Genomic DNA, 72,089 nt, shown 5'->3' with positions numbered 1-72,089 from the left:
GATGGTAACTCAGCCTCTCTGTGATTTTTTTGTATCAGTTGATGTCGGAACTGCTCCCTGAGGCTACAGAGATGGAACTCCTCATAGACAGAGTTCACTGCACTCCTAAACCCTCTTTCCTACCGGATAATATATCATGTTATATTATTGAACGGATTCACTTCTTTCACACTAAACATAAAATGATGACAGCTCCCAGAAACGACCCAGTGCTGTCTGAGAAGTTTACAGGAGTCTCTCTATATGCTGACCTCTCTATACAAACCAGAAAGTAATTCCTAACCATAAAAAAAGCACTGAGAAACAACCCAAATCTTTTACTAGTGGGGCCACCCCACCAAGCTGCTGATCTCCAGACAAAACAAAACTCACACTGTCCACTCCCTCGAGAAAGGAAAGAAACTCATGAAAGATTGGAACATTTTGGCACCGGACGCCCCACCCCAGGCAAATTGACTCCTTCAAAAATCCAGATGGACTGGTCCTGAAATATTGCATCTCTCATTGGGGCACTCCCTACTTTTTACACCACTATTGTGCCTGTCCTGGCCTCCTCACAAGTTCAGCCAATTGGGCTACAATATATAGTTACATAGGGCCGGATTTAAAGAAACTGCAGCTTCAAACATCTATGACGTGTTTCAGTTTCGCCGCGTTCAAATCAATTAACTGGCGCTGTGGCGAATTGGCGAGTAAAACAGCAATAATGAATTCCGCCGTCAGCGGGATTCACTTACGATCGCGGCTTCGCCAATTCGCAAACTTATGTCTTCGTGCTTATAGCAGTTTCACATAGCGATGTGGGCTAGTGGATTAGTGCACACATCACATGTCTGTAATTCATCTCCCTCTGCTGTAGGTTCGAGGCTTACCATCTCCACCTACTTTTTTTATTTTCTTTTTTTGTTTATATTGCTAAAATGTAACGGATTACATCATATATATTGCTAAATAATGTTACACTCAGAAGCGCTTGCAAGCTTACACCATTTTAAGTGTTTTTTTGATCTTGTCTGTGTGTCGAATTGATCTTATGAAGGAAAGTACCAAAGGCAAGTGACCAAACCCCTACCCTACTTCAGGGCAAGATGAAACCTCACAATTTTACCATGGTCTTCTTCCCACATTCCATACAATGTTTAGTTCTTTAGCTATATGTGCTTTTTAGCCTTAACACACTCCTTTTTTTCCACCATACAGCTTTATTCTGCACAATAGCTAAGTGCTTTGCAACTTCACTGCAGTTAACAACGTCATGGGTTCAAATCACATCACTACACTTGGGATCTCTTTTCACTCTCATTTTTTTTAACAGTTTTTTTAAACTATCTTGAATTTGGGGGGGGGGGGTCCTACCCAAATTTCAAGCACATCAATGGAAACAACACAATTTTGATTTTATGAGTGTGGTCCTAGTTTTATCGAGATGCAATTCTTTACATATTTACCATGGTTCTTACAATTTCTTGACCAATAAACATAGGTGTCTGATATTGGACTCTCTCCATATTTCAACAACACAGACCCTCATAGTCCAACACTACATTTGCCTCACACCTCAACACAACACTGTCACATCCCTACTCTACATTACAACCCCTCACATCACCAGTACAAGCAGCATGCAAAGTGCAAAACTCCGGCCTTGGCAGCTTAATGGGCCATACACTAACAATTTGTCTAGACTTTTTCCTGTAGACTTAACCAAACCATATAATATAAGCTCAAACCTCAACACTTTCAATTTGGATGCAATCAGGCAGGCCCTTGCACTACATAGAAATTGTCAATCTGAAGGATAAAGTCTTCTCTAAATCTTACAGTGTGGATGGCCCTTTTGTCTGTAGGCACCCACACAAAACAAAAAAACACATGTTCAATTCTAATGTATTTATTTATTTGAGAATGACAGCAGAAGGAGGGATGCAGCAAAAGAATATTGTCACTCTCCAGTCCGTGTGCCTTTACAGCGCCAGACCACGATCTTTGCTCCATGGCTACGGGATTCTGATGTCTTCCACAACTTCCGGCAGAGTTCAGAATCCATTCTGCACCTCTACCAGCTCATAGGGGACAGGCATGGCAAGGTTGCTGGTCAGCTTCCAAGCCACTTTCGAAGTTCCAGGGTGTTCATGTTGGTCATTGGCCATGTGCCTTACCAAATATCCACTGACCACAAAAGAAAATGAGTGGAGTCCATCAAGGTGGGTTTCTACCACCTACACCCGCAAGCAGTACCACTCCTGGAAAAATAAAACAAAGGATAAGACATTTCATAATGAAAATCACATCTTAATGCCTGTTTGCTTCATTCTGAACTTCATTTAATTTCGACATCACGAGTGAAATAACACATTTTATGCCAACTTACACAAACCAGAAATCATTAATGTAAACATTTGAATACACACCTGTGACGCCAGACAGCCCATCACCACAGGCTTCCCATGGTACGTGCCATGATTCCAAGATGTTGATGTTCTGGAAAATTACAACACCATAAGATACCAAGCAGCCGTTCATGTTATCAATAACTACACAGGTGGCATAGACACAAATAAACACCTGCCAGCTCTTCTCAGCCCTTTACACTATTCACAATACCAACATGTTTATGGTTAGAGGTGCATGTTTTTGCTCAAGTAACACAATTTTACCAATGTTGACTACACTTTATCTACAATGGCAAGTGTCATTGGCAGATGATAATCACCCTCTGTCTCCCTGTGAGTGGCACCTCTGCTAACTAGCTAATTAATACACATGCCCTATCTTGACCGGTTACAGTACTTACATGTAAAGTGGCTAGCAACCAGGGTATTCCGGGTGGCCATACCGGCAGCGGTGCTCCGCCGCCTGGGGGCCGCCGGCTGACGGACCTCTGGCTCCCTCTCCTCCGTCAGCTCCCAAGAATCATCCCGGGCAACGCACATGTTGTGCAACACGCAGCACGCCAGGATGATCTTGGAAGCCTTTGTAGGAGAGTACAGGAGTTCACCCCCAGGCCGGGCCAAGCAGAGAAACCGGGACTTGAGAAGACCTATGGTCAACTCAATGATACTCCGGCTTCTCCGCAAGGCCCTGTTGTAATTCCTCTCTGCTGGGCCCTGGGGGTACCTGATTGGAGCCATCAGCCACGTCAGCTGCGGGTAACCAGCATCCCCTGAAAAATAAGAAAAATATACATTAGTTCTTCCTATCATGTGACTTTAGATGACTCCTCAAAATGGGAGACAATTAGGCATTTTACTAAACAACCTGCTCGTCTGTTTGCAAAAAATCATATGAAACATCTCAACTCTGTCTAACTGCCTAAATCACTAATACAAATGGGAAAAAGGACACACAAAGTGGTGGGTTTCTCTTGCAAGTTCCAACTTGGCCCCTATTTTGTTCCTATTACATTAGCCTAGGTCTTACTTCTGGAATATATCTGCAACTAGAGTGAGGAAACCAATATTGACTCACTTATGCAAAGTACTTTGGGGATATGGCAATACCATTGGAATCATTTGTAGGTTTTCTTTGGGTGGCTAGAGGACACCATTTACACATTGGTTAACCACCTTCATTGGACTCAAAGACAACTTTGCAAATCTTTCTTTTGTGAGCTGCTAAGCTGCTGATCTGGTTGTGTGTGAACAGCCTGACAACTCCTAACACATCCATTTTAGGTAGGCTTTGCTTAAATCAGGGTGTACACCGATGTAGCTTATTCCTATGTCTATGTAATCTTACAGTTTATGTTGTTAAGACAAAATACTTTACCAATAAGCCACCCTTCGGGCATTTGTCCACTTTCAAACACCTCGTACAGAGTACTTGTTCTTAACATACTGGAATCATGGCACGACCCTGGGTGACCAGTGTTGACACTCATGATGCGCTGTTTGGCGTCACACACTAATTGGACGTTCACGGAGTGGTACTGCTTGCGGTTCCGGTATTCACTTTCGTGGCTCCTTGGGGGCCTAATGGCTATGTGGGTGCCATCGATTGCCCCTAGGATTTGCGGCATGTGTGCCCGCCGGTAGAAACCCAACTTGACTTCATTCCACTCATTTTCATTCTGTGGCCAGTGGATAAAATTGGGCACTATATCCACTATGGCATTAATGACCAACATGAACACCCTTGAAACTGTGGGCTGGCTAATGCCCATGATACTTCCCGAAGTGGCTTGGAAGCTGCCACGCCCTAAAATATACAAAGTGGCCAGCAATCTGGCCATGCCGGGCACCGCATGGCCGCGCTGTGTGTCCGGGTCAATTTTCTCTGCTATGAGCTGGTAGAGGTGTAGAATAGTTCCTCGCTCGAGCCGGAACTTCCTCCTGACATCAGAATCCCGCAGCTTGTCCAAATAGATCCTTGGAGCAAAAATGCGTGGCTGGCGAGGTAAGGGCACACGGACTGGAGGTGCTGCTGCTGGAGGTGCTGCTGCTGCTGCTGCTGCAGCTTCCCCACCTTCTGCTGCCTCCTGTGCCAGGGCCTCCTCAAACAAGGCACCGATAAATGCCAGCATTGCACCATCTAATGCGTCTGGGATATCGTCCTCCATTTTGAACGCGCAAATTCGCGAATGCGCAGATATATATAGAAACGGCCGCTAATTATCACACCTGTGAGCCAGCTATAAAAGGAGCACATGGCCAATATGGCTGCTGGATGTTATAGATCGATGTTTCTTATGTGCTAGCAAGACCCTGTGACCCACAACCTACATTATCTGGAGGTAAGACAATTGTATCTCTCTCTCCCAAAAAAAAGGAAGGAGAGAATTTGTACTTATCTTGGGTGTGCTTAAGTTGTCTATGGTGAATCCCCTCCAACCCACAATAGCTTGGGAACCCCTCAAGTGTCTTTTAATCATTGGCAGTTGGCCCCATGTGCATGTGGTTTGGACATGTGTTTTCTCATGTTTGTTAAAGGTGTGCAGTCTAGATTTGGCATCTAAACCTGCCCCCTTACCTTCCCAGCTTCCAAAGACACCATTTTTGCTTTCCTGATAACTGTAATTTATTATGTGCACGTATGTAGGTCATGCGATTTCTCATGTATGTTTAATGTTTGCAGCCTCCTTTTGCCTATAAAGGATTACACCACCCCCCCTCCACCAAGTCTGTTTGTGCCATTAGGTAAGTGTTTGGAGGGCCTTGTGTGATTTGTACCCATATGCGTTTTCTTATGTGTTTTTTTTTTCCATTTCTTTGCAGCCTCTTCTGCTCTTTGCCACCACCACCACCACCACCACCACCACCACTGTGTTTGTGCCATTAGGTAAGTGTTTGGAGGGCCTCGTGTGATTTGTACCCATATGCGTTTTCTTATGTGTTTTTTTTTTCCTTTTCTTTGCAGCCTCTTCTGCTCTTTGCTGCCACCACCACCACCACCACTGTGTTTGTGCCATTAGGTAAGTGTTTGGAGGGCCTTGTGTGATTTGTACCCATATGCGTTTTCTTATGTGTTTTTTTTTCCCATTTCTTTGCAACCTCTTCTGCTTTTTTTGCCACCACCACCACCACCGTGTTTGTGCCATTAGGTAAGTGTTTGGAGGGCCTCGTGTGATTTGTACCCATATGCGATTTCTTATGTGTTGTTTTTTTCCATTTCTTTGCAGCCTCTTCTGCTCTTTGCCACCACCACCACCACCACCACTGTGTTTGTGCCATTAGGTAAGTGTTTGGAGGGCCTTGTGTGATTTGTACCCATATGCGTTTTCTTATGTGTTTTTTTGTTCCATTTCTTTGCAACCTCTTCTGCTTTTTTTGCCACCACCACCACCACCGTGTTTGTGCCATTAGGTAAGTGTTTGGAGGGCCTCGTGTGATTTGTACCCATATGCGTTTTCTTATGTGTTTTTTTTTTCCATTTCTTTGCAGCCTCTTCTGCTCTTTGCCACCACCACCACCACCACCACCACCACTGTGTTTGTGCCATTAGGTAAGTGTTTGGAGGGCCTCGTGTGATTTGTACCCATATGCGTTTTCTTATGTGTTTTTTTTTTCCATTTCTTTGCAGCCTCTTCTGCTCTTTGCCACCACCACCACCACTGTGTTTGTGCCATTAGGTAAGTGTTTGGAGGGCCTTGTGTGATTTGTACCCATATGCGTTTTCTTATGTGTTTTTTTTTTCCATTTCTTTGCAACCTCTTCTGCTTTTTTTGCCACCACCACCACCACCGTGTTTGTGCCATTAGGTAAGTGTTTGGAGGGCCTCGTGTGATTTGTACCCATATGCGATTTCTTATGTGTTTTTTTTTTCCATTTCTTTGCAGCCTCTTCTGCTCTTTGCCACCACCACCACCACCACCACCACCACTGTGTTTGTGCCATTAGGTAAGTGTTTGGAGGGCCTTGTGTGATTTGTACCCATATGCGTTTTCTTATGTGTTTTTTTGTTCCATTTCTTTGCAACCTCTTCTGCTTTTACCATCTCCACCTACTTTTTTTATTTTCTTTTTTTGTTTATATTGCTAAAATGTAACGGATTACATCATATATATTGCTAAATAATGTTACACTCAGAAGCGCTTGCAAGCTTACACCATTTTAAGTGTTTTTTTGATCTTGTCTGTGTGTCGAATTGATCTTATGAAGGAAAGTACCAAAGGCAAGTGACCAAACCCCTACCCTACTTCAGGGCAAGATGAAACCTCACAATTTTACCATGGTCTTCTTCCCACATTCCATACAATGTTTAGTTCTTTAGCTATATGTGCTTTTTAGCCTTAACACACTCCTTTTTTTCCACCATACAGCTTTATTCTGCACAATAGCTAAGTGCTTTGCAACTTCACTGCAGTTAACAACGTCATGGGTTCAAATCACATCACTACACTTGGGATCTCTTTTCACTCTCATTTTTTTTAACAGTTTTTTTAAACTATCTTGAATTTGGGGGGGGGGGGTCCTACCCAAATTTCAAGCACATCAATGGAAACAACACAATTTTGATTTTATGAGTGTGGTCCTAGTTTTATCGAGATGCAATTCTTTACATATTTACCATGGTTCTTACAATTTCTTGACCAATAAACATAGGTGTCTGATATTGGACTCTCTCCATATTTCAACAACACAGACCCTCATAGTCCAACACTACATTTGCCTCACACCTCAACACAACACTGTCACATCCCTACTCTACATTACAACCCCTCACATCACCAGTACAAGCAGCATGCAAAGTGCAAAACTCCGGCCTTGGCAGCTTAATGGGCCATACACTAACAATTTGTCTAGACTTTTTCCTGTAGACTTAACCAAACCATATAATATAAGCTCAAACCTCAACACTTTCAATTTGGATGCAATCAGGCAGGCCCTTGCACTACATAGAAATTGTCAATCTGAAGGATAAAGTCTTCTCTAAATCTTACAGTGTGGATGGCCCTTTTGTCTGTACTGCTTGCGGTTCCGGTATTCACTTTCGTGGCTCCTTGGGGGCCTAATGGCTATGTGGGTGCCATCGATTGCCCCTAGGATTTGCGGCATGTGTGCCCGCCGGTAGAAACCCAACTTGACTTCATTCCACTCATTTTCATTCTGTGGCCAGTGGATAAAATTGGGCACTATATCCACTATGGCATTAATGACCAACATGAACACCCTTGAAACTGTGGGCTGGCTAATGCCCATGATACTTCCCGAAGTGGCTTGGAAGCTGCCACGCCCTAAAATATACAAAGTGGCCAGCAATCTGGCCATGCCGGGCACCGCATGGCCGCGCTGTGTGTCCGGGTCAATTTTCTCTGCTATGAGCTGGTAGAGGTGTAGAATAGTTCCTCGCTCGAGCCGGAACTTCCTCCTGACATCAGAATCCCGCAGCTTGTCCAAATAGATCCTTGGAGCAAAAATGCGTGGCTGGCGAGGTAAGGGCACACGGACTGGAGGTGCTGCTGCTGGAGGTGCTGCTGCTGCTGCTGCTGCAGCTTCCCCACCTTCTGCTGCCTCCTGTGCCAGGGCCTCCTCAAACAAGGCACCGATAAATGCCAGCATTGCACCATCTAATGCGTCTGGGATATCGTCCTCCATTTTGAACGCGCAAATTCGCGAATGCGCAGATATATATAGAAACGGCCGCTAATTATCACACCTGTGAGCCAGCTATAAAAGGAGCACATGGCCAATATGGCTGCTGGATGTTATAGATCGATGTTTCTTATGTGCTAGCAAGACCCTGTGACCCACAACCTACATTATCTGGAGGTAAGACAATTGTATCTCTCTCTCCCAAAAAAAAGGAAGGAGAGAATTTGTACTTATCTTGGGTGTGCTTAAGTTGTCTATGGTGAATCCCCTCCAACCCACAATAGCTTGGGAACCCCTCAAGTGTCTTTTAATCATTGGCAGTTGGCCCCATGTGCATGTGGTTTGGACATGTGTTTTCTCATGTTTGTTAAAGGTGTGCAGTCTAGATTTGGCATCTAAACCTGCCCCCTTACCTTCCCAGCTTCCAAAGACACCATTTTTGCTTTCCTGATAACTGTAATTTATTATGTGCACGTATGTAGGTCATGCGATTTCTCATGTATGTTTAATGTTTGCAGCCTCCTTTTGCCTATAAAGGATTACACCACCCCCCCTCCACCAAGTCTGTTTGTGCCATTAGGTAAGTGTTTGGAGGGCCTTGTGTGATTTGTACCCATATGCGTTTTCTTATGTGTTTTTTTTTTCCATTTCTTTGCAGCCTCTTCTGCTCTTTGCCACCACCACCACCACCACCACCACCACCACTGTGTTTGTGCCATTAGGTAAGTGTTTGGAGGGCCTCGTGTGATTTGTACCCATATGCGTTTTCTTATGTGTTTTTTTTTTCCTTTTCTTTGCAGCCTCTTCTGCTCTTTGCTGCCACCACCACCACCACCACTGTGTTTGTGCCATTAGGTAAGTGTTTGGAGGGCCTTGTGTGATTTGTACCCATATGCGTTTTCTTATGTGTTTTTTTTTCCCATTTCTTTGCAACCTCTTCTGCTTTTTTTGCCACCACCACCACCACCGTGTTTGTGCCATTAGGTAAGTGTTTGGAGGGCCTCGTGTGATTTGTACCCATATGCGATTTCTTATGTGTTGTTTTTTTCCATTTCTTTGCAGCCTCTTCTGCTCTTTGCCACCACCACCACCACCACCACTGTGTTTGTGCCATTAGGTAAGTGTTTGGAGGGCCTTGTGTGATTTGTACCCATATGCGTTTTCTTATGTGTTTTTTTGTTCCATTTCTTTGCAACCTCTTCTGCTTTTTTTGCCACCACCACCACCACCGTGTTTGTGCCATTAGGTAAGTGTTTGGAGGGCCTCGTGTGATTTGTACCCATATGCGTTTTCTTATGTGTTTTTTTTTTCCATTTCTTTGCAGCCTCTTCTGCTCTTTGCCACCACCACCACCACCACCACCACCACTGTGTTTGTGCCATTAGGTAAGTGTTTGGAGGGCCTCGTGTGATTTGTACCCATATGCGTTTTCTTATGTGTTTTTTTTTTCCATTTCTTTGCAGCCTCTTCTGCTCTTTGCCACCACCACCACCACTGTGTTTGTGCCATTAGGTAAGTGTTTGGAGGGCCTTGTGTGATTTGTACCCATATGCGTTTTCTTATGTGTTTTTTTTTTCCATTTCTTTGCAACCTCTTCTGCTTTTTTTGCCACCACCACCACCACCGTGTTTGTGCCATTAGGTAAGTGTTTGGAGGGCCTCGTGTGATTTGTACCCATATGCGATTTCTTATGTGTTTTTTTTTTCCATTTCTTTGCAGCCTCTTCTGCTCTTTGCCACCACCACCACCACCACCACCACCACTGTGTTTGTGCCATTAGGTAAGTGTTTGGAGGGCCTTGTGTGATTTGTACCCATATGCGTTTTCTTATGTGTTTTTTTGTTCCATTTCTTTGCAACCTCTTCTGCTTTTTTTGCCACCACCACCACCACCACCACCGTGTTTGTGCCATTAGGTAAGTGTTTGGAGGGCCTCGTGTGATTTGTACCCATATGCGTTTTCTTATGTGTTTTTTTTTCCATTTCTTTGCAGCCTCTTCTGCTCTTTGCCACCACCACCACCACCACCACTGTGTTTGTGCCATTAGGTAAGTGTTTGGAGGGCCTCGTGTGATTTGTACCCATATGCGTTTTCTTATGTGTTTTTTTTTTCCATTTCTTTGCAGCCTCTTCTGCTCTTTGCCACCACCACCACCACCACCACCACCACTGTGTTTGTGCCATTAGGTAAGTGTTTGGAGGGCCTCGTGTGATTTGTACCCATATGCGTTTTCTTATGTGTTTTTTTTTTCCTTTTCTTTGCAGCCTCTTCTGCTCTTTGCCACCACCACCACCACCACCACTGTGTTTGTGCCATTAGGTAAGTGTTTGGAGGGCCTTGTGTGATTTGTACCCATATGCGTTTTCTTATGTGTTTTTTTTTTCCATTTCTTTGCAACCTCTTCTGCTTTTTTTGCCACCACCACCACCACCGTGTTTGTGCCATTAGGTAAGTGTTTGGAGGGCCTCGTGTGATTTGTACCCATATGCGTTTTCTTATGTGTTTTTTTTTTCCTTTTCTTTGCAGCCTCTTCTGCTCTTTGCCCACTACTACCACCACCACCACCACCAAGTCTGTTTGTGCCATTAGGTAAGTGTGTTCTGTAACTGTTTACTAATTATACTGTATATGAAGAGCAATCTGCAAATCCTGTTTTTTCTGTTTTCTCTTTTGTCATTTCAGATTTAGGAGTTTGGGGCTCTTTGCTGCTGCTGGACAGCCAGATTCTCTGCCCACCTCGTGCTCCCATGGCCCCACCCACTGGAAGGATGAGAAGGGGCAGGGTGGCCAGGGGGGGCAGGGGGGGCAGGGGGGGCAGGGTGGGCAGATCGTCTGGCTCTGGTGTGAGGGAGGCTCCAGCTGTATCCATGAGGGAGTCCACCATCCCCATCCCGGAGGAGGAAGCCGGGGGAGGTGGTAACACACCAAGTGGACAAGCTGGCTCTTCTGACAGTAGTCCTGGAGCGGGTCCGTCCACCAGAGTCAGCTTGTCCACATTATCCCGGCTTCCCCGTTTCAACCACAATCAGGGCTGTGCCCTGGTCCACGCCTATATGGCCAGATATCAGGCGATACATGGGACCAGGGCCGCGTCTTACTCAGTAACAGAGAAGAACAGATTGTGGGATGAAATCCGGGATGCTGTAAATGCACTGGGTGAAGCACCTCGCCACCATGACAGTGTGCGGAAGAAGGTCAACGACATCTGTGGGTCCGTTCGGAAGAAGCTAATTGCATGGGCTGCGGAGGGTCTTTATGACCGACAAGGTCGGCTGGATGAACGTGCACGAAGTTCTCTCTGGGATTATCAATTACCTTTCTTGAACATCATAGGACCTGATACCATCTTTACCAGAGAGGACTTAGATTCGGATGCTTTGCACCGAGGTAGGATATTATCTTGGATGTCAATTGTGTGAGTTGTTTGGAAAAGATTAACTACTATCCTATGTGTGACATTAATAGAATGTGATACTTGCCCTTCCAATTGTCCTTTTTTTGTTTTCCCCAACCTGCAATTTGTTCATCTGTAGCACGGATCTCAGCCCCTCCACAGCCCATGCAGCTTGGCGAACCAGACGGACTCACAGGTGTTGACATCAGTGCTGACCCTCCTCCTGGTAGGTCCAATATCATACTGTGCCAAACAATGTAGATGTTTTTTTTTTTCCAAGATAGCTCATATTGCTATGTCCTTTACAGAAGATCCGCAGCAGGGAACACACCCAGTGCAGCTAGGCCTGGAGGAAGGTGTTGGTATGTCTAGTCAAATAATGTTTTTTGGAATCTTATTAACCCCATTAACACACATGTTTTTTCTTATGAAAGAGTGTTGCCTTTTAGATGTTTACCCTGCAAAACACAGTTGACAGCATTAATGGGTGCCGTCATTAGTAGGCAGACCAAGCCTTCTTAACCTTTGGGAGGGTTTAGCAAGTGTCCTATGAGCCCAGGAAAGCACTTTTGAATGTTTGGCCTCAATGCTTCATTCATGAAGCTAGGAGGGCAATCTGGCCATAATCATTACTGACTAAGGTTATGTACTAAACATGTTTTGTTTTTTTTGTTTTTAAAAGAACATCAGGCCCCTCTTGACGTTGCAGCTGGAGTTGGATCAGGAGCTGGCGACGATTCTGCATCCAGTGCTGTGGTATGTGATATAAGGGAACAAGGTGCACATGTAACATTTCAATGGTAGCATTGATTTTGGACTAGATGTGGATTACATTGTGTGTGTTAAATTAGTGCTATGACATTCTGACGATGCACCAGCACAACAAGAGTTCTATCTTGAACATCAGGGAATTATGTTATAATTTGGTGTGCCACTAATGTTCCAAAAACATCCAGGATCTTTAAAGTCCGGCCCGTCTTTGATTTTCCAGGTCCAAATTCATGGGTATCGTTTGGTTGGGTTGTCCTCTAGCCGATTGATGGCAAGATTTTAGACAACATACGTAGATGTATAAAGTCATTGGTGTAGTAACAGATTTACCAAAAGCATAAACAACCTACCACACCAGGGTTAATTGGGAACACCTTCATGTTGAATCTTTTTTGCCTTTGTCATATTAGTCCTACCAATATAATATGTACCCATTATCAGAAGTGTTGCTAGCTTGGATAATCTTACAATGAACAAGTACTCATTAGAAGCACATCAAACTTTTCAACGTTCTGCTTGGGGTGTTAAGTTGTCAAACTAATCTGAAATATTTAGTCATGATGTTTGATAATGATTTGGTCTATTTCTTCTGCTTTCAGGTAGCCTTAGATGCAGAGGGATTGTCACCTACCCAACTTCGTCCATCTATGCTGGATGTAGCCGAGAGGCTGCTTGATGAGTATCAGGTCCAAAATGAGTTAAGGAGGCGTACTCAGCAATCTACTGAGGCAGTACGTCTGCTCGGGCTCATACAGGAATCTGTAACAACAATGGTACAGGTTCACCAGGATATGTTACAGGTTCAACAGGATATGCGTAACAGCTTGGTAAGTTTAGCAGACCAGCATCAACGGGATCGGCAAAGTGTTGACACTCAGGTGCTGGCCACACGCCAATGCCTGTTTGGATCTGAAGATGCCCCATTGGCAGAGCCCTCCCAAACATCTCACTCACCTGCCACTGCAGGTTGTGGTAGTGGGAGGGTAATGCCAGTGTTGGCCACTTGTCAGGCAGCTGGGGATGGGACAATTCCTCCTGTAGCCACTCCTAGCACTTCACACTCCGTTCGGACTCCCACACCCCTCAATGAGAAATCCTCCTGCACAACCTCAATGCGCACTGGTTCCACAGTACCCCTTCCACCTGACTACATTCCCTCCACACCTTTATCACTTCACTCCTCCCAAGGCCGTTCTTCTTTTTTGTCACCAATGCGACATGTCGTTTGCCCCCGCACCGTGGACCACAACAACCAATCAACCACCACTCCCCACACATCTTCACAACCCTTGCACCACCAGCAGCATCAAATAGCCTTGGAGCAGCAACGATCCCATCTCATGTTAATGGCACACGTTGCCCAAATTCTTAGGCTGACCCCAGAGCAGATGACACTATTGGCAGAACATCTTCTGTCTGGGACATTTCCAAGGTTCAACACCCTGCATCATCAGCAGCCTCAGACACAAGATATGATCCTAATGGGCCACTTGAGCACAACTCTACAGCTAACCCCAGACCAGATGGAACTATTGGCCCACCATTTGATGGCAGGAAACTTAACAGTGCTCACCACACTGCTTCAGGCACCACCACCAACTTGATTTTTTGTTTTTTTGTTTAATTTGGTTTAGTTTTGTTAATGATTGTTACATTGGCCAATTTGTTGGGCCATTTTTTTTTTTAATTTGAGGGTGGCACAATATGATTTATTATAGTGCTTCTTTTGGGGATGAAATAAAATTTTATGCAAAATGATTAGTTTGTGTTTGCTCTTTGGTTTTTTAGGAGTGTTGGTGGCCAAGTAATGGCCCTGGTTAATGTAGGCATTTATACACACGTGCTTCTCGATCTCCAAACATATGATTTCATGTAAATTTAGATAACTCAATGTTCACATAACGACCCAAGAAAAGGTCTCCCTTCAAATGTAGCTTCAAAACAAGTCTCAAGGCTAACATAAACCAAAGCCAACATACTAACAATTACAGACCACACCACTCGACTAAACAAATACAACACAAAAGACATTCGATGTGTACACCAAAAAGAAAACTTGGGTAATAAAATAAATGTTTTAATAACACATGTGGGTGTCTACCAACTGTAGCGTACAAAAAATATATTACAATATATAATAGAATGAACTAAATTGCCAATGTAACATTTGTGTTGCAAAGAGCAACATACTTTAATTTTATTTAGATAAACATATTTTATGTGTTTTATAATTTTTTTTGAGGTTTTCACTAAAACAAGTCTTTTTTGTAAACATTTTTGGTTTAGTTTGTTACCAAAAACAACAAGTCTTTTTTGTAAACATTTTTGGTTTAGTTTGTTACCAAAAACAACAAGGCTTTTTTGTAAACATTTTTGGTTTAGTTTGTTACCAAAAACAACAAGGCTTTTTTGTAAACATTTTTGGTTTAGTTTGTTACCAAAAACAACAAGGCTTTTTTGTAAACATTTTTGGTTTAGTTTGTTACCAAAAACAACAAGTCTTTTTTGTAAACATTTTTGGTTTAGTTTGTTACCAAAAACAACAAGGCTTTTTTGTAAACATTTTTGGTTTAGTTTGTTACCAAAAACAACAAGGCTTTTTTGTAAACATTTTTGGTTTAGTTTGTTACCAAAAACAACAAGGCTTTTTTGTAAACATTTTTGGTTTAGTTTGTTACCAAAAACAACAAGGCTTTTTTGTAAACATTTTTGGTTTAGTTTGTTACCAAAAACAACAAGTCTTTTGTGTAAACATTTTTGGTTTAGTTTGTTACCAAAAACAACAAGGCTTTTTTGTAAACATTTTTGGTTTAGTTTGTTACCAAAAACAACAAGGCTTTTTTGTAAACATTTTTGGTTTAGTTTGTTACCAAAAACAACAAGTCTTTTTTGTAAACATTTTTGGTTTAGTTTGTTACCAAAAACAACAAGGCTTTTTTGTAAACATTTTTGGTTTAGTTTGTTACCAAAAACAACAAGTCTTTTTTGTAAACATTTTTGGTTTAGTTTGTTACCAAAAACAACAAGGCTTTTTTGTAAACATTTTTGGTTTAGTTTGTTACCAAAAACAACAAGGCTTTTTTGTAAACATTTTTGGTTTAGTTTGTTACCAAAAACAACAAGGCTTTTTTGTAAACATTTTTGGTTTAGTTTGTTACCAAAAACAACAAGGCTTTTTTGTAAACATTTTTGGTTTAGTTTGTTACCAAAAACAACAAGTCTTTTTTGTAAACATTTTTGGTTTAGTTTGTTACCAAAAACAACAAGGCTTTTTTGTAAACATTTTTGGTTTAGTTTGTTACCAAAAACAACAAGGCTTTTTTGTAAACATTTTTGGTTTAGTTTGTTACCAAAAACAACAAGGCTTTTTTGTAAACATTTTTGGTTTAGTTTGTTACCAAAAACAACAAGTCTTTTTTGTAAACATTTTTGGTTTAGTTTGTTACCAAAAACAACAAGTCTTTTTTGTAAACATTTTTGGTTTAGTTTGTTACCAAAAACAACAAGGCTTTTTTGTAAACATTTTTGGTTTTGTCGGTTGCCATAAAAACAACAAGGCTTTTAAACATTTGTGGTTTTGTCGGTTGCCATAAAAACAACAAGGCTTTTTTGTAAACATTTGTGGTTTTGTCGGTTGCCATAAAAACAAGGCTTTTTTGTAAACATTTGTGGTTTTGTCGGTTGCCATAAAAACAACAAGGCTTTTTTGTAAACATTTGTGGTTTTGTCGGTTGCCATAAAAACAACAAGGCTTTTTTGTAAACATTTGTGGTTTTGTCGGTTGCCATAAAAACAACAAGGCTTTTTTGTAAACATTTGTGGTTTTGTCGGTTGCCATAAAAACAACAAGGCTTTTTTGTAAACATTTGTGGTTTTGTCGGTTGCCATAAAAACAACAAGGCTTTTTTGTAAACATTTGTGGTTTTGTCGGTTGCCATAAAAACAACAAGGCTTTTTTGTAAACATTTGTGGTTTTGTCGGTTGCCATAAAAACAACAAGGCTTTTTTGTAAACATTTTTTTTTTTTGGTTGCCAAAAACAAGGCTTTTTTTGTTTTATTTTTTTTTGGTGCCCAAAAAAAGGGTTTTTTTTAAATTTTTATATTTTTTTTGGTTGCCAAAAACAAGGCTTTTTTGTTTTTTTATTTTTTTTTGGGTCCCAAAAAAAGGGTTTTTTTTAAATTTTTATATTTTTTTTGGTTGCCAAAAACAAGGCTTTTTTTGTTTTTTTATTTTTTTTTTGGGTCCCAAAAAAAGGGTTTTTTTTAAATTTTTATATTTTTTTTGGTTGCCAAAAACGAGGGTTTTTTTTTTTTTTTTTTTTTTTGGTCCCAAAAAAAAGGGTTTTTAATTTTTTAATTTTTTTGTTTCCCAAAAACGAGGGTTTTTTTATTTTTTTTTTTTTTTTGGTCCCAAAAAAAAGGGTTTTTAATTTTTTAATTTTTTTTGTTTCCCAAAAACGAGGGTTTTTTTATTTTTTTTTTTTTTTTGGTCCCAAAAAAAAGGGTTTTTAATTTTTTAATTTTTTTGTTTCCCAAAAACGAGGGTTTTTTTATTTTTTTTTTTTTTTGGTCCCAAAAAAAAGGGTTTTTAATTTTTTAATTTTTTTGTTTCCCAAAAACGAGGGTTTTTTTATTTTTTTATTTTTTTTGGTCCCAAAAAAAAGGGTTTTGAATTTTTTAATTTTTTTGTTATATTTTTTTTTAGAATGTCGAAATGTGACAGTTAAAAAACATTGTAAAATTAACCAAACAAATTAAAAAATAAAAACTATAATCTTTTTAAGGGTGACACATTCCTGACAAATGGCTCCTGAGGGGCTGGATCGGCCCCATAAGTATCTTCCAAAACTAATATTCGGTCTATGCACCATGTTACGTATTCCAAAAGGACCTCATAGGTGAGGTGCGTGTGTCCTGGGTAGAAAAAGACATGACAATTAGTTTTATGCAAAATGATCCAAACAACGATTGTAATTAATGTGCCTCAACAAATATGCTTAGGAGTCTATTGGTTGGCTTTTATCAACACTCTGAAGCAAATATGCTAAATTGCTGGTGTAAACCTTAAACTCAAACTTTCACAGCAAATTGTTCAAAAGGTTACATAAGATGGCTTGGAATGTTAGTAGCAGTTCCACCAAAGCTAAGTAAAAGGCTTTTCTTCATGTCAACACAAGCAATCATTTAGAAGAATGTAAGGTGTTTTGGGTTCAATTGGTCAACACGATACATGTGCACACATTTATCTCTATCACCATTGGAGTTTGTGTAGCGTTCTCTCTCCCTCTTACTGTCTATAGATTGAACCTGACACATAGTAGAGACTTACCCTTTGGAATTCGGAGGGCCAGTTGTGGACGGAGCAGATGTGTCTGCTCCCCTGATCTCCTTTCCGCCATCCCAGCTGTGTTAAGAGAGAAGAAAAAGTTTATCAACAAATGGACTCACGCTAACTGTAGGTTAGGCAGTCATGAAAACGCTCTAACACCCACTCATTACCCCTCCACATTTCCCTGAAAGTTTTATTTAGACTTTGATATGGTGGTGATGCAGATTTGTACAGTGCAAGCGTCATTCTACTGGGTGAAGCTTGTAGCGTTAAGGATACGTACTCCCTGCTTTTGTGCTGATTGTGTTTTTCGGATGTTTTTGGTGCCTCAGCCCTGCCTGTTCTAAGTGTTGGAAACATATTTTGGGAGGGCTGTGGAAAACTAATCAGGTTAGACTTACACTCTCTAGGTTTTTGGGGACAAGATAAATAACAATCCTCCTTTTTACATGGCCCCTGTACACACCTCTAGGCACCTCCCTCCTGTTGGTTGACCCCACAGCAGGCAGCTTGCTATGGAGGCACATGAGATGAAGCCAAGCACCCTGTGCCTGTTCAGGCACTAGGCTGTGAGCCAGCCTTGCCCCCCTCCCTTCCGATGGTCTCAATGATTAGGAGTGACAGCATCAGGAGGCAATATTGGCATGCTGTCACCTCAGTTAAGGAGGAGGGGGAGTCTGTTCCAGACAAGTATTAGTGCAAAAATGTGGACAGTAAAAAATGGTCCCAGTAAGTCTGAGGGGGAATATGCACACCTATCACTTGGAATACTAATGCATAGAATGCATTCACATAAAGAACCTGCTGCCTTTAGAGGAACTTGAAGCCTGAGCGGGGACATACACAGTTAGCATTTCTCCACTTACTAAGTAGACACATTACTGGAAAAGCACACAACTTACCATCATCAGTTTTTTTTTGGGCCCCCGAAGTTGATGGCGTGGCTGGCTCGGGAGAAACTGCACAAAAAGAACACAAATTGTGAACTGGAATGTGGTACATTACCGAGGAAGAGTATTTATGAAAGATTGACAAACACACATTTTCAGTGTTGACTAAATCAGGACATGATTAAATTACAATGTCCACAAAAAATTTACAAGTACAAAGCACACCATTTCCAATGTAGAGAAACTAACACCAATTTAGAATAGGGTGGCTTGAGATAACTTACAAAAGATAACATGTCCTGTAAAGCTCCCCAAAACCACCTTGCAAACATGAAGGTTAAGCAAGAGTGTTTCATGACCAACCTTCCTGTCACATATAGCAAAACTACACTTGCTTAGACTCCAACTTAGATTATCCTAGATACACATCATCCTAGCACACACAATTCATGTGAGAATCTAATTTTAGGTACTTACAGACTAGTTCAGGGGAGCCTGGAGTGGGGGAGGATGGGGGAGACCCTACATGGGGGGATGGTGTCCCTTCATGGGGGGATGGCGTCGTATCTCCTAGAAACACAAAGACACAAATACAATCCTTGAACCAAAGCTATTTGATAAAGGCACACAGAAAGTAGTTGGGAAACATTGAAGGTAGTAGTTACTTTGGACTGGGTAAGCAGCAGCCCCTCTTCCCCAGTCCTCCACAACTAACATCCTCAATGTCAGCTGCTACATAACCCCAATGGCAAAATATAGATATTACAGCCCTTAGATTTCCCAGGACACATTGAACACACAAACACATGTAGAATACTTACTTCCCATTTGAGGAGAGCCCAGGTCCTCATCCGGTTCAGACGAATTGGCCTCTTCTTGGGCAACAATGTGTTCCTGGCCCGGATCCAGGCGACTTGGCCCTGCCTGAGGCTCCTCTCTTGCTGAAGTTACATCAACCACAAAAGAAAACAAAACAAACAATCATTCCTCCAAGTTCGACCTAATACACAACACACCAGCACATCCACATTACTTACAGGGGGCCTGAGAAGGCTGAGCCTCCACATCCTGATCACTGGTTTCTAAAATAAAAGAAAAACATTATATATTATTTATGGACACAAATAGGCAGTAACCTCTCATCATGCTAGCACCATACTCAATGCCCCTACAATTCAGAACATAGAAGTGCACTTACACCAATGAGATGCATTGACCATGTTTTAAAACAGGAGGGCACCATGCAAATTAAGCGGGCGCCTAAGGCCTCGCACCTACAGGGGCCTTGCGGCCAGTGGCGGAGCACCAACATTTCGAAGGGCGCAGTCAGGGAAATCTCCCAAGTAAAAGATTGCTTTCAATCCTCGGATCAAAAAGTTGCAGCAGTGTGCTGCAGTCCCTTCACTGCGTCTGCCAGGTGTCTGTTGTCCGCTGACACTTACTCCTCCTTCTCTGCCTGGGGATTGGCCGTCTGATCATGTTATCCTAAGATGTGGAGGAATCGGTAGGTGTGTACCTGCACCAGTAGGAAGTGACTGGCCGGTCAACTCACTCTGCTATCATCATTTGTTGCTCTGGGAGGAGAGCTCCGCCCTGGACCCGGAACATACAGGTAACCAGGCCCAGACTTGATATTTTGCAGGCTGGTCATAGATTTGTTGTGTCCACTATGCAAAGGGGTTGAGTTGCCCAAGGGAAGTTGGAAGAGTCTGAAAATGGTTGGTGGAGGAGGAGGAGAAGAAGGCCCTGGGTGGCTGGGGGACAAGGAGAGGGCCCCTGGGTGTTTTCTAGAGGAGGAAAGATCCACAATGACGCCAGAGTCAATTGCCAAGGAAGAGAGTGGAGCTGAGCAAGTCCTGCCTATCTGACCTGAAAGACAAACATGGTGTAGATGGAGCCCTTTGCCCTACACAATGACAGCACCAGAGGTGGAAGGTGAGTGGTAGCGGGTCTTTGACATTATAGAGCATATGGACTCTGTCCATTATTGGTAGTTTTGTTTGGAGTTGTCCTTTAGATGTTTAACTGTGTTGTTTTTGACCCGAGCTGTGAGGGACTGAGGTATGACAGCCCACTATGCTGAGACTTATAGTGCCCTAGAATGTTGAGGACTGAGGAATCCTTAGTCCCTAACAGAGGGCACTACAAGTCTTAGCATAGCAGGCAGTATTTCCTCATTCCCCTACAGAGAGGATTACAAGTCCAAGCAGGTAGCCTTCTGCAGTGGGACTTGTTGTGCCCTTGACTGTGGTGGACTGAGGAAGGGAAGTGTAAGAGGGTCTCTGTAAGCTCAGATGTATGGGGGAGCTTTGGGGAACACAGAGTTCCCTTTTACACCAGAGTCCCCAGCTTCCCCCCTCAAATAATGGTTCCCAAACTCTCCTTATATCAGAGTCTTCACACTTCCCTCTTACAGTGTAGTAAGTCTGGAGACTCCGATGTAAAGGGGGCTCTGTAAAATGTGATTAGAGATTAGAAATTTCTAACATTTTTATTTTCTACTTACGATCCACAATTTTCAGCTGCTCAAATGGCTCGCTGCCTCTGAATGCATATTGGAGTGTGGCCGTCCTCCTCCTCCCCTTCTTCACCAAAAGCACAAGAGGGTGCCGTCCGTCCGCTTTGGCTAGAAGCAGAAGAAAAAAAAGAAACATAAAAAATACGAATGTACATAGTAGTATTAAAGGTTGTGAAGAGACACTTGATGGAGGTAGGAAAGGTAGGAGCGAGAGGGAGGGGGGGGGGTGTTGGTATTAGTGTTGTTGCATAGCTAAACACATGTCCACCTACCCAAAAAATTGTAACCTATCTGGTCACATGTAATGTATATTTTTACTTACCGGAGATTTGCTCCACAGCCTTTAGCAGGAGCCTGGGTGAGCGCCTTTTGGCATCACTCCAGGCCCGCTGCAGATCCACTATATCAGGCAGGAACTGAAATCTCCGCTGCAGCCTCATCCGGAGACGACACATCATCTTGTGCTTTTGGTGAAGATGCGTATAAACTTTATCATACCCCCAGAGGAGGAGGAGCTGTGGAAAGAGCAGTGTATGTTTGAGTCCAAGTATGTCCAAAATAGTACAGTCTTCAAATAACATGCTAGGTCGTCTTTGAGATATTGTAGAACAAAGAATTCCATTTCTCGTGATACATATACATCGATGTCCAAATCTACCTCCATGACATAGGTTGCCCCACACTGGTGATTTCCTCTACATGATATAGCCATTTTCTCAATTGGCCTTTCATGACACACCCAGGGCCGCCATCAGGGGGGGACAGGCAGTCACTGTATTTACAACCTTATTGCTGTCCATTTAGCAGGGTGCAAGTAACTTTACACACATGTAGCATAGGTATCAACTTTTGTCACCATGTTAAAAGGACAGCAGTATGGGTAGCATTACAGTGACTGTTATTAGTCCAGGCTCACTAAACTAGCCAATGCTTGGAAAAGCAAGCCATGCAGATTGCTTTTCAGGTCCCTTTTAACACGAGCTGTCTGATTGGGTGTGGCTGTTAATTTTTAACGCAGACCTGATAAGCCCCTCAATTCTCCTTTATGGAGTGTTATATGTAAATGGGATTGCTTCATTTGAGATGCAGATTTAAACTGTGTATGGCCAGGCTGAAGGTACCCAAGTTGATTGGTCGATCACCTGGAGGACAACGTACAACCAGTCTGTCAGATTTTACACACACTTATCGCTAGCATCTCTTGTAGCCACTAGCAATAATCACTGTGTTTTCCTGGCAGGGGCAGCACCAGGAGAACACAATGGCTCCGCAGGAGGGTTTCCCCTGTCTGTGTTGATGGTGGAATCAAGGCAAAATGTTTTTCCTGCAAGCCACGGGACAAACAAAGATAGTTTTTTAATTAATCCATGATTTTGCCAAAATGGAAAAAAAAAGATGTTTGCTTTGTATATTCTTAAGTTTGCTACATAACTAGAACATGTAACAGTGTTATATCATTGCAGGAGATTTCCCTTCACTTCCTGTCTTGGTGTCACCAGGACAGGAAGTGAGGGAATCTCCCGTGGGGATATAGCCAGCAATTCTTTCCTTTTATATATACTATGGACATTATAAGGCAACAATTGCAAGCTATTTCCCCACAGTGATATTCCCCTCACTTCCTGTCTTGGTGACACTAAGACAGGAAGTGAGGGAAAATCTCATGCAATGATATCACCCTACTAGAAATTGTAGTTCCGTCTAAAAAGTATACATAAAGTAAGCACTTGGTTTCCAAAGTGGCAAAATTATGGAGGAGTTAAAACCCCATAGTGTGATCGGGTAATCTGACGGTGTGTTCCTACACTCCTCAATGTGTCTGTTCATTAAGCTGTGCTGAATTATCCTTGATTCACAATTCCTGCAAGAGTTGCACATGGTATGTGGGAGATGCAAATTTAAGGTGGCATAATTATCCACACAATCACACATAATCCTTTTTAAAGGTCCCCAGCAGAATTTGATGGCATAGTGGTTGACAGCAGTGCCATCAGATTCCAGTTAGATCTGTAAATTAACAAAGCAATGTGATCTGGGGGTGTATTTAACTTGCAATGGACACCCCCATTCATTATCATATGGCAGTGTGAGATGGGTGTGTTGGGAATGTGATCCATTGAGACAAGTGATTATACACTCATGTGTTTCTTTTAGAGGTGATTTGTTCAAGGCAATCCTTTGAAGACATGACCATTCCAGATTTTTGTGATCACTGATTCCATCTCAGGTGAACCAATTAGCTGCTGTGTGCAGATCCAGCTTATGATGGTAAGAGTGTCAGACAAGACAAACGGTGCCGAGCTTGCAGTGTGTATGGATGTATGTAAGGCAATAATTTTTGGCATTATGCATTTAGGGAATATAATGTTTCTAATCTTGCATATATGAAAAGGGTCAATACATTTGTCTTTATCGAGACAGATTCCAAAGCGTCAGAGCAATCTGTCACAGATAATTGTGTTTCATTTTGTGTAAAAGTTGAAACGAATCAAATCTATCTATATACAGGCATAGCCCACTTTAAGTACACAATGGGACCAGGGCATGTATGTAAACTGAAAATGTACTTAAAGTGAAGCAATCCCTTTTTTCTTTTCTCGATGCATGAAAATACACCAGCTCCATTGTAAATTTTGGCCACATTGACATAGCCTTACTCCCAAACCATGTGGGAGCATGTTAAGGGGAGCCAGGACTATGACATGATAGATTACCTAGGCAAGCTGGCCAGCCACAAAATGGATATGGTGTAGTCCTGGGTACCTGGGTACCCTGTCGTTGCTCCCTAAGTTTGTTATCCCTGTCACTTATGGTTTGTGAGCAGTGTCATGGCAAGCTGAACAAGCTGTGTCCTTACTCACGATTGTATATAAAGTGAGTGTACTTAAAGCATGGTATGCCTATCTATATCTATATAGAAAGTTCAGAGATGTGAACCTGTTCCCTATTATATACACTAATATATGGTATATAACATATTCTATAATGTATCTAATGTATATATATTGTATATAATATATACATAGTATATATATTGTCTAATATATATATTTTGTATAATATATATTTTTTAGATACACATACATATATATACATACATACATACATACATACATACATATACATACATATATATACATATATACACATATATATACATATATATACATATATACACACATATATATACATATATACACACATATATATATACACACATACACATATATATATATATATATATATATATATATACACACACACATATATATATATATATATATATATATACACACATATATATATATATATATATATACACACACATATATATATATATATATATATATATATATATATACACACACATATATATATATATATATATATATATATATACACACACATATATATATATATATATATATATATATACACACATATATATATATATATATATATATATATATACACACACATACACACATACACATATACACATATATATATATATATATATATATATATATATATATATAGGGAACAGGTTCACATCTAGGAAGTTTCTATAACAGGAAGCTTCTAGATCACGTCTAATAGGCAGAAAGTGCATGCGCAGATCAGCAGACCAAAAGTTTCTTGCACACCCGCTAGATAAGCGACCCACCCAGCCACCATCCCCCATCCCGCACCCTGCACATTCACACCCCCTCCTTACCTTACACACAAATGCCACTATTTCGGCTGTAAACAGTGCAGGAGCCATGATGCACACTTACGACAGGGCCTGGACAATTTCCGGAAACGTGTGCACGCACCAAAAGTTTCGTTTCCGGTTTCATGTATAAATGTGAGAACGCGGTTTTGTATATTCGCGAATTCGCGAATAGTGAACATACACAACCATTAAGCAGATTTAACTTAGAAAAAGAAATACAAATACATACATTTGTGGACACCAGAAAACTTTATTTAGACACATGAAGACATTTTAAAAAAAAATTGGAAACATGCTGTTTATTACATTTGTATTTTTCAAACCAAAACAACCTTTGTACAACATTTAGACCATATACATCGACAAAGAGCCCATAATCAACAGATGCATGTGCAGATTGACAGAATTATGTTAACACCAATAAATACTTACAGAGAGTCAAAACACAACACAGCCAAATCTCACCTCCATAAATAACAAAGGGCCAAAAATGTTACCCATAAAGCATGTGACACACAAATATATTGGACCTCTTCGTAGGTCAAATCTTTCCTGATGTCTGAGTGAGCTATATATAATCCAAGCAAACACACCCAGAATGGTAACGCCCAGTCCAAAAATTAACTGTGTGTGTCCTGTGTGTTTTGGAGCATGCTCAGTTGCCAAAACAAGGGAAATAGAAATGAGGAATAGAAATGTATGTAGGTGTGTATAGTATATGTGAATTGAAAAAATTCTCTATTCAAGTTTGCTAGTCATTATTTAGAATGTTTAGATACAGGAATACATACATATATATACAATTACGTGAGAGAGAGAGAAATATATATTTAGGTAAACAATTGAAACACACCTTTTGGGATTTGGGAAGTGAGATTGTGACAATTGACCAGATATGTAAGCCAACAATCTGACTCATCACTCATGAACATCCCTAAATTTGGCGTGGCAATTATATCAGGCGTTCTTATGTGCATTTTGGCTGGCGTTTTCACAGGCGTTTTGACATGCATTTTTTGGGCAGGCATTGTTATATGAAATCACCTACAAAAGCCCCAAAAACAGACCACAAACACGTACATGTGAACGTAGCCCGTTTGGGGGCGTTTGAGGGGGATTTGTCCAGCTCAAGGATCAGCTCCCAAAACAGGCAAAAAATCCAATCCTATTCAGTTCAATGGCCCCTGTTCCCATGTGAGCATTTTGACGGCATGAGGAAAACACCCAACGCTCACTGAGAAATAGCACAATGATTAGGGAGTCTGCCTTCCTGCTGTAGGTTTGTAAGTTCGAATCCGGAAGGTGCCCTCTGTATGGGCAACACTTGGATATCTCCAATCCTCCAAATGTTGACATCATTAATTTTGTTCATGTTTGAAAAAGGCATGTGTATCAGCAAACTTTTAATCTAAAGACATGAACAAAATACAAAAGATGCCACATAAAGTCAATATGTAGCAATATTGTGAGCTAAAGCTCTATTTGTTTGTTGGGCATACTTTGCTAATTAGCCAAGTATAAGGGATATATATATATATACCTTCAGTTAAATGTGTAGTAAAATGGTAACACTTGGCCATACCCATATGGAAGAAAAGGTAGTATTTGCAATATATTTCTAAAAACATTCTTTGGAAACACATAAAATATTGTCAAAATTGTGACATTTCCTTGATATGTGTGAAATGCTAATAATCTTTCTTTGAAATATGTTTTACATCTATTTTTTTTCTATCTGACGACCAATTCCCCAATGTAATATTTTGTGGGTTTTTTCAGAGAATGTGGAGGTTCTATATAAACACTGTAGATTTGACTGCTATGATTTTGGAGTTAGCAGGAAAGGTGTATGGAATGTGATGGTGTTTACTAAAGGATCCCTTGTTGGAAGTGTGCATGTTTTTCCAATTCCGCCGGTTTTTGCCATTTTCTATGGGCGAGACAGCGGATTTGCAAGCGGTATTCAAAAAAAAATTGACCCAAAATCGCGCTGGCGAAATTTTTTGAGCCTATTTGGCGTTGCGCATGCGCACATTCGCGCGTTCGCAGCTCGCGGCTGGAGGAGCTGTTTAACCTTTCCACACTTTCGCAGATATCTCTCTTTCTAAGTCAGTTTTTGAGATTTTTTAAACGCAAGTCATCTCCAAATTGACTTCCACACCTTCCACAGTGATTTGGGATTTTTGGGGGTACAGGGGAAAATTTGGCTAAACTTTAGTCGAGCTTTTAGCTGGCGTGGTTTTAAGTCGCGCTCTGACCATATTGCATCTTAATAAATCTCACACTAGGCGCTATTTTCCGCCCGCCGTTCTTTGAATGCCAATTTCAGACTTAAATAATCGCCGGTTCGCAAAATCACGCCGAAACGCCAATTCGCCGTACTATGAATCAGGCCCATAGTTACATAGTAGGTGAGGTTGAATAAAGACAATAGTCCATCCAGTTCAACCTGTGTAGGTGTGTGTGACTGTAATCATCTAACATAGCCCTCAATCTCCTGATCCTTGAGATGTAAGTCTAAGAGTCTTTTGAAAGTCACCATACTACCCGCAGAAACCACCTCTTGTGGTAGACAATTCCACAATCTTGTAGCCCTAACAGTAAAGAACCCCCCACGTTGCCTGAGGTTAAAACGCTTCTCCTCTAATCGCATTGTATGTCCTCGAGTCCTCATGCAATTCCTTCGAATGAACAGCTTTTCTTCTAAGCTGAGATCCCCATTAAGATATTTATAAATTGCTATCATGTCCCCTCTCAGACGTCTCTTCTCCAGGGAAAATAAATCGAGCGATTGCAGCCGCTCTTCATAGGTAAGGTCCTCCAACCCCCTAATCAGTTTAGTTGCCCTTCTCTGGACTTTCTCCAGCTCCAACACATCCCTCCTGAGGACTGGCGACCAGAACTGGACAGAATACTCCAGATGCGGTCGGACCAGAATTTTATAAAGTGGAAGGATTATAGTCTTATCTCTGGAATACATCCCTTTCTTTATGCATGCTAATATTCTGTTGGCTTTGGAAGTTGCCGCTTGGCATTGCATGCTGTTGCCTAATCTATCATCAACCAAGACTCCCAGATCTTTCTCCATTTTTGATTCCCCCAAGGGTTCCCCTCCTAACGTGTATTGTGTTTTTATGTTTTTGGTCCCCAAGTGCAAAACCTTACACTTCTCCACATTAAACCTCATTTGCCATGTCGTTGCCCACTCCGTAATTTTGTCCAGGTCATTCTGTAGGATATCTGCTTCATGCTGTGCAGTTATTGCCCTGGCCAATTTTGTGTCATCTGCAAAAACTGATAACGAACTACTGATCCCTTCCTCAATGCTGTTTATGAATAAATTGAACAAGGTTGGTCCCAGGACTGAGCCCTGGGGCACCCCGCTTACTACCTCAGACCAGTCTGAGTATGCGCTGTTTATTACCACCCTTTGGACACGGCCTTTTAGCCAATTCCGTATCCAAGAGCAAACCCTGCTGTCGATACCTGCAGACCTTATTTTATAAATTAAGCGCTTGTGGGGAACTGTATCAAACGCCTTAGCGAAATCAAAGTACACCACATCCACTGGTCTCCCCCTATCTAGCTCACAGCTCACTTCCTCGTAGAATGCTAAGAGATTGGTTTGACAAGAACGCCCATTTGTAAACCCGTGCTGGTTACTACTGATGATGTTGTTGTCTTTAGCATACTCTACGATATAGTCCCTTATCATCCCCTCCAAAAGTTTACATATTATTGATGTCAGACTGACAGGCCTATAATTTCCCGGGATATGTCTCTGGCCCTTTTTGAATATCGGAATCATGTTAGCCTTCCTCCAATCCCCTGGTACATCTCCTGTTCTAAAACTGTCAGCAAAGATCAGGAACAGTGGTCTAGATATAACCATACTGAGTTCCTTGAGCACTCTCGGATGTACGCCATCCGGGCCTGGTGATTTGTTTGTGTTAAGTTTATCCAGTCTTTCCCTGATTTCCCCCTCTGTTAGCCATAGTGGCAAGTCCTGTGTATTACTACTAACCATACAGTCATGGTCAGTGTACCCTTCCTTTTCCTGCGTAAAGACTGACGAGAAAAAAGAATTCAGCACGGTTGCTTTTTCAGTGTCCTCTGTAACCATCCTCCCATCATCGTTAATTATGTGTGCAATATGCTCTGCCCTAGTTTTTTTGCTGTTGATATATTTAAAGAATTTCTTTGGGTTTTTTTTACTATCCTCCGCTATTTGTCTCTCAAAGTCGATTTTAGCCATCTTGATTTTGTGTTTACACTTCTTATTTTCCTCCTTGTATTGCTGGAAGGCCGATACTGTGCCCTCTGATTTATATTTCTTGAAGGCCAATTTTTTTTCCCTAATAAGTTTTTTAACGCTACGGTTTAGCCAGCCAGGTTTGGCTTTGTCTCTTCTAAATTTATTCCCCATAGGAATGCACTGCAAGATGCCTTTGCTTAATATTGTTCTAAAGCATTCCCATTTTTCCTCTGTGGTCAGTGATCCCAGGGTTTGGTCCCAGTTTACCCTTTCCATCAATGAGTACAATTTTGGAAAGTCTGCCCTTCTGAAGTTTAGGGTTCTTATGTTCCCCACTTGCCTTTTTATATTGTTATTTATACTAAATGTGATCATCCTGTGATCGCTAGAGCCCAGGTTGTCCTGGACTCCTACCTCCGAGATTATGTCTGGGTCATTAGTGATCAATAGATCCAGGATAGCATTCTCTCTAGTAGGGGAATCCACCAACTGCGACATGTAGTTATCCTGTAAGGTTTCCGTGAATAGCCGGGCCTTATGCGAGTGTGCAGTCCCCTCTTCCCAGTCAATGTCGGGAAAATTGAAGTCCCCCAATATGATGACTGATCCTAGTTTTGCCGCTTTACCTATTAGTGCTAAAAATTCCAGCTCTACCTCCTCCCCTTGGTTAGGTGGCCTATAGCAAACCCCCACAACTACTTTTCCCTTATCTTCTTCCCTATCGAGTTCAACCCACACAGATTCTAAATCCATGCTCATCCCATCCGTAATGTCACTCCTTTCTAGCACCTTTATATTGTTCTTGACATAGAGACATACCCCTCCCCCTCTTTTACCAACCCTGTCCTTCCGGTACACCGAATACCCTTGGATATTTGCCAGCCAGTCATGCGAGGGGTCGAACCAAGTCTCCGTTATTCCCACAAGGTCTATGTCCTCCTCATGTACTAACATGTCCAACTCATCCATCTTATTAGCTAGGCTCCTGGCATTAGCATATACCCCTCTTAGTTTTACGGAAGTTAAACGTGATTGGCGGTTTTGTTTATTTCTGTTTGGTCTGCTGTTCTCCCGCACAGACCCGCCAATTGATGTTGTTGACCTACTGTCGCTGTTTACCCTACAACTGCCTTCAGTCCTCTGCTCCCTCCTGACTGATTCTACTTCTGAGCCCTCCCCCCATCTCCTAGTTTAAAAGCCCCTCCAACTCGGTGGCCATCTTTCTCCCCAAAAGAGCTGTACCGTCCCCATTAAGGTGCAGCCCATCCTTACTAAAGAGCCGGTAGCCGACTGAGAAGTCAGCCCAGTTCTCCAGGAACCCAAACCCCTCCTTCCTACACCAATTCCTCAGCCACTTGTTAACTTCCCTAAGCTCCTTCTGCCTCTCCTGTGTGGCTCGAGGTACCGGCAGTATTTCAGAGAAAACCACCTTGGAGGTCCTTTTCCTCAATCTATTACCTAAGTCCCTGAAATCGTTCTTAAGGATCCTCCACCTACCTTTAACTTTGTCATTAGTGCCCACATGCACCATGACCGCTGGGTCATCCCCAGCCCCGCACAATAATCTGTCTGCCAGATCTGCGATGTGCCGAACTCGGGCGCCCGGTAAACAACAAACTGTTCGGTTCACGCGATCTTTTTTACAGATTGCCCTCTCTGTCCTCTTGATGATTGAGTCCCCAACTACCACAACCTGTCTAACCTTTCCTGCGTTACGGCCCCCCTTCTTCCTGGAGCCGTCCCTCCCCTGGCAGCTGGGGGAGGGCGCATGCTCCAGCACTGCCACCCCTGAGTTGATATCCCCCTCAACCTGCAACTCGGCAAACATGTTAGGGTCTACCAACTCAGGACTGGCCTCCCTGACACTCCTCCCCCTAACATTCCTAACAGTCACCCAGCTGCGTACCTCTGCTGCTTGCGTCTCCTCTGTTCCTCCCTCCTCTATGCTGACCCCTGCCAGCGCCTGATGGGTAATGTCCAAGCTCCTTTCCAGGTTGTAGATGCCACGCAGTCTTGTCACTGTGTTCTCTAGATCCACGATGTGGGCTTCCAGAGCAACAAGTCGCTCACATCTTGTACAGCAGTATTCGTCCTCGATTGTTTCATCAAGGAACGCATACATGCCGCAAGAAGTGCACTGAGTGGCATCCCCAATTGTGTCGGACATTATTACCCTCTACCCTATGGGGATAATATTAACGACCTGCTCTTCCTTACCTACACTACCTCTAACCTCCCTGGTACAAAACCTGGGGTACCCACCAGTCGCTAATACCCTCACCAGTCACTAGATACTCACCAGTCGCAAGGATCCTCACCAGTCGCAAGGATCCTCACCAGTCGCAAGATACTCACCAGTCGCAAGATACTCACCAGTCGCAAGCTACTTCACCAGTCGCAAGGATACTCACCAGTGCAAGGATACTTTCTACTGAACAGTTTTTCTCCCCATGATTTTGCAAGATGGTATGCTAACAAAAACAATGTGCAAAATAACAGTTGTATGAACTTTAAATGTCTCACATGCAGGGTTCTAGGCAGTGATGTGTAAAGGCAGCATTTCGCCAACATGGTGGAGCAGTATGTGTGCACACGCCTAGACGTACTGAATGAAGGGTCTGCCCCCTTCAACTTCTGGGTCTCCAAATTGGGCACATGGCCTGAGCTTGCCCTTTATGCCTTGGAGGTGCTGGCCTGCCCTGCAGCCAGTATATTATCTGAACGTGTATTTAGCACGGCAGGGGGTGTTATCACAGACAAGTGCAGCCGCCTGTCCAGAGCCAATGTGGACAAGCTCAGGTTCATTAAAATGAACCAGGCATAGATCCCACAGGACTTGTCTATACCTTGTGCAGAATAGACATGTATACCTGCCTTACCCAGCCATTGTTGTATTTTTGATCTTTCTCACTCTTTTGGGGTGTACACTAATGGGATAGTAGACAGGATTCCCAAGATTATTAATACATAACAGATAATAAATTTACAATAATGAGACACCACACAACATCTGGAAAATTTTTAAGGCCCGTGGCCGTTTATTATTTGTTTATTTAAACAAACGTGATAAAAGATTTTCATCATTATAAAACACTGCAAACAACCTGGTCACTACGACCCAGGTTATAAGAATAAACAAATTCAACTTAATAAAATTATCCAGAACAACATTAATACACAGAACAAATTGTATATATATATATATATATATATATATATATATATATATATATATATATATATATATATATATATATACATTGTCCCCCTTTGCATAACACAAAGGTGACCCTACAAATACAGTAATAATACTGGCTGCGACAAAACAAGGGAGGGAGGGAGGGAGGGAAACACCATAGCTCCGTTCCAGCGAGGTGGCTGAGCCCTTAGCTGCGTTGGTCCCTCTTAAATAGCCCTAAACCAGGGGTTTAGGCAGAATTTTTGAGCAGGAAGAGGGGAAAACTCAACCAATCTCCCCCGATACAAGGGAATTTGAGCAGGAAGAGGGGGAACCGGCCCAATCTCCCCAGATACAGGGACAAATTTGAGCGGGAACAGTGGCTGAATTCATACAACAAAAGGAATGACCGCACTTCCGATGAGTTTCAAAAAGGAGTGTCTTTATTCCACATCAATCGGCAAATACAGATACACACTGTGAGTGCAGGACAATCGGTGGACGCGTTTCACGACTGGATGTGTCGCTTATTCATCACCAAGTTCACTCTGGATGTGCATCGGCCATATATACACCCCATACATACAGCTGGCAACAATTGGAGTCATCAAACTAGTTGTTCCTCCCCTTGGTCAGCTGTTGGGAATCTATAGCTAGATTGCACAGACAGAGTGATCCCAACAAATCCAAACTTCAAAACACTTGTGCAAAAAACATTTTACATATATAAATGTCAATCAAAAATGAATATCCATAGTGGTAAGTGCTCAAGTAAAGAAAAATAGAAAAACATCAATAGTAGAAACATATTCAGTGTATGTGATACGTTTATCATATATATAATAAAAAGAGAATATATGTGTATATGAAGTATAAATAAAAAGAATATGTATTAAAGACCTTGTGAATAACCATAAAATAAAAGTAAATTAAAAAGGTATAAAGTGATAATAATATATTGTTGTAAATAATAATAATGATGATAATGTGACGTGTCACAAGAAAATTCTTGATGTCTAAAGAAGCCGTTTAACCGGCCAAGAAGAAACATATGTAGTGTATTAAAAAACGGAGCAATATAATTATAAAAATATAAAAAAAAATATAGAAAGCTCCAATCAGTGATTTCTACCCAACAATCATAGATAGAACAATGCAGTGATATATCTTTGATGAAAAATTATATATAAATTGCCGCTTCGATATCTATAGAATACATTTTCTATAAAACATTTACAGATAGTGAAACACTAATAAAACTTGTATAAGAAAAAATCACATGTGTGTGAATCATATATAGAAAATTATTATTTCCATATATCAATGGATATACATGATTCACAATAAAGAGTATGACATGTATAAAATATAATACGATGCATAGTGACATAGTTTATATTCTTCTTTGGTTGTGTAAACAGCGATAAATAACAATCAATGTAGACACATTGTGGCAACCTGTTGCTGTTTTGAAGAATGTTGCAAATGTCAGTGTGCATCTCCTTTTTCATAGGCAAAATTTCTCATCTGGTGTTAAAACCACAAAACCTCTATTTGGAAGAAAGTTTTACAAAAAAGACGACCAAAAAGAGGGAGGGGGGATTGTTGGGGAAAAGAAAAAACGAAATACAAAACAAGGAAAATCGGTTATAGATCGCTGTTTACACAACCAAAGAAGAATATAAACTATGTCACTATGCATCGTATTATATTTTATACATGTCATACTCTTTATTGTGAATCATGTATATCCATTGATATATGGAAATAATAATTTTCTATATATGATTCACACACATGTGATTTTTTCTTATACAAGTTTTATTAGTGTTTCACTATCTGTAAATGTTTTATAGAAAATGTATTCTATAGATATCGAAGCGGCAATTTATATATAATTTTTCATCAAAGATATATCACTGCATTGTTCTATCTATGATTGTTGGGTAGAAATCACTGATTGGAGCTTTCTATATTTTTTTTTATATTTTTATAATTATATTGCTCCGTTTTTTAATACACTACATATGTTTCTTCTTGGCCGGTTAACCGGCTTCTTTAGACATCAAGAATTTTCTTGTGACACGTCACATTATCATCATTATTATTATTTACAACAATATATTATTATCACTTTATACCTTTTTAATTTACTTTTATTTTATGGTTATTCACAAGGTCTTTAATACATATTCTTTTTATTTATACTTCATATACACATATATTCTCTTTTTATTATATATATGATAAACGTATCACATACACTGAATATGTTTCTATTATTGATGTTTTTCTATTTTTCTTTACTTGAGCACTTACCACTATGGATATTCATTTTTGATTGACATTTATATATGTAAAATGTTTTTTGCACAAGTGTTTTGAAGTTTGGATTTGTTGGGATCACTCTGTCTGTGCAATCTAGCTATAGATTCCCAACAGCTGACCAAGGGGAGGAACAACTAGTTTGATGACTCCAATTGTTGCCAGCTGTATGTATGGGGTGTATATATGGCCGATGCACATCCAGAGTGAACTTGGTGATGAATAAGCGACACATCCAGTCGTGAAACGCGTCCACCGATTGTCCTGCACTCACAGTGTGTATCTGTATTTGCCGATTGATGTGGAATAAAGACACTCCTTTTTGAAACTCATCGGAAGTGCGGTCATTCCTTTTGTTGTATGAAGCTATCCTGGATTGCAGATCCGACCGGTACCTGATTCCAGCCTCACCTAGAGCGGTCTTCCCTGTTTGAACAGTGGCTGAATAACCCAGGTCATAAAGGTCAACTAAACTTTTCCCAGCAACAATTTTTTACCTCACCCTGTGACTGCTAATAACTAGCCTACACCAAGTTATAATCCCTGTCCCCATCCCATGATGAAAAGGGGCAAAAAATGATGCCCCTTTTCCTTTCATTTAAAAAAAATAAAATTAAAAACAAAAACCAGTGTTGGCTACCTCATCCTCCTCCACCGCCGCTTCCACCTACACCACCACATCCACCGCCACCTCAACCTCCTATTCCTTATGGACCTCGTCCTCCTAGATCAAGATTATTATTTTTTATTTTTATGTATTTTATGTTATTTTAAGTTATTTCCCTATCCACATTTGTTTGCAGTGCACTTGCCATGCTCTTAACAACATTTTTCTGCCAGTTGCAGCCCCCCAGCCCTTTCCATTACTTTTATAGAGCCATTTTAGTGCTCAAAAGTTCAGGTTCCCATTGAATTCAATGGGGTTCGGGGTCAAGTTCGGGTTATGTTCGGTTCCCGAACTCAAACTTTTTTGCGAAGTTCGGCTGAACCCATCGAACCCAAACATCCAGGTGTACGCCCAACTCTACACACAAGTGAAATATGGTGAAGAAATTGAATGAGAGATTATATAATAAAGGAGAAAATGAAATACCCAGGAACCAACAGATTCATAAGTCTCAAGACAAAATTAAGGAACTACTATGAATGCCTGAGTTCAGGTTAAAGATCTTAGATGAACATAAGTGACACTTCATGAAATGAAAAAGAAAATTTAGGAGAGTAAATGTAGAGATAGAAGGTATGAGAGGAGAGGAGGGAGTAGGTAAGGGTAAGGATTGAGTGTAAGGGAAAGGGAAGAGAAGGTAAGGTAAGGGAGGTGGGATATGAGAAAGGAATAAAAGCCGATATCAGGTAGATTAGACCTTAATAGTGACTATACTGTAAGTCTTACAAAGCACAAAAGTAAAGATACTTTAAACCGTTACACAATTACATAGTTATATACCATCTAATTTCCTTAAACAATGACGAGGACTTGAATTTGAACCAGTGGGCCCATTTTTTAGTGTGTTGACCAATGTTGCCTTTGGAAATAAATGTAAGTTCCACTAGGATGCAAATGTCATCTACTTTATGTAACCACTGCAACAATGAAGGGGGCGAAGATTTGCTCTACAAAGTGGGAATGAGGGACTAAGCAGCTTTCAGGAGATGAGGTGTGAGAGAATGTTTATATGGGCCAACTAGTTCAAGGACACAATAAAATAATACAGTCAAGGGATTGAGAGGAAGAATTAGGCCAGTGATCAGATGTATATGTTTAAATATCTCCAGCCAAAAAGAGCAGATTATCGGGCAGTCCCACCAGACATGAGCATGGGTGGCTCTATTTCCACAATTTCTCCAGTATAATGGGGAATGAGATGGAAACATTGGTGTAGAGTTTAGCTGGTGTGTAATGACATCTGGTGAATAATGTATAATTTGTTTCCACTAATTTGGATGATATTGAAGATGTGTAAAATAGTTGCAGAATTTTTGTCCTTTTGCTTATCGGTGAGGGGAGAATGAAGATCTGCCTCCCATTAAGTGAGGTAATACAGGACCTTGTATCGAAATACATATTTACTTATAAAAGTTACTTATTTACTTTTACATTTATAAATATAGGTGTTTATAAGTACCCAGGTATATTTATAAGTATAAGTTTATAAGTATAGGTTCTTATTTACATTACAGTGCAGCAGTGGGTTCAAAAGGGTTTAGGTCTTGTAGATCAGGTAGTGGTAAGGAGTGAAGAAATTGTTTTAGTTGAGTATATCACCATTTATCCATGAAAGTTCCTTTTCTAGTTTCCATGATGGATTGTAGAGGTTTAATTGCGTGATTGTGGAGAACATGGTGTAGAAGTAGAGGACCATCTGGATTCCATAATTTGAAACCTGGGTCCATGGAACCAGGCAGAAAAAATGGTGGTTCAGAAGCTGCGTTAGGGGTGAATTGTAAGTTCATGAGTAATGTTTATAGAGCATGTCCCAGATATCCATGGTGGAGGTAGTTAGGGGTTAGGTGGAGGGAACCATAGCTCTTAAGGGGTGAGGTATCCATGGGACAGTTGATAGGTCCACATCACTTAGAGTAGACTCCAAGTGAACCCAAAGAGGGCATTGCCCACATATTTCCAGGCAGATAACCTAGATAATGTGATTGTGTGATAATACGTTTTACTGTTAGGAAGAGCAAGGCCCCAGATCTTTTAGAGCGGTACATGGTTGACCTGGATATTCTAGGATGCTTCCCTTACCAGATGTAGCGGGAGATTAAGGTCTGAAGTAGAGAGAAAAATCCTATAGGCAAGCCTAATGGTATCATTTAGAAAACAAAGAGGATTTTTGGTAGGACGTTCATTTTTTTATGTTTATTTTCCCTAATCAGGAGTGAGAGAGTGAGGGCCAGTGACAAAGGTATAATTTAAAGTTATTCAGTAGGGGCATATAGTTACGACTAAATAAAGTGTTAAGACGAGGAGTCAAGAAGATACCTAAATAGTTTAGACTATCCTGCTTCCAGTGAAAAGGAAATAGGGGTTTTATTGAGTCTACCTCCAATTGTGGAATATTGATGTTTAAGATTTCTGATTTAATCAGATTAATTTTGAAGTCTGAAAGTCTGACATCGATTAAAATGTATGAAAAGTGGACATTACATTTGGTAAGGAGATGCAGGGTTGTTGGATGTAAAATAAAATATCGTCCGCACAGGCAGCATATTTTTGTTCTCTTGATCCCACCTTAACCCCATAGATACTATCATTGTTTCTAATTGTGGTCAAAAATGGTTCCAGAGAAATGGCAAATAGCAGGGGCGAAAGGGGGCAGCCCTGTCTAGTGCCAATGTAGTTATATAGTGTGAAGGGGTCGCTCAGAGTAGAGGGATAAGATGCAATGTAGCTTTTTCCGGCCTAGACCAAAAAAGCACAGAGTCATCAAGAGGTTATCCCATTCCACCCTATCAATGCTTTTTCAGCATCAATTGATAAGAGAAGGATGGGCTTGGGGCTACTCCAAACAAAATGAATTAGCGACAGGGAACGTAATGGAGTATCTCTAGTTTCTCTGTTGGGAATAAATCCTGCTTTGTCTGCTGTAATCCAGCATGGGAGAAGAGGTAGCAGCCTAGTGGCCATCACATTTTCAAACAGCTTGATATCTACGTTAGGTGTAGAAAGGCCGATAACTGCCGCAGCATGTAGGGTCTTTGTCTGGCTTGGGAATAACTGTGATATGAACAGCAATGGATTTAGGGTGAAGGCCTGCGTTACCAGTTATAGAGTTGGCATAGGCTGCTAGACAGGGAAGTAAAGTGTCGCTAAACATTTTGTAGTGTTGGACTGTGTAGCCATGTAGTGGAAATCCTCGACAGAGACAGAGAGGTCTGTTTCCATTTGTTTAGGAAGTTTACAAGGGATCTTCGGCAGTTTAGCTTGCTTGAGGTAGTGAATTTTATGCTTGTGTTTTTCTGTAGCAAGAAGAAAGGGAGGCCAAGACGCCTTTTACTTTGTATAGGTGTTCGTAGAATTCACTAAAGAGGTTTTGTTCTTGGATATAAATGAGGCAGATTTCTTCACTTGCAAGAAAACAAGCTAATTGTTTCCTAGGCTTACTACGCCATTAATATATTTTCTGAGAAAATACTTGGAAATGTTTCTTCATATCTGTGTCAAGAAGGGTTTTTAGTCCCTCCCTCCTTTCCATCAGGTCCTCCAAATGAGAATTGTGTAGAGAGAGTTTATGTGCCTTCTCGAGTTCAGCCACCTTCTGAATGGTTTCTTTAAGTTGTTGAACATGCTCTTTCTTTTTCCTCGCACCAAGTTCTATTAGCTTACCCCTCATTGTAGCCGTATTGGCTTCCCATAGTAGGGAGGGGGCATTGTCTGAAGAGGCATTATCTGCAAAGTATTGCTTTAGAGCAGATGATAGAAGAGAATCATCAATTGCATTTGAAAGAAGGAAATCATTTAATTTCCAGTTATTGGCATGAGGAGGCAGATTGGGCACGGTCAGGCAAATGGAGACAGGTGCATATTTAGAGATAGAGGAATTACCAATGGAGGCCGAACGCAACAAAGAGAGGCGGAAGTGGTCCATAAAAATATTATCAATTCTTGAATAGGAGTCATGTGTCTTTGAATAGTATGAGTAATCTTCAGTTTTGGGATGGGATGAACAGCAGACATCTTTTAATTGCATGTCATGTAGATATTTCTTAATGAATGATAGGCGCTTCAAAGGGATAAATAAGCATCCATGGGAGGTGTCTAAAATGGAATTTAGGATCATATCCCCTGCTAGAATGGTGACCTCTATGGCAAAGTCTGCTAATTTTGTCAATACTTGAGACATGAAAGTAGGTTGATTATGATTGGGGCAATAGATATTCACAAGTGCATTGGGTGTTCCCTTTAGAGCCTCTTAGAAAAAAGGTGACCACAATCATCCACTAACATCTACTTAAGCTGGACGGACCTGTTGCTACTGTACCCAATGGCTATTTCTCTGGCCTTGTTTGAATCAGGAAATCTATAATACCATACTGGAAAATGCGGTGACGAGAATCTGATGGGAGTAGAATGCTTTAAATGGGTCTCCTGTAGAAAGGCAATGGAGTAGGAGGAGCATTTCAGTTCTCTAAGCAACTGGTGACATTTCATGGCAAAGTTCAGGCCCCTGACATTGTAGGAGAAACTATTCAAAGTAGCCATTGTGATAGGAGAACATGATCCCCCAGCTTGTGAAACCACCTAAATCAGGATGGAAAATCAGAGAGAGAGAGAGAGGGGGGAAAAGAGAAGAAATGAAAGAGAAAAAGAGAAGGAGAACATACATGAGATATTAATGGATAACAAGTTTAACACATGTGGGAATAAAAAATAATTCAGGCATTGAACTGCAATGGTCCCTGTGGGGGTAGCGAGGTCAATAAGCCAGCAAGGACTATAGAAAAGGTCCATCTGGTGTGGGTAAGTAGCTGCTTGATCTTACTGACCCCAAGAGGAGGAGAATGTGTAATCTAAAGATGTTACACATAGAGCACTAGGGCTGTTGGGGCTGACCAGTTCACAACTATTATATAAAGGACATAATAGCAATACTAATATTGTCCTCTGGAAATTTAACAAAATAAACAGCCATAACATTATATAAAAGTATTGGAGTTTGAAAAAGGCTCCCAAAAATAAACTAGTCAAGCAGTACAACTTCCGGATAGGGTGCTCAAAATACCTTCAGATCATCTGGGTCGCCTGGGAAGTCACCAGGAATTAAAACAGGGTCATGGTTACCCGTAATGTGAACTCCCAGATAGTGGAAAGAAAATGAGAGTTAGAGGCACCTCACCTTTTTTTCTGAGATGATCCTGGGGTCGCAGTGAGCTTCTTCTTAGAGGTTTTACGCCATTAAAAGTCTGGTGTTACGGAAATCATTGATATCTGACCATTCCAGCTTGGGAGCTCTAAGGGTGTCATGCAGAGATCATAAAAGAGGGTTGGAAGGTCATCTGGGAACTGCAGGGTAGAATAAGGGTGCATTCTTGGTTACGATGAGGCATGAGGGGAAACCCCAAGTGGCTCCATTGAATCATAGCTGATGCACTAGAGGTTTGTGAGCTCGGAGTCTCCTTGGAGAGATCAGGAAAAATATTAATGGCAGCACTGTCAAAGTCGATGACCGGAGTGCCATGGAGCTTCACCATAATAGCATTCTTGTCCTCAAAGTAAAATGTAAGCGGTGGATTACATCTGTAGGCTGTTCCACTGATAAGTTATGTGAGCGAAGGGCACGGTGGACACGATCGAACCTCAATGGTTCTTTAGTCAATTTCACCCCGGACAGTATTTTGGATGCCTTGGATCATGTCTTCCAGGACCCCATCTTTGGTCGCCTTCGGCAGCTCTCAAATGCGTAAATTATTTCGGTGGTTTTTATTTTCCAAAGCCTCAAGTTTGTCAATGGCAGCGTCTGACAGTTGAGTGACTTTGTCCTGTAGCTTTTTAATGGCTTCCTCATGCATGCTCTGACATTCTGTGTAGAGTCCTCTACACAGACCAGCAAGTGAGAGATGTCTGGTCTCAAGGCTGTAAGCTCTTTTTAAATTGAATTTCAAGGCTCTAGAACACACCTGCAAGTTCCTTTTTTAGGCTTTGGAAGAGACTGCCAGAGGAGGAAAGCTATCTAGAAGTGTCCTGTGAAACCATGCCCCCCCCCCCCCCCAAAGTGCTTCTTTATATTGATTTACTGAGTTACAATTTTGTTTTGGTAGTTAACAAAGGTGTGAGCAGCTTTTTAATAGAAAGATCTAGAGAGATGAGCAGCGCAGGAATTCGTATTCTGTTCACATATTTAATCAATTTACAATGCAATGGGAAAGATCTCAATACACAAACACAATAAAATACAATCAGTACTCAAAGCACCAAATATATTAATATACAAAAGGTCCATTTAATAAACCACAGTCCACATAGTCTACAACCATTTGATTACACTTCTTATAACCTTGTTTTCACCACTGTAACTTGATTACAAGAATGCAGCCCACCACCAACTCATGGACATACACTTACCAGCTACAGATGCCCAAAGATAGCCAATTTGGGCTAAAACCACGTGAGCTTTTGCATGGATGGATGGATGGACAGCTCAGAACCTCACAGCATATCCTCCTTCCACTTTCACTCCAGGTATCTCACAACCCCATCTCATTATAAGTCAGACATGCATGTCCCAAAAAAACTAAAACCAAAATAGTGTAATACTGTAAAAAAAAAAGTGCTAATTTTATTAAAATTGCATTTACATAAAAGCCACTTAATATAGCCAAACAACAAGCAGCAGTGCAGCTCTTCTCTCTCTTCTCAGCAGCTGTTAGTGTGTGTTAAACTATTAGTAGCCGCTTCAACCACTCTGTCCGCTGCCGATCCACACCACTCATCCCTGCTGGCAGACACATGTAGCAAGACCACCCCCAATGTATTTCGTTAGTCATACAACTTTCTCAAAGTGCGAGGTCACTCTGTGTGTGTGTTACATTTATTTTCCCAAGTCAGCAAAGCATTAACCTCTTTTAAGAGGTATGCTTCTCCCTAATACATTTAGGAAAAACTGCATCAGTCCATAATGGAACTCAAACTCAGCTAAAACAATCATAAAAACAAATAAAAATAAAAACAAAAATAAACTCCATGGGACATAACATAATTAAAATAATATTGGGTGGCATAACCTGTTTCTATTAACTGGCATTATCTACATTAGGCTTTCAAAATTCAGTGATTTAAAAATATGTGTATATATATATATATAAAATAAGAATGTGTTTAACCAGGGGTGTCCAATCTTTTTCCACATTAGAAGAAAAGGACATTTCTTGGGCCACACATAAAAACACAATAGCAATAGGAATATCTGATGAGCAGAAAAAGTTGGGCAGATCACAAGTTAACAATCACTATAGATAATGTACCTATCTGTGTAATAAAACTTAATTTTTTGTAAGTTTTTCCTTATAAAAGTAAAAGAGAGCATCATAAAACTAGTGCACTATTTGACACTTTTTCTGATAAACTAACACAACAATGCCTAAATGAACCTAGATGCCGAAATGCATTAAGTTGCTGCCTAGTGGCTGATTAGCAATTTGTGTTACCAAGCAATTAACCAGTTGCGGACCGCCTGCAGCAGATTTACTACGGCGAGGTGGCTTGCAAAATCTCTTGTAAATCCTGTTTGGGAGCCCCCCACTTCTGCAGTGCCCGTACTTCCTCCATTCACTGGCCAACCCGGGATTCAGTGAACATATAACTGTTTCCAAATTTGAAACCTTTCTGGGCCTATCCCTCCTCATGGGCATTATTAAAACGAGTGAGTTGCAGTCATATTGGTCCACTAAAAAAGGGGGAAAAAGGAGAAAGGTCTCCTATAGGTCAACACAGGACATCTGGGTATAAATCAAGGTATACTTTATTGAAATTTTTAAAACAACAATTCCAAAAACCACTGTCCCACACCATGTAAAATACATCATTGTCTATTAAAACCAACACTAAAGGGGGTAACACAGCTGTGCAAACATAGCCCTGGAAAAGCTGTTAAACAACACTTCAATACTGGTTCCTATAGAAATTCCGACATATATGAGTATGCTATAACAGTGTCCAGATATGTCCTAACTCAGTCGAGGGATAGTGATGGACAGGCTGTTCGCGGAGACTGTGGTGTGAAAAGAACACAGGGAAGGCAATGATGTAATATTCAAGATTCCTTCCATTTATCAAAAAAGTATCCCATGACTTGCCTTGTTGAAATGCTGGTATCAAGATAATGCAGGTTAGCTTGAGGATGCTGAAAAGTTCCTGTTTATACACACTTACAAGGTATGCATGAATCTTTTGTAAATCATTATTTGTCTCCTTATTAAAGTCAGGGTAAAGGGTATACCTGCTCCGCTGGCAGAGGTCCTGGTATCTGGGTTCATTCAACAGTCCGCAGTTAGCTCTGCACTCCAGCGTTAATCCAGGTTGGAAGGTCTCTTCCCTCTCATCTGTGTTGGATGGCAGTCTGTATGAGGCCCGCAGCAAGCCGCAACCCGCTCGTGACGTATAGGCTTGCGACTTCCAAACAAACAGGAAATAGATGCCAGCATTTCCCCAAAAGTCACGTGTGTATGACGCAATTTCTGATGCGCTTCACTGGCCTATCACCACCGGTTTCCTCAGAGCTGGGAGGGAACTCTCTGGGAACACTCTTTATGGGCTTCTTAATTGGTCTTAGACTTATTAATTAGGGAACATTTATCCCTGCAATTCTCCCAAGTGGATGCCAGATGCCCTCAGTGCACAGAGACCTCCTTCACTTGCAATCAAAACAAACACATTTAAAAGTAAGAATAGAAAGAAATAGTGGTGCCGACCCCTGAGACTGACAGGTTTGCAAAAGCCCCCAGGATGTCAGCAGGTGCATTTTAGTACTTAAATAGATACCCTATTCATATTGGTCCACTGACTCCCCCAAATGACCCCATTTTGGAAAGTAGACACCCCAAGCTATTTGCTGAAAGGCATGTTGAATCCATGGAATATTTTATATTTTGCCACAAGTTTCGGGAAAATTACAATTTATTATTTTTTTTTATTTTACACAAAGTTGTCACTAAATTATATATTGCTCACACAAGCCATGGGTATATGTAGAATGACACCCCACAATACATTCTGCTGATTCTCCTGAGTACAGAAACACCACATGTGTGAGACTTTTTGGGAGCCTAGTTGTGTACGGGACCCCGAGTTCCAATCACCGCCTTCAGGTTTTCTAAAGGGCATAAATTGCTTATTTTACTTCCTCGCTACTTATCATAGTTTTGGAGGCCCTGAAATGTCAATATAGCTCAAAATCCCCCCAAATAATCCCATTTTGGAAAGTAGACACTCCAAGCTATTTGCTGAGAGGCAGGTTGAGTTCATGGAATATTTAAAATTTCGTCACAAGTTTCAGGAAAATGACAAAATTTTTTTTTTTTTTTCTTACATTTCAATGATATATTGCTCAAACATGCCATGGCTATATGTGAAATGACACCCTGAAATACATTCTGCTGCTTCTCCTGAGTATGGGGATACCACATGCGTGAGACTTTTTGGCAGTCTAGCTGCCTACAGGACCCCAAAAACCAATCACCACCTTCAGGCTTTCTAAGGGCGTAAATTGCTGGTTTCACTCCTCACTACCTATCACAGTTTCAGAGGCCATGAAATGCCAAGATAGCACAACCCCTCCCCCCCCACCCAAATGACTCCTTTTCAGAAAGTTGACACCTCAAAGGTAAACTGTTTGTGGGCTTTCTTGATCATCATCTTTAGAAGAGGCTTCCTTCTGGGATAACTAATTTGATACAGTGTGCGGCATATGGTCTAAGCCCTGATAGGCTGACCTCCCACCCCTTCAACCTCTTCACTCATACATATATTTTCCAAAGACAACCTCTGTATATGACGCTGAGCACGTGTGCTCAACTTCTTTGGTCAACCATGGCGAGGCCTGTTCTTAGTGGAACCTGTCCTGTGAAACTGCTGTATGGTCTTGGCCACCATGCTGCATCTCCGTTTCAGGATCTTGGCAATCTTCTTATAGCCTAGGCCAAATAATGTAGAGCAACAATTCATCCTCAGAGAGTTCTTTGCCATGAGGTGCCATGTTTAACTTCCAGTGACCAGTATGAGAGAGTGAGAGAGATAACACCAAATTTAACACACCTGATCCTCATTCACACCTGAGACTTTGTAACACTAACGAGTCACATGACACCGAGGAGTAAAAATGGCTAATTGGACCCAAATTAGGACATTTTAACCTAGGGGTGTACTCACTTTTGTTGCCAGAGATTTAGATATTAATGGCTGTGTGTTGAGTTATTTTGAGGGGACAGCAAATTTACACTCTTACACAAGCTGTACACTTACTACTTTACATGGTAGCAAAGTGTAATTTCTTCAGTGTTGTCACATGAAAAGATATAATAAAATATTTACAAAAATGTAAGGGGTGTACTCCTTGATTCAAGGAGCACTGTACTGTGAGAACTTTAGTTCAGAGGAGAGACACTGTACTGTAATCAAGAGCTTTTGAACTGCATTTCTTTTTTTTTTTTTTTTAAATAAGTTTTTATTGGGTTTTCAAAAAGTAAAGGGTAAATACAAACATTGCAATGAAATACGTCATATCCATGTGCATAACAGCAGATAACTCTGGATGTGAAACTCACATCCACAAACTTACATACTTCTACTTGAGTAGTTACCAGTACATTGCATTACAACAACAAACCAATGAGCAAATGAAATCACTGGAATATGCCTTGTGTAATTTAGACCGCTGCGGCCTTCCAGCCCGGTCGGAACCCACGCGGCCCCCAATTGGGATCACCATGCGCCGCGTAGGACCGGCCAGGCCCAGGCCCTGTACAAAGAAGGGTAACAACACAAAGAGGGGACAAAAAGGGTAGGAAAGAACACTTTATGAAAACAGGTGAGGTAGTAGAGCATCAAATAGGTCACCTAGGAAACTCTATATGTTTCCCACAACTGCCATCTGGTTTTGAAACTATGAAACGTCAGATTGGAACTTGACAGAATGCTTTCATATTCATGAGATTCATCTACAATTTGAACGACCTCACGAAGGGAAGGTGAGACATTGCTCTTCCAGTTGCGAGCGATGACCAGCCTTGCTGCATATAGAATATGCTGTACGACTACTCTACACATCGGTGGGTACCAATCCAGCCCAATACCCAAGAGTGCCAGCTCAGGATTCAGTTTGTTTAGGATACCTGTGACCTCCGCTATCAGCCTATGTACCGATGACCAGTAACTCCTCAGTGACTTGCATGTCCAGAACATATGGAAGAGCGTCCCTACATGTCCGCAATCTCGCCAACACATGTTAGAGTAAGAGTGATGGAACTTTGCAACAATGTACGGGGTTCTATACCATCTCAAGTGAATTTTCATCGCTCCCTCTCTAAAGTTAGCACACCTAGTCAATGAGTAGTTCAGTCCAAAAGCTTTTAGCCATTGTGTTTCAGTGAATGTCCTGTTTAGGTCCCTTTCCCATTTCAGTTGGTGATATGATTTGGTAAAGTGCGTACGGTCCTGCATGGCATTGTAAAATACAATTTTGGAAGAGGGAGCAGTGAAACAGTACTCGAAGACTTGTCTAGGGAAATGAATATATGTGTTGGGTAAAGATTGAGCGATGTGTAAGATACGTTTATAAGTCAGGTATTCTGTCTTAAAGTCCGGGAACTTGGCACAAAGGTCCGAGTTCGGGATGTAAATGGATTGAGGGTGTAAGTCTGAGAGTGAAGACAAGCCATATTTAGCCCAGTGAGTCACATGCAAGTCTGGTGATAGTGCTTGTAGTGTGGACAGTGGAATGGGCATACGGTGGGGGTCAGAGGAGTCGGAAACGTTCTCCCAAAAATATTTCCAAGCCAGTAATGTAGCGGAAATGGTAGGATGGGGATCCAATGGTCGTTTACTAGGTAGATTCGCGGCCAGCACTAGGTCAGCCAAGTGTACTTGTGGAATACTAAACTGCTCCAGGGAGCACCATAATGGCAGGTTGCGAGTGGAGAACCAGGATTTAGACTGTGCCAGAATGGCCGCCATGTGATAGGCTCTCACATCTGGGACTCCCAGTCCTCCTACCCGAACATGTTTGGTCAATGTCTTATGGGACGTCCTGGGTCTCTTATCCAACCATAAGAAATTTCTAACAATGGATTGCAGTGCCTTGTAGAAGGCAATCGGAGCTATGATAGGGAGGGCCCTAAACACATACAGGAGTTTCGGTAAGATCAACATTTTAAATGCCGCGTTCCTCCCTGACCAGGAAAGGAAGAATTTCCTCAATCTCAGTAGATCCTGAGTTGTGGTGTGTAGCAGGGGGGAAAAATTGGTCTTATAGAGAGTATCCGGTGAGCTAGTCAATTTAATGCCCAAATAGTCCAATGAATCCCTTTGCCACTGATAATGTACTACTTGTTGGATTCGTGTCTGCATACTGTGTCCCACATGTATCCCCAGGAGATTGGATTTAAGTTCATTGACTTTGTAGTAAGAGACTGATTGGAACTCTCCCAGAATGTTCCAAACATGCAGTAGAGACTCCTCGGGGTCCGTGCAGGCCAATATGACATCATCTGCGAATAGTGAGATAACATGAGGGGGGGAGTCTTCCAGTTTAACACCCGTGACACCTGGGTGGGATCTCATCCTCTCCGCCAAGGGTTCCATGAGCATGGCAAAAATCAGGGGCGACAATGGACACCCCTGACGAGTGCCATTGGTAATATGAAAACTTTCCGAGAATAAACCCTCCGTAAAGACCCTAGCAGATGGGACTGAGTATAAGGCCATGATGGCCTGGACAATCTCCCCCTCCAATACCTGCCGCAGGTATCCCCAATGTATCCGGTCAAACGCCTTTTCGGCGTCTAGCGACAGGAGCACCGTGGGGATCCCGCGGGCAGCTACATGATGAATAAGGCCCACCAACCGTCTAGTGGCATCCGTGGCCTGCCTTCCGGCCACAAACCCCACCTGATCTGGTTTGATGAGATCTGGGAGGCACTGGGAAATACGGTTGGCAATGATCCTAGCATACACCTTCAAGTCCACATTTAGTAACGAGATGGGTCGGAAATTTTATTAGGTTCCTTACCGGGTTTTGGCAGTGTGACCACCGTGGCCTCCAACATTTCGGCTGGAAAGGTAGCCGTAGTCAAGGCCTGATGAAACACCCTGCCAAGGTAAGGGGTCAAGATTTCCAGAAATGCGCCGTAATATTCGGAGGAGAAGCCGTCCGGTCCCGGAGACTTTCCCTTCGGTAAAGATCTGATAACTTTGACTATTTCTTGATTAGTGATAGGGGCATTCAATTGTGATAATTGAGAGGGGCTTAGGCTCGGGAGGGAGATAGAAGACAAAAAGTTTTGGATGTCCGATGGGGATGGCTGCGGCGGCGAATCGTCTAAGTGTAGGTTATATAGTGAACCATAATACTGGCTAAAGGCGTCTGCTATGTCCTTCGGGTTGGAGAGCCGCTCTCCCGTGGCATGATGCAGTAAGTACTGAATTTTTTGTTTCGATATTTTATCTTTCAATTGGGCCGCTAACAGCCGACCCGCTTTATTGCCATGAGAATAGTGGGAGGCCTTGAGCTTACGAAGAGCTCTGGAGTGCTGACCAACCAGAAGGACCCTCAGCTCTGCCTGAAGTTTGGAAAGCTGTTCCGCGTTAGCCGCAGTGGGAGTACATTTATTAAGTTGCTCTATTTGTTTAATGGAGTGAAGGATAGAGTCCAATTGTTGTCTTCTACGCCTCCGTTCCCTCACCCCCTCTGACATCAATAAACCTCGCATAAATGCCTTATGGGCATTCCACATTGCGAAAGGACATTTAACGGAGCCATCATTAATTTCAAAAAATTCAATGAGTTTAGAACACGCAGTCCTCCGGATCTCTGATTTGTCAAGGAAGCTGGCATCAAATCGCCATCTGTTGGCCCTTGTGGTAAAGGGCACGTCCCCGATTTGAATAATAACAGGGGCGTGGTCCGACCACGTTATGGAACCCACAGACGCGCGAGAGACCCGCTGCAGCAAAAATTTGTTTGTGAGAAAGAGATCAATCCGCGAGTAAGAATGATGGGTTTTGGAATAGAAGGAATAGTCTCTCTCTGACGAATTGTGGCAACGCCACACATCATAAAGTTCCGTTGCAGATAAAAAATTGGCCAGGTCCGCACGACGGAAGCGTCTAGGGTAGTTCAGTGAAACATCCAGTTGGAAATTGGGGACAGCATTAAAATCACCACAGAGAATGACATGGCCCTGAATAAGAGGTTGTATTTGTTTCCAAAGCCTTTTCAAGAAAGGGATTTGACCCGTATTGGGGGCGTATACCGCCACTATGGTGTAGGTGGCTTTGTTGATGTTGCATGAAAGAACCAAGAAGCGACCTTCTGGGTCTGCAAATTGAGACAGCTCGCTGAAGTCCAGGGATTCCCTTACGAATACAGCTACTCCACACTTCTTCTTAGGGCCGTTAGCATAATACACTTGGGGATAGTCTTTGGATGAGATTTGTGGGTGGTTGCCAGCCATAAAATGGGTCTCCTGAATGACCGCCAGTTCACATTTCAAGGTCTTAAGCTCTCTCCAGAGCATGTGTCTTTTGTGAGGACTGTTCAGGCCATTAACATTGAGCGAAAGCATTTGAAATGACATTGTGAAGGGTGAGGTTAGGCAAAGCCTGCACAAAGAACTGAGAGGCACTTACTGGTATCGCGTCGATGTGAAAGTCCTGATCCTGAGCACACTGGGTAGGCAGGTAGGTGAGGGGTATCCGATGAGGGCCGCCGCCCGTGAAGTCCGGTCAAGGTGGCGTATCCGGAACACCAATAAGAAAAGAGCAGGGTTAAGTACAAAGTCTAACAAAAAAATAACAAAGGGGAGTCAGGAGAAGAGTGCCCTCGGCAGGTGGCACGGAAAGGGTAAAAAAAGGCGACTCCTCAGGGGGGTCTGTAAGGTATGAACCGTTTGAAGAGGGGGTATAGAGAAACAATCGTTAGCCGAGCATGTCTTCTGGAGCATGGTCGCTGGGAAGTGAGAATTGTAGGGGGTCACCACAATCATTAAAAGGAATGTTACACAGCCCGGTTTCATTCCATCTGAGAGGGGTTTGACTCTCCGTCCGGATCTAGTATCCCCCATTTTTTCAGCAGAGCTAGGCCGTCCTCCAGCGAGGAGATCCTGTAATACCTGTCCCCTCTGGTTACCACCAAGGTTGCTGGGTAATTCCATCAGTACGGAATATGATGGTTCCTGAGGGGTTTGGTAACTGTAAAAAGATTACGCCTTCTATTCATTGTATGCGCAGATAAATCGGCATAGAAGGATAGGTTGTTTAAAGCAGGGGGAAGATCAGTACCTTTCCTCACCAGGGACATGAATTTCTCCTTCACTGTGTAGAAATGAACACGGGCTATAGTGTCTCTGGGTAGAGAAGCAGCAATATGTTTCGGTTTAGGCAGTCTATGAATGCGATCAATTGCCATGTCACACAGGGGGACATCTGGAAGAGCTTCCTGCATGATGTTGGTGAGGAATTCAGCTAGCTCATGAGGATTCACTGTTTCAGGGATCCCTCTAATTTTAATATTGTTGCGTCTAGACCTATCCTCAAGATCCACAACTTTCGCTTTGAACCAGGTAATGTCGTCCTCATGTTCATTATGGGCATCCACCATGGTATTAAAGGTGTCAGCAAACTCCCCCATTTTGGTCTCCACATGATCCACCCTGTCACTGACTGCTGCGACCACTGTACTGCAGCGGGACATAAGTTGGAGCATGTCAGCATGTATGGAACTCCATAAAGACATCATCATTTCTTTTAGTAAAGAGTCCATGACAGGTTTGCCTGTAGTGGGGAACGAGGATATGGTGTCATGAAACACCAGAGTGTCATCTATACTTCCACCCTGGGCCCCCTCATGTTCTGGAAGTTGCAGCCTGATCTTTGATTTGGCTGGGCTGGCACATGCAGAGCTAGGGGTAGATACAGCCTGTATTCCCTCACAAGTGTCCGAGGGCTCTGCAGGTGATAGCTGTGGTCCCTTAGGCCGTGCTGTTGGAGGGGATGTGTGAGGAGGAGGCCGCGAGGCGCCGCTGGAGGAAGGGCCGGCGCCATCTTGGCTGTGCATCCCGCCCGCCGGGTGGAAGAAGTTGAGGAGCTTACCAGGTTTGGTTTTCCCCTTACGTTTCCCCGGGACCTGCGGGCGACTTCCAGGCATCCTGAGAGTTAGTTCGAGTCGAGCTGCGGTGACCCTCCGCGGTTCTAATGGCTCCGATCGGACTGCTTGGCGAGGAGCTGTGCTGCTAAGCGTCCATCTCTCTCGCCGGCTGGCTCCGCCCCCTGAACTGCATTTCTTAGAGGGAGATTACCAGGAGGAGGGGAAAGAGCTGCATCTTCTCAGGCTGTACAGGACACAGCTTCCCCTTGCAATGAGAGAGCCCAGAAAAAGGGTGGAACTTTCAGGACGTCCTTCTCTTTCTGATTGGAAAGCACACTGGGGGACCAGCGGCATTTCCTTAAAGGGAGATTACCAGGAGGAGGGGAAAGAGCTGCATCTTCTCAGGCTGTACAGGACACAGCTTCCCCTTGCAATGAGAGAGCCCAGAAAAAGGGTGGAACTTTCAGGACGTCCTTCTCTTTCTGATTGGAAAGCACACTGGGGGACCAGCGGCATTTCCTTAAAGTTATACAGTGTCTATATTGCAAGGTTTATCTATCTAAGTGTGTTTTTAACACTTTTGAGACTTTAATAAAAATGTTTTATACTATATAAAATATTTTGGTGTGCCTGAGAGGACCATTACTGGTGATGAGGAACCAAAAGGTGGAGACAGTAACTGCCATACCTCAGAGTGTGGCTCTTCAAGTTCCCAGCCAGTGTGTTGATGCTGATAATGTTTTCTGGTTACCAACTGATGATCTGATGATATGGTAGTTTAATAACAACCAATATTTGACTTTCTTGTGAGAACAAGCAATCAATTGTGTCTGGTGAGTGCGGAGTACTATATGTGGTCACAGTGGATTGAAGCACAAGTCTTGTCTATTTTTGTACACATGTGCTAGTTTAAGGAACACATGTCCCTACAGCTGTTTTGAAAAAAAAAAAAAGGGGGCACTTTATCAGACTTTGTTGCTATTTTTTATGTTTATTTTTTATTGATGCAAGGGCTGTTTTTTGTTTATTAATATGACACATAGATGTGTATGTAACAGCAGTTGCCTATTTAGTTTACAATCATTCAAATGTTTTTTGGGGTGTGGGTATAATTTTTTTTGTTGCATAATGGTGGCCTGAACAGGATCTGAATTGCTAAATCCAGGTGTGCAGACATCAGAGTTGCTTGGGTACAGAGCAGGGAGTTGAAAAATCACTGTTTGCATGACTGAATGTTGAGCTGCAATTTTGCTAGGACTGGTGAGCTACTGCTGTGGGGATTTACTATCTGCTGCAATAGAAAGAAACTGAGCCATTAAGGAACTGACCATGCAGCCATATAGTAGCTTTACTGCTAACTGCAGGCTTGACTGGGATGATTCTCATGTGCACCAATGGTACAACTGGGCCCCAACACTAGACAGATGGATAGTTAGGACTAAGTACTATCCATTTACAGCTGCTACAGAGAGACCTTCACCTACTGTATGGCTTAAACTAAGAGGAACTTCTCAGGGAACATTGGACCATATCCTTGCCATTCTTCTAGAGTGCACTCTAGACAAGTCAATAAAAATAATAATAATAATAGTTAATAATAATAATAGTATTATTATTTACATTGCAGTTAATGTATATATGCGCTGCCTGTAGCTGATCTTGCTCAGTTATGAGTTGATTCCAGTCTAGTGGTACAGAACTGTAACCTAGGTCACTTAAACCTAGTGATCACATTGTTTAGCAGATTTTTCTCTTTGTGCTCATTTATGCTCAAACCATCCCTTACTCTAACTCATACCAATACATTGAGTTAATTTACCACTAAACAGCCTTTTATCTATTTCCTGATACTAATTTGCAGTTGGGATAAACGTATACACTCTTGTGTTCCTATATGTATGTAAGTGTGTGCAGTAACTTTCACTTATCCAGGGGTGCCAGAGGGTCTTAGGTTGTTCTTGAAGTTGAGGCCCAGAAAAGAGAACCCAAATTACCAAGTAGCTCTTGTTGGTGTAGCGCTTTATAAATATGTAAATGTTTTAAATATGTGAATAATATGTAAAAAAAAAAAAGTTATATAGCAGCAACAAGCACAGCTTATGGTTTATGACAGCAAAAAAGACTGCCTCCTGTCTTTTAGAGATGTCCCGAACTATTCGCCGGCGAACTTCGCTTGTTCGCATTCGCTGCGGCGGGCGAACATATGGGGTGTTCGGTCCGCCCCCTATACATCATCATTGAGCAAACTTTGACCCTGTACGTCACAGTCAGCAGACACATTCCAGCCAGTCAGCATACCCTCCCTCCCACCTCCTATAAAAAAGCAAGGACAGCATCCATCTTAGATTCATTCTGAAGCTGCAGTGTTAGGTACAGCAGGGAGAGTGCTGCTGAATTAATAGGGAAATTGTTAGCTAGGCCAGTGTTCTGTGTCCACTCCTGCTGTAAGGACAGCGTGCTGACAGCACCCCAAAAAGCCCTTTTTAGGGCTGGTACTTCAGTCTGCTTTATATATATATATATATATATATATATATATATATATATATATACCTGCCCGCCGTGTGTGAGAGGCCACAGACCCACAGACTGTACTGTGTGCACACCACTCATATCGGGTGGTACAGTACCTTGCAGTTAAAAAAATAATTAATTTTTTCCTCTGTCATATAATTGCAGTTGCCTGCCAGTGAGTGTCAGGCCCACAGACTGTACTGTGCCCACTGCCCACCACTCATATACGGTGGCACAGCACCTTGCAGATCAAAAAATAATTTATTTTTTCCTCTGTCATATAATTGCAGTTGCCTGCCAGTGAGTGTCAGGTCCACAGACTGTACTGTGCCCACTGCCCACCACTCATATACGGTGACACAGCACCTTGCAGATCAAAAAATAATTTATTTTTTCCTCTGTCATATAATTGCAGTTGCCTGCCAGTGAGTGTCAGGTCCACAGACTGTACTGTACCCACTGCCCAACACTCATATAGGGTGGCACAGCACCTTGCATGCATAGTACCACTAATCTAAAAAAAAATGACAGGCAGAGGCAGGCCACCCCGCAGGGGCCGTCGTGGTTGTGGTGCTGTGATTTCCTTTGGCCCCAGAATAATGCCCAGCGTTCAGAGGCCACGTACCCTGAACTCGAAAAATTCTGAGGACATAGTTGACTGGCTTACACAGGACACCCAATCTTCTACAGCTTCCGCTCGGAACCTTGATGCACCATCCTCCTACAGCTCAGCTTCGGGCACCTCTCAAGTTACCACTCGCCCGCCCCCCGGCACCACCAACACTAGCACCACAGCCGATTCACTTGATCTGTCAGAGGAGTTATTTACACATCAGTTGGAAGAAATGAGTGATGCGCAACCATTAGTGCCAGAGGATGTAGATAACGGGGATATGTCTCAGTCAGGCAGCATTATACACATGGACGATGATGATGATGTTGTACCTGCTGCTGCTGCCTTTGCTGAGTTGTCAATTACAAGTGAAGCAGCTGATGATGACGATGTGTCCGTGGATGTCACGTGGGTGCCTGCTCGAAGAGAAGAAGAAGAACAGGGGGAAGGTTCAGATGGGGAGACAGAGAGGAGGAGGAGACGAGTTGGAAGCAGGCGGGGGTCATCGGAAGGAGCTAGTGGCACAGTCAGACAGCATGTATCGGGCACCCGGGGTCAGCCAGACAGCACGCCAATCAACGCAAGCTGTTGCCACCACCAGAATGCCATCATTGCAAAGCTCAGCAGTGTGGCATTTTTTTTGATAACAGCGATGCCATTTGCAACCTGTGCCAAAAGAAACTGAGTCGTGGGAAGTCCAACACCCACCTAGGTACAACTGCTTTGCGAAGGCACATGATCTCACATCACAAACGCCTATGAGATCAACACATGATGAATACAAGCAGCACGCAAACTCAAAGCCACCATCCTCCTCCTGTTCCAGCATCTTAAGCCACGTCAACCACTGCTGTCCTCCTTGCCCCCTATCAACAACCCGCCACTCCGCCTCTCACCTTGAACAGTTCCTGCTCATCTGCCCACAGTCAGGTGTCTATCAAGGAAATGTTTGAGCGCAAGAAGCCAATGTCACAGAGTCACCCCCTTGCCCGGCGTCTGACAGCTGGCTTGTCGGAACTCTTAGCCCGCCAGCTTTTACCATACAAGCTGGTGGAGTCTGAGGCATTCAAAAAATTTGTAGCTATTGGGACACCGCAGTGGAAGGTACCCGGCCAAATTTTTTTTTTACAAAAGACAATCCCCAACCTGTACTCTATTGTAGAAAAGAAAGTCATGTCATGTCTGGCACACAGTGTTGGGGCAAGGGTCCATCTGACCACTGATACCTGGTCTGCAAAGCACGATCAGGGCAGGTATATCGCTTACACTGCGCATTGGGTAAACCTGCTGGCGGCTGCCAAGCATGGAATGCGTGGCTCTGCAGAGGGTTGGTGACACCGCCACGACTTGCAGGCAGGCCTGCTGCCACCTCCTCTACTCCTCCTACTCCATCCTCTTCGCTATCCTCCTCGGATGAGTCCTCTTCTGCTGTTGCGTCTTGCTCCACACCAACTGCACCCCCCCAGCTCCCCAGGGGCTATTCCACATGCCGGATACGACAGTGTCATGCCGTCTTGTGGTTGACCTGCCTGAAAGCAGAGAGTCACACCGGACCAGCACTCCTGTCCGCCCTGAACGCACAGGTGGATCAGTGGCTGACCCCACACCAATTTGTTGGCGGCATTGCATGGCACATGTGTTGAATCTGATTGTGCAACGCTTTGTGCAGAAGTACCAAGGCTTACAGGACGTCCTCAAGCAGGCCAGGAAGGTGTGTGGCCATTTCAGGCGTTCCTACACGGCCATGGCGCACTTTTCCGATATTCAGCGGCGAAACAACATGCCAGTGAGGCGCTGTCGTGTGCGACAGTCCGACGCGTTGGAATTCAACTCTCCTAATGTTCGACCACCTGCTCCAACAAGAAAAAGCTGTCAACGAGTATTTGTATGACCGGGGTGCTAGGACAGCCTCTGCGGATCTGGGTATTTTTTTGCCACGTTACTGGACGCTCATGCTCAATGCCTGTAGGCTCATGCGTCCTTTTGAGGAGGTGACAAACCTAGTCAGTCGCACCGAAGGCACCATCAGCAACATCATCCCATTTGTTTTCTTCCTGGAGCGTGCCCTGCGAAGAGTGCTGGATCAGGCCGTAGATGAGTGTGAAGAGGAAGAGTTGTGGTCACCATCACCACCAGAAACAGTCTTATCATTGCTTGCTGGACCTGCGGCAACGCTGGAAGAGGAGTCTGAGGAAGAGGAGTCAGAGGAGGAATGTGGCTTTGAGGAGGAGGAACACCAACCACAGCAGGCATCCCAGGGTGCTCGTTGTCACCTATCTGGTACCCATGCTGTTGTACGTGGCTGGGGGGAAGAACAGATCCTCAATGAGATCAGTGAGGACGAGGAATTGGACATGAGTAGCTCGGCATCCAACCTTGTGCAAATGGGGTCTTTCATGCTGTCATGCCTGTTGAGGGACCCTCGTATAAAAAGGCTGAAGGAGAACGACCTGTACTGGGTGGCCACGCTACTAGACCCCCGGTATAAGCAGAAAGTGTCTGAAATGTTACCGAATTACCGGCAGTCGGAAAGGATGCAGCAGTTATAAAACAAGTTAAAAAGTATGCTTTACACAGCGTATAAGGGTGATGTCACAGCACAACGGGAATCTAACAGGGGAAGAGGTGAAAGTAATCCTTCTCCTACCAGGACCACGCTGGCAAGGACAGGATGCTTTACAGATGTGTTGTTGATGGAGGACATGCAGAGCTTTTTAAGTCCTACGCATCGCCACAGCCCTTCGGGGTCCACCCTCAGAGAACGACTCGACCGACAGGTAGCAGACTACCTTGCCTTAACTGCAGATATCGACACTCTGAGGAGCGATGAACCCCTTGACTACTGGGTGTGCAGGCTTGACCTGTGGCCTGAGCTATCCCAATTTGCAATAGAACTTCTGGCCTGCCCCGCTTCAAGTGTCCTGTCAGAAAGGACCTTCAGCACAGCAGGAGGTATTGTCACTGAGAAGAGAAGTCGCCTAGGTCAAAAAAGTCTAGATTACCTCACCTTTATTAAGATGAATGAGGCATGGATCCCGAAGGGACTGACAGTGGGGGATGCATTTGACTATTAAAGGCCTGATGAGATGCCTTGGACTAAAAATGGTCCACACGCTGCTGTATTTAATCTCTACATGCCGGATGACTTACGTGACTTCTCCGCCACCAACTAGGGTTCAAGCCGCAATGTTTTAGTGCACTTTCTGCCTGAAAAACATCGATTTTTCCGTCCGCTGCTACAGCAGTGGCTGCAACAATACTTACTTTTTCAGGCATGTGTACCTGCCTAATTTTTCTGGCCTCTGGTGCTACACTGTGGCTGCAAAAATAAAACACAAAAAAAAGGCACATACATGTGTCAATTGCCCTTCGTGGCCTCCCTGCAAGGGGCGTGACTGTGGAAATGGCGCCGTGAGACAGCGTGCAGCGAGGCTTCCGGAACGCCGGTGATTGACTGCTCTGAACCAGTTGGTGTCCCCTGCTAGACGCCGCGGAGACTGACCGAGTGGCCGGACACAAGCACGACCATCACGGATAGCATGGCGGAAATAAGGAGGTGAACTCAGTGGTGATTCCGTATGCCCCTGATACATCTGGGGGTAACCCTGCTGTAAATTGGAGGCAGAAGCGGCTGAAGTGCTGGGCGGGCTCGGGAGCAGTGGAGGAGAGCGCTGATGACCGGGGTGTCTAGTCTGGTGGAGCATTGAGGAGCCATATTACCTGACCGAACACCGGGAGTGCGCAGGCGGACCCTGAGGTAATATCGTTATATCCTGATGTGTATGGGAGTATGATGTGTTGCCCCAGGAGACAATAAAAGGAAATAACAGCTTGGCTGAAATAGGAGAGAAGCCTTAACCTGGTCTATGAGTGGAGGAGGGGAACGTTCAGCTGTTACAACGCTGGTAAGACACTCAGATATATCAGAATATTTCATTCGAAGCCTCCCCACACAGGAAAAAAGTGTTCCACATCCCAAAATGGCTCAGACAAGCTCAGGGTCGGCCAACGCAAACACCTCCAAAAAAACTGGTAGTAATCAGCGAGATTCTACAGAAGCCCTATCAGTAAGCCAGCATCAGCAAGGAGTGGACAGAAGTGTAATAGCCCCTGGAATAGACTCCCTAATTCCCCAGGGACCCTGAATTCAGGACTGGCAAGAGTTATTGGCAATAATCCCCACAAAACAAGATATGTCAGACATGGCGTCTTCAATTGTAAACGCGCTGACACAAGAGATAAATTCCCTTAAAGGCCAAATGGACGTAATGTCTAAAAAAATAGAATCAGTGGAGCTGGGATCAAATGCTTTGAGTGCCAGAGTTGATGACATAGAAGAAACCCATAAAGTATTTACCAGGCAATTGGTGATATTAAAACTCCAACAAGATGACGGGGAGAATCGGAGTAGAAGGAACAATATACGTTTGAGGGGGCTTTCGGATAAAGTCCAAGGTGGTGATCTAAAAGCCAAAGAGATATCCATATTAAATACACTCTTGGAATCTCCCCAATCTGAAGCCATAGAAATAGACCGGGTGCATCGGGTACGGGCACCTAGGACTATGGGATCAGATTTTCCTCAAGATGTCCTGATAAGGATTCATTTCTATGCAATTAAGGAGAAAATAATGAAAAAGGCATGGGATAAGGGTCCATTTGTCTTTGAGGGTTCAACCATACGGCTACTGCCAGATCTTTCAAGACAGACACTCAGGATGAGAGCCACATTAAAGCCGTTACTGGAAGTTATTCAAAACTCGGGGACAAAATATCACTGGGGTCACCCTTTCCATTTAATTGTCATTAAAAAAGATGGTGTATATACTTTAAGGTGGCCTGATCAGCTGCCAGGTCTTTATGAATTTCTAGAGGCCCCTCCGGTGGTAGTCCCAGACTGGCTCGGACTACAGGGATATAAAAACTCCCTGGGGTCCCTGGCAGTCGGGAGATAATTATTGAAGGTCGGTCCTCGGGTCTGGGGGGCTCCCCTCGGGAGTGGAAGAGGAGTACACTCCCCGGGGGTATAGTCCCCTAGATGCGGGGAGATATGATGCACCGAGGGGTCCTTATAAGGAGTATAGAAAGTAGGGGATTATTGTAGTAGATGTGAGTAGGAGTGAGGGCTGCGTGGGCAGGCCATTAGTGGATGAAGCAGTACAAAATAAAATAAGGGAAAATTGGAATATGATTTTTTTATAGTAAAAACCTTAGTTGGTCATATAGTTAGAATGCCTCGGCAGAGGCTTGAGTAAAATATAGGGATTCAAAATAATTCCCTTAAATAAGAGTGGCCCAGCGCACAGCCCCACCCCTCAAGGTTAGATGTCAGAGCGGTCTCACCGGGTTCATTGGAGCCGCGCTCGCAGATTAAGCGAGGAAATTATTGTTTGTATTGTTTTTTTTTTGTTCCTTTTTGTTCTCTTTTTCCTCCTTTATGCTGGAATATAACAGAAGTCTCATGGAGCGACCCTCCCACACGCCCCTAGAATAGATAAGCTCTTAGTTGTGCTTTAGGTCAAGGATTGACAAATAGGGAAGTAAGGGGAAGCAGGTAGAGAGGATCGGCGTTTTTGATATATCCCCCCCAAGGGCGAGACATTGAGTAGGGAAGTATACCCCCCTCAAAAAAGGGATTTTTTTTTTTTTTTTTTTCTCTCTTCTCTCTCTCCTCTTTGTTTTTTTCCCCTCCACCCCCCCCCCCTCCCCCTGTTGGTTAACCACTTAAGCCCCGGAGGATTTGGCTGCTAAAAGACCAGGGTTTTTTTGTGATTTTTTACTGCGTGACTTTAACGGACAATTGCGCGGTCGTGCGACGCTGTACCTAAACGAATTTGAGGTCCTTTTTTTCGCACAAACAGAGCTTTCTTTTGGTGATATTTGATCACCTGTGCGATTTTTTGATCATGCGCTATAAACAAAAAAAATAGCGTAAATTTTGCAAAAATAACAATATTTTTCACATTTTTTATATGAAATTCCCCCAAAAAAAATGTAAAAATCAAAATTTTTTAACATTTTCGGCCAATTTGTTTTATGCTACATATGTTTGGTAAAAAAAATCGCAAAAAGCGTATTTTGATTGGTTTGCGCAAAAGTTATCGCGTTTACTAACAAAGAGAAAGATTTTTGTCATTTTTGGTGTTTTTTTTTTTAATGTGTAATGGCGGCGATCTGCGATTTTTTTTTTCGGTACTGCGACATTGCGGCGGACAGATCGGACCCTTGACTGACATTTTTGACACTTTTGGGGGTACCAGTGACATTACTGCAGTAATCAGTGCTATACATATGCACTGTTACTGCAAACATGACACTGGCAGGGAAGGGGTTAACTTTATTGGACAGGGAGGGGTTAAGTGTGTTCCTTTTTGTTCTCTTTTTCCTCCTTTATGCTGGAATATAACAGAAGTCTCATGGAGCGACCCTCCCACACGCCCCTAGAATAGATAAGCTCTTAGTTGTGCTTTAGGTCAAGGATTGACAAATAGGGAAGTAAGGGGAAGCAGGTAGAGAGGATCGGCGTTTTTGATATATCCCCCCCAAGGGCGAGACATTGAGTAGGGAAGTATACCCCCCTCAAAAAAGGGATTTTTTTTTTTTTTTTTTTCTCTCTTCTCTCTCTCCTCTTTGTTTTTTTCCCCTCCACCCCCCCCCCCCTCCCCCTGTTGGTTAACCACTTAAGCCCCGGAGGATTTGGCTGCTAAAAGACCAGGGTTTTTTTGTGATTTTTTACTGCGTGACTTTAACGGACAATTGCGCGGTCGTGCGACGCTGTACCTAAACGAATTTGAGGTCCTTTTTTTCGCACAAACAGAGCTTTCTTTTGGTGATATTTGATCACCTGTGCGATTTTTTGATCATGCGCTATAAACAAAAAAAATAGCGTAAATTTTGCAAAAATAACAATATTTTTCACATTTTTTATATGAAATTCCCCCAAAAAAAATGTAAAAATCAAAATTTTTTAACATTTTCGGCCAATTTGTTTTATGCTACATATGTTTGGTAAAAAAAATCGCAAAAAGCGTATTTTGATTGGTTTGCGCAAAAGTTATCGCGTTTACTAACAAAGAGAAAGATTTTTGTCATTTTTGGTGTTTTTTTTTTTAATGTGTAATGGCGGCGATCTGCGATTTTTTTTTTCGGTACTGCGACATTGCGGCGGACAGATCGGACCCTTGACTGACATTTTTGACACTTTTGGGGGTACCAGTGACATTACTGCAGTAATCAGTGCTATACATATGCACTGTTACTGCAAACATGACACTGGCAGGGAAGGGGTTAACTTTATTGGACAGGGAGGGGTTAAGTGTGTCCTAGGGGCGTGTTTCTAACTGTGCAGGGACATTGCTATTGGTGTAAAAGCAAAGATCCACGGTTCTACATAGTAGAACGGTCAGATCTTCACTTTTACACAGGGAGAACTGACAGGCGGCTTGTTTACATAAGCCGCTCTGTCTTTCTCCCTTCACAGGAGCGATCGCAGTGTGACTGGCGGACATCGAGTCCGCCGGTCACACGCACTGACTTGTCTGTGAACGAGCCGCGGCGGGCGCGCGCCGCGGCGGGCGCGCTCCCGCCCACCTCGGCGGGCGCGCACCCGCCCGCAATTGGCTCGCAAGTCAGTGACAGGCGAGTGACGTACCGATACGTCACTCTGCCTGGCCGGGGCTGACCGCCGCAGTATATAGTCGTGCGGCGGTCGGCAACCGGTTAAGGGGACTGTCCCTGTGGCAATATGAGTAGAGGAGGAGTGGGCGGGATGATCAGGGCTGTTAGAGCAGGTCTGAAAATTTCCTCTCTGAACGCAAGGGGGCTGTCCACCCCAGAAAAACGTATGCAGGTACTCAACGACATGAGAAGAGGACACACTCAGGTGGCCTTTTTTCAAGAAACATATTTTAAATGTGAGAGTGTACCCAAATTTTGTAACAGAAATTTTCCATGGGTGTACCATGCCCCCTCCCCAATTCCGAAGTCAAAAGGGGTCAGTGTTGTGATAGCAAAGGAAGTAGATTGGACATATCAGGAATCAAGGGTAGACCCACAAGGTAGATATCTCATGATAAAAGGAACAGTAGCTCAAAGAGTAGTGACATTGGTCAACGTTTATTTTCCAAATGTTAACCATTTAACATTTTTACAGCAATTAATACCTTTGATACTGGATTTCCGGGAAGGTCATTTAATAATGGGCGGAGACTGGAATTATGTGGCAGAACCCCTGCTGGACACCTCACGGGGCTCCTCACATTTATCATATGCAAAACTCAATGGGCTTAGGAGGGAACTCGCCCTCCTCGACCTAATTGATCCGTGGAGGATTATGCATGCGGGGGAGAAAGACTATTCATACTTCTCCGCATCTCATAACACATATTCAAGGCTGGATAGATTTCTGATCCCTCAGGGGGACCTGGGCAGGCCGCTATTGGGATGCCCATCATGTCAGACCATGCGCCTGTACATATGGTGATTGATTTGGACTCTGTACCACCGAAACCTCCTACTTGGAGATTAAACGAATCCCTATTGCAATCTCCGGAATTGAGACTAGAAGTAGAAGTAGCTTTGGCAAATTATTTTAAGGAAAACACAGACCTGCTAATATCCCCGTCTATAGTATGGGAAGCACATAAATGCCTGATTAGGGGGATATTAATGCAGCACACAAAAAATCATTGGCGCAGGAACATCTGCAACCTCTTATCAGGACAAGGGAGGAGTTAAATAATCTTCTATACCAAAGAACAGTAAAAAGCTTGTCTCTGATGAGGAGACAATTATACGAATTCTCTAATAAACCGGGAGCCATGTTGGCTAGGGCACTTAGGAGACTCCAAAAAAAGGCAGCGATTGCACAGATACAATCAAAACAGCATGGGAAAATTACTGAGACAGGGAAAATTGTAGAGGAATTTGGGAGATTCTATCAATCCCTTTATAATATAGATACAGGGGGAGATAAGGACGAAAGGGCCAGATGCTTGCTTCTAAAAGTACGGGAGTATATTGAAACATCCGGGATGCCCTCGTTAAAAAAAGAGCAGGCGGAGGCAATGGAAGGAGACATCTCAGAGGAGGAATTAGATTATGCCCTAAGTCAAAACAAACCACATAAGGCCCCGGGCCCCGATGGTTTAACTTTACCGTACTACAAACAATTTTGGGCACAGCTAAAAGTCCCCTTATTAGCCCATCTTAATAGCATCGGGAAGGGGGTTTTCTGCCCTTAGATTGCGGGCATATATCTCACTGATACACAAAGAAGGCAAAGACCCAGCATTATGTGGTAATTACCGCCCTATAGCTTTACTGAATTTAGACTTGAAACTATTCTCTAAGGTCATTGCAAATAGAATTATAACATTTATACCTCAACTGATCCACTTTGATCAGGTGGACTTTGTCCCCTCAAGAGAAGCAAGGGACAATACGACTAGAGTAATAGACCTCATATTCCATGCCCAGAGTATACAAAAGCCATTGTTGCTTCTATCTGTTGATGCAGAGAAGGCATTTGACAGGGTGGCCTGGGACTTTATCCGGGCCACCCTGTCACATGTTGGGCTGGGGGAGTGGATGAGAACTTGCATCATGGCTCTATATTCAGGACCTACAGCAGCGGTAAAAGTTAACGGCTGAAGGTCTAATTTTTTTTAAATTAAAAATGGTACACGCCAAGGATGTCCGCTATCTCCATTAATTTTCATATTGACACTAGAACCATTATTATGTATAATTCGGAATGATTTAGAGATTAAGGGCCTTCAGGTGAAAGGGACGCACCATAAATTAGCAGCTTATGCAGATGATTTAATTTTCTTTGTAACAAATCCGGAGCAAATGCTACCATTAATTCTAGGGGCAATCCAGGAATATGGGAATCTCTCCTACTTTAGAGTAAACTTAACAAAATCAGTGGCATTAAATATCTCAATCCCCAATGATAGATGGAGGGAATTACAACCACTTTATACTCTTAAGTGGGCAAAAGCCTCATTAGTATATCTTGGGGTGCATATTACATCTAAAATGGAAGACATGTTTGAGGCTAATTTCCTCCCTTTGATGAAAACCCTGAAGAGAGATACTCTGAAATGGCAGTCTCTAGCCTTAACATGGTTCGGAAGAAGTAGTGCGTGGAAGATGAATGTACTCCCACGAATGTTGTATCTTTTGCAGGCATTACCAATAGAAATACCAGAATATTTTTTCAAGCAAATGAGAACTTTATTGAGAACATTTATATGGGCCAACAAATCCCAGAGGATAGGTATAAATACTCTCTCTAAGCCCAAGTGTGAAGGGGGGATAGGGTTGCCGGACTTAAAGCGTTACCATAGGGCGGTACACCTTACGCGGGTGCTTGATTGGCATAGTAATTCGTTAACCAAACAATGGGTGAACCTGGAAAATGAGATGACAGATCGACCAGTCCCCCTGGCCCCTTGGGTTCCAGTGTCAAAGGATGATCCTATATTTTCTCCGTTGATAGGAACCACAATCAAGGTATGTAGGCACATACAAAGAAACGCAGGGATTGCACCCACAATTTTTCCAATGCTGCCGTTAGCGGGAAACGCGGACTTCCCGCCAGGATACTCAAAGGGGAAGATAAGAAATCTTGCCCGGAGGGATAAAATTCGTTTGGTAGACATATGGAGCCGGGAGAATCCTCCCACTTTGAGGGAGATCGTGTCCTGGTTGGAAGAGACCTTGGATGTGTTCTCTGCGTTTCAAATTAGACATTATCTCAGTAAATTACAAAAACAGGGATATTCCCCTAGATCTCTGACTCCATTTGAATCCTTATGCAGAGGAGGTAGCCCAATTCCACATGCCTTATCTTTTTTCTATTCCCTCTTATCTAAAGGACAGGATGAACAAACACTGACCTTTTTTGGTAAATGGGAACGAGAGCTGGGGATTAATATAGATTCTCAGCAAAAAAAAAAAATACTCATACTCACACATAAGGCCTCCATAGCTAACAAATACCAGGAGATTAGCTATAAAATATTGACAAGGTGGTACAGAGTCCCAGCAATCTTGCATAAAATGGACGGGAAAAACCCAGACAATTGTTGGAGATGCGGAGAAGGAGGTGGATCAATGCTCCACATCTTTTGGTCATGCCCTCGGATTAGGGGTTACTTGTCAGAGGTAGCGAAAGTGATAAAAAATCTCACTGCAGTCGAGGTGGGAGGGGATCCGGCCTTATGTCTTTTACATGCGACAAAGTTATCAATTAGGAAATATAGAAACTCCCTCTTGAGTCACTTACTTAATGCAGCTAAAGCAGGTATTCCGGGGGTATGGAGACAAACCAATCCGCCTGCCTTACATACCTGGTTTTCGAAGGTGAATGAGATACACCGAATGGAAACGTTGATAGTGGTACGCAATGGGAGGGAGGAGAAATTGCGTAAGTGTTGGCAGCCCTGGAATGCCTATACTACTTCGGAAGACTATCTGAGGGTTCGGGGAGATGGGGAGGAAGAGGGACGAGATATATAGAGAGTCTGATGGTGGGGTGTTAGACATATATTGTGTACAGAATATGGATTGTTTCGTGGGGGGGGAGAGGAGATAACCCTTTTTTTTTTTTTCTTTTTTTTTTTCCGTGCGTATGTCATGGTCTCGCTGTGGGTTGGAGGGGATATATCAACGCTTGGCAGTAGATAGGGAGGTATATGGAGCGCAGGGGGACACAAATCCCACTTTTTTTTTTTCCTTCCTTCTCTCTCGTACTCTCCCTCCCGTTACGGGGGGGGGGGAGGGAAGGAAGAGTAGCACAAAGGAGTTTGGTTGGTGGAGATGGTTTGGTGTTTGGTATACCTCGGTATGCCCTACATTTCACTTATATATTCTACAAGATGGTAGTCTTTCTCAATAATATGTTTATACGAGTGGTGGGTGTTTTGTTTTTTTTTTTCTCTCCTCCTCCTTCAGTTTTTGTGCTCCCCCTCTGGGATGGGGGTGGAGGGAGGGGGGGGGGGGCAGCACAAACAAGTTGGGTTGATGGAGTTGGTTTTGGGGGTGATATACTTTAAGTATGTCTTACACTATTCCTTTATGGTTTAAAATTATAATTTTTTTTTTTTTTTAAATAAAATGTATATAAGAGTGCTGGGTGGTTTTTATGATGGTTGATCACTTTTTTCCCTTTTTTTTTTTTCTCTCTCCTTCCTCCCTTCTCTCTTGCATTTCCCCCTTTTGGGGATAGAGGGAAGGGAAGGACGGGTAGCACACATGAGTTGGGTTGTTGGAGATGGGTTTTGAGTTTGGTATATTTTAGCAAGTCTTATGCTTACATAATCTACAAGTTTTGTAGTCCTTTTCAATAAATATGTGTATATGAGTTGCGGTTGGAGGGGTTTTTTTTTTTTTTTTTTTTTTTCCTTGCTTTTTGCTTTTTCTTCTTTTCTTTCTTTTTTCTTTTTTGGGATTTGTGGAAGTCGGGGTGAATTTACAGAAGGGAATACTTCTTATCTTAATAGATATACAGGCAAACAAGTACTGTCAATTTGTTTTTGGATTGTATGATATGTTAATGTTTTGTATTTCTGTTGAAAAATAATAAAATTGGAATTATAAAAAAAAATTCCCCTTCATGATCGTTACCTTGTTGTGGTGAAGGGGCTTGTGTATCACAATGAAGCGATCACCTCTAGGAGTGTGTTGGCAATGTTGGCACACCCCAGATGATAAGGTCGTTGCTTCATTGTGAACAGACCAAAAGCGATCGGCTGGATAATTTTTCATAGAAAAAATATTAATTTTCTTTATGATCATCTTAGGTGATCATTAACCACTTTACAACCGGAGGATTTTGCTGTCTTCCGTCCAGGCCACTTTTTGCGATTCGGCGCTGTGCGACTTCAACTGACAATTGCGCGGTCGTGCGACGCCGTACCCAAACGAAATTTACGTCCTTTTTTTCCCACAAACAGAGCTTTCTTTTGGTGGTATTTGATCACCTGTGTGATTTTTACTTTTTGCGCTATAAACAAAAAAAGAGCGTTTATTTTGAAAAAATAACAATATTTTTCACATTTTTTTATATGAAATTCCCCCCAAAAAAGATGTAAAAACCAATTTTTTTAAAAGTTTTTGGCCAATTTGTTTTATGCTACATATGTTTGGTAAAAAAAATCGCAATAAGCGTATTTTGATTGGTTTGCGCAAAAGTTATTGCGTTTACTAACAAAGGGAAAGATTTCTGTCATTTTTGGTGTTTTTTTTTTTAACGCGTAATGGCGGCGATCTGCGATTTTTTTTGCGGGACTGCGACATTGCGGCAGACAGACCGGACCCCTGACTGACATTTTTGACACTTTTGGGGGTACCAGTGACATTACTGCAGTAATCAGTGCTATATATATGCACTGTTACTGTAAAAATGACACTGGCAGGGAAGGGGTTAATTTTATTGGAGAGGGAGGGGTTAATGTATGCCTGGTGCTTACTGACGTGTAGGGGGGGAGGTGACTATGTGATTCATGGACAGATCGGATGTCCAGCTATGCTGAACAGTCCGATCTGTCACTCCCTGTCACTATGGAGATCCGCCCGCTGTGTTTACACACAGCGGGCGGATCTCCAGACTCGATCCCCGACGATCGGGTAAGAGCAGCGGCGATCGCCGCTGCTCCTCCCCTGGCCCGACTCCCGCTGTGAATGAAAACAGCGGGAGCGAGCCTCCGGCGGCGCGCAAGCGCCGCCCAGAAGGGGAGGAGTCCAGTCACGTTAATGGACTGGACGGGAACGAGCCACTCTGCCGCAGTAGTATTACTGTGAGCGGTAGTAGAGTGGTTAAAGCCTACTAGGCCAACAATGGGCCCACACTGCAGAATCATTGTTTTCTGGGTCACTTAATTGTCACTGAACTACCTCAGCACGACCATAGGCTTTGAAAAACCGCCATCGCCTGCAATTTCCCAAAAGTGCGCATGAGCACAGTCATCGCTACACCAAGATTGACGCATAGAGGAATAAAATTTATGTCATGAGTGTGTCAACTATTGACAACTCTTTGCGGTTGTCTAAAATCTATTCGATACACGTCCCCTGATAGGGGACATAATAGGGATTAAACTGATAAGAATAGTACTACTTAACACACCACTCATATAGGATGGTACAGTACATTGCACGGCGCACGCGCAGTGCCCCAAATTGGAAGTAAGAGGACAGACCAACCATCTTTTTCCATCTCCCGGTTCCTAAAATCTATTCCATACACTGGCCCCTGATAGGGGACGTAACAGGGATTAAACTGATAAGAATAGTACTACTTAACACACCACTCATATAGGATGGTACAGTACATTGCACGGCGCACGCGCAGTGCCCCAAATTGGAAGTAAGAGGACAGACCAACCATCTTTTTCCATCTCCCGGTTCCTAAAATCTATTCCATACACCGGCCCCTGATAGGGGACAAAACAGAGATTAAACTGGTAAGATTTTTTTAATTTAAAAAAAGAGGACAGCCTCTGCGGAGCTGGGTATTTTGGCCGCGTTACTGAATGCTCATGCACAATGACTGTAGGCTCATGCGTCCTTTTGCGGAGGTGACAAACCTGGTCAGTCAAACCCAAGGCAACATCATCGACCTCATCCCATATGCGTTTTTTCTGGAGCGTGCCCTGCGAAGAGTGCTGGATCAGGCCGTAGATGAGCATGAAGAGGAAGAGTTGTGGTCCCCATCACCACCAGAAGCAGCCTTGTCGTTGTCGATTGCTGGACCTGTGGCAACGGAGAGAGGAGTCTGAAGAAGAGAAGTCAGAGGAGGAAGGTGGCTTTGAGGAGGTGGAAGACCAACCACAGCAGGCGTCCCAGGGGGCTTGTTGTCACCTTTCGGGGACCCTTGGTGTTGTACGTGGCTGGGTGGAGGAAGAGACCTTCAATGACGTCAGTGAGGACAAGGAACGGGACATGGCTAGCTTGGTATCCAACCTTGTGCAAATGGGGAGTTTGCGGTTGTGCAAATGGACTGACTGACTGTTAACGTAACCCTTACACTACCTGATCGATACAACATCATACCTGATCGTATACACACACTGGATGTTTTAAAGCATGTTATTCCAAACAATTTAGGAATTTTTGGTGATTTATGCCCTTTATGGATTAAAACCCGACTCTGCGTCAAATACGTAATTTTCCATGGGAGTTTTGCCATGGATCCCCCTCCAGCATGCCACAGTCCAGGTGTTAGTCCCCTTGAAACAACTTTTCCATCACTATTGTGGCCAGAAAGAGTCCCTGTGGGTTTTAAAATTCGCCTGCCTATTGAAGTCTATGGAGGTTCGCCCGGTTCGCCCATTTGCGAACATTTGCGGAAGTTCGCGTTCGCGAACGGAAAATTTTATGTTCTCGACATCTCTATTGTCTTTTAGCCCTCACAGAAGGATTTGTGGAAGGAGAAGAGGAATAGGAGGAGAAAATGTGCACAATAACAGTCCCCCAAAAAACTGCAGATACTCTGCATAGCCTGCATTAAGAGTCCATATAAAATGGATTATTTGTACATCTGTTGAGGAGAGGATGTGGCTGAAGGGTACATAGAAAATGAAAAAAACATGACTGCTATCTGCTTTAAGGGAGGAGGAACAGGCTGCTTTTGGAATATATAGAAATGACTAATATGCTTGTCCGGGAGAAGGAGAAGAAAAAGGATGCATTGGCAGCATTTAAAAACGAGTCCATAAACAATGGCTGATTTGATTTGGCTTGAGTTGTAGGGGGCACAAAGAAATATCTGCTTAAGCCTTTGAGGACGAGGGGAAAAAATGTGCCAGGAACTTTCCACTTTTCTACTTTTGCTACAGCTGCTACTCTGCAGGCAAAGGCAGTAGACCACAAGTCTGCTGTTGGCAGCACACACAGGATGTTAAAAAAAGGCACACCTCTACCAATGTAAGATGGAAAAACACCATCAAAAATGTAACAAAACCCTAAATCCTGCAAACTTTGGTCTGTATGGCTATCTAAGTCTAACTGTTCTTTTCCTGATAACTATTGATTTATAAGCCGAATGAGACTGAACCCCTAGGTGTTTATTTAGCATTCATAAACTTACTAGACTGGAAATAGTTTTCCACCCTTTTTTACCCCCCCTCCCCCCCTACCAGGCAACACAAGCTCAACTTTTCCTTACTCAACCTTGACGTTTCTGCCGCTAGGTACAGGAAAGGCTACACAAGAATAGCTATGAGTCATTCAAGATAGACAGGCCTTTGGACCCATCCTGTCCAACAAAGTGAGTGATGCATACTTTTTACATACCTAAGTACTGGGTGCAAGTCACTTCTTGCAGCTGAGAAGAACAGGGGGGGGCATAGAAAAGGGGGTACGCCCTGCTGGGAGGGGGATTAAAACGAACCTGGGTTGACTTTAATAGGATTTTTGAAATGATAGAATATAATTAGTAACCAATGTTAGGTAAATAGAAAATGTGCTCTTCTGGTTATTAGGAGGAGTAGAAGTTTAAGTTTATCCTGCCACAAATATTTAATTTGTTGATAAATAGGAAGTGGACTAGCGCAGTGAACATGTTCCCAAGGGGATCCTTATTTTTTTTCACAAGGGACACATTAGCTTATGATGTGACATTCCCCAGGATGTTCTAATGCCATTCACCTAGTAAGCCAACATTAAACATTTCATTAGATCCTTCTAAGGAAAAAGTAAGTATAGTCTTTCCTTATTAGAACAGTACAAAGATAGGAAACTTTTTGACCAGTCCTGTACTTTTGTGATTAAAAAGAACAGAAGATTACTTTTCAATAACTAAAAGAGACATACAAATGCAAAATATATATTACAGTAAGCAATAGGCATAGCAATCAATCAAAGATATTTATTCACTAGTCTATTTTAAGCAGACAAAAATTACCAACTAACTGTTCGCTACTTGCTATGCTCTGTTGTACTTTGCATATTATCACTTCACTTTGTACTGCTTATTGAATAAGTCTCTCTGTCTAGCTGTGTATTGACTATAGGTAACACAAAAAAACCCTCAAAGTCGGTAAACTGTGAAAGTTAATGCAAGTCAATGTGTGGTGTGTCTAAAATTAGAAATCTTTGAAAACTCTACTTAACTACTGGGCTTTGCTTCTATTATAATTTCATTCAACTTTGTGATGGGAATAAATTGCTACCTTTTTGTAAAAAAAAAAAAAAAAAACAAAACAAAAAAAAAATGCTTTTCATTTGAGAATGAATGAGAATAGCAGTGTTGAAGTACAGAAAGAAGTGTAAGGAAATTGTGTAGTGTGACTAATACAACAAATCCATTATCAAGGAATAATTTCAGCTCTGCTGCTCTCAAGATTTATTTTCTGTAAAAAAGAATCTCAGCATACATTTTGACAGGCTGTACTGTCACTTTTCTCTTGGATAAATCCATTTTAGTTGGTTAATATGTATTTCAACAGTAATTTTTTATTTTAGAGCCTCATTTTGAACTAGAAGTTAACAAAATGTGCTTATGTGTTTAAAACAACTTTTTTTTTTTTTCCAAATAAAGTTTTCTATAATGTAAATTGTTTCTACTTGAACTATAACTCTTCTCTAGAAAGTCAATAAATAGATGAGGCATTCCTTAAAGCTGTGCTGGTATTGTTTAAACAGCTATACTAGGGTGCTGAATGATCTGGAAGACCAGTGGGTATCTTATGGAGAAAAAAATATTGTAGTGTGTGAAGTATACCGATGTGTATCATGTACCTTATTTGG

Source organism: Pelophylax lessonae, assembly GCF_965119305.1.
Source record: "Pelophylax lessonae genome assembly, chromosome: 1".
Classification (NCBI taxonomy): Eukaryota; Metazoa; Chordata; class Amphibia; order Anura; family Ranidae; genus Pelophylax; species Pelophylax lessonae.
The sequence above is the reverse complement of the archived record's forward strand: the minus strand, read 5'-3'. Positions refer to the sequence as shown.